Consider the following 72089-nt stretch of genomic DNA (forward strand, 5'->3'; position numbering starts at 1 on the left):
ACCAGATCTTTACCTCTCCCTGTCATACCAGTGGTTGTATCTATGATCTTGTGGAACGAGTTGGCCCTTGATATTACCGATCTGTACGGGATGCTGGTAGGAATGTCAACATATGGTCTGGAGCTCATAGATTACATGACAAAGTGGCCAAAGGTTAGATTTGTGAGCACAGTGAATACCCAAACAGGCATTCAGTTCCTAAAGTATGTATTTAGAAGGAAGGGTTGGCCCAAAGAGATGGATACGGATACTGGCACACAGTTGGTGTCCATGGACATGAAGATGTTTTTGGAAGCTTATGGGATTAAACATGTGAAAACTGCCCTTTACAGACCTCCCCTCACCCCAAGCGAACATTGAAGGGGCGGTTACAGTTGGATTTAGAGAACAGGCTTGATTTGAAGAGTGTGACAGATGACATATTATGTGCAATGAGGACCACTCCCAACGAAACTACAGATGTGTCATTGCTTGTTTTGCTGAGATGGCTCGTTCCATGCTCCAAGTTGATTAGGGAATGGATGGGCAGGTCAACAATTGATCCATTCCAGTTGATGGGTTCAAGGATTTGAGTAGACAAGTGCAGAAGAAGTATGAGAGTGGCTAGAAGTTGATAAAGGGAGAGGGTTGTTTGTAGGGCTTAAGGTGGGGGGTCAGGTTGCTTTTTGGGCTTGGGGGTTCGGTTTGTTTTTAGGTCTGGGGGGGTTGGGGTTGTTTTTAGGCCTCGGCGGGGGGGGGGGCTGGGGTGTGATCTTTACTACATATATCCCTTTAGCAGTCATACCTTTACAACAAAATTGCGTGGTAAAGGCACGCATGGTAAATACATGCGTGGTAAAGTAATGAGTTGTTCAGATGCATTCGTTGTTTAGGCAGCGTTGTAGAGGCATGTGTGGTTTAGCCATGAGTGCCTCTGTCATACAACCACTATCAGGTGACGTACAGATCAGTGCTGGACAACTATGGAAGAACACCTTTACTCACCCTACAGTCTTCCTCCATGCTTGTCTTCAGTATCTTTAACTTTATTGCAGTGGATTATTGTCTGTAATAATTTGTTCCGGTATTACTAATGGAACTTCTTACATTTTCTATCTGATTTTATAATATAATGGTTTTAACAAACTACACAATACAATATATATTGCCCCCTCACGGAAGTCTTGAGGTTTGTCTGTGTGCTATGTTAGAGTATCAAAAACAGATGCTCTAGGTCTACGGAAGACACAATGGTAATCATCATGAATGAATGGTATTGAAGTGGGTTTGTCAGGTCCTTAGATCCATGGTGGGCCTCGCGCCTTACACATTCCTCTATACTAGAAAATAATTGGAATAATTGTCCTGCCCCTGGTCTTGGGTGGGGAAGGACATTGGAAGGTCCAGATGTTTCAGAGAGTTTTTGTTCTCTTCTGGATGCTGAGGAGATGGCTTTGGGGTTATTTCAAGAGTGCCCTGACACTAGACTCTGAATTAATCAGAATCATGTATCGATGAGAGGTTATCTTGCACCACGTTGAGGTAGATGTTCCCCTACTCTCACCTACTTGGATAGAGGTGAAGAGCAGAGGGAGATGAATGTCAGACCTGTTTCTATAGCGCTCCCTGATTAGGCGCCTCCATGCAGGGCCGGCTTTAGGGCAGTGCGACTGGTGCGGCCGCACTGGGCGCTGACCTGTGGAGGGGGCACTGTTACCTAAAAGGGGCGTGTGTTTAGCAATATCTTATGATAGAAGAGATGAAGGGCACTTTTGCATGTGGTAGGGAGAGAATCCGAGGAGGCGGTCATGGGATGTGGTGGCGCCAAAAGTGATTGTTGCACCAGGCGCCACCAGCCCTAAAGCCGGCCCTGCCTCCATGTCTGGGATGCTGCGCTGATCGGCATCTCTTCTGGGCTCTTTGGTGATGCACCTTAACACCTGTTTTGTGGTTACAGGTAGAGGCTCTGCAGCAGTGGAGAGTATAAGTGCATTAAGTTCCTTTGCATATAAAGCAAGAATATATTTTTGCGATATCGCTCACAGCACTGGCCATATTAGTGTGCCGTTTAATCAGACCCCCGCACAGCGTTTTGCAAGTTGCATATTTCTTACAAAATCTCTGAAGTGCTGCAATGCTCGCAAATTTTAAAAGCTCACCTGCAATAAAAGAAAAAAACTCAGTCCGCGCTGTGTTTGTTTTCTTTGTTTCTATAGCTATGCTGGCAGGAGAGCAGCCTCTCTTCTCCTGCTGTGTTAAAATGTTTGGTTAAAAGCCTGCCCGAGGAAACAGAGGACGGTCACAAAATAACCTCCCACAGGTTGATTGCAGGACTGCTCCCACTTCTCCAGCTCCCTGCTGCGGGGAATGATTTGGGGAGAAACCGAGGAAGCCCAGCAAGATTTTTCGATTTTTTTGTTAATCTGTGCATCATATCTCGGTGACTTGCTGGGATGAATAAACTGTGCAGATAAAACACAAACAGACATCATCAGTATTTCATTTTTTTAAGTACGTTTTTCAGTAACTGCGTACCCCAGCCACCAGTTCTTTTAAGAAAAATCCATTGGCAAAGCAAATATGTCTCACCTATGCAAGAGATTTTGGCTCCAATATGTTTTAGCCATGTTGTACACCAGCGTGGCTGCTGTTCAGCATGGATAAAAGTTAGTGCTGTAAAGGAGAGTGGTGTGAAGTGGAATGTCATAAAGTGGAGTGTTGTGGAGTGGTGTAGAGTTGTAGAGTGGAAGGATGCAGCATGTAGTAAATTGTTGTAGATTTCAGTGGAGTGTCGGAGTGGAGTAGAGTAGAGTGGCGTAGAGCAGAGTGGAGTGGCATACAGGGTGTTGCCTAAAGAGGAGCAGAGTGTTGTAGAGTGGAGTGGCATAAAGTGGCATGGAGTGGCGTATACTGGAGTAGTGGAGTGAAGTAGAGTGGAGTATTGTGTCGTAGAACACAGTGGTGTAAATTGGCAGAGTGGCAAAGAGGGAGTTGCATAGAGCGTCATAGAGTGGAGTACTGTCATAGAGTGGCACAGAGTTGAGTTGAGTGTTGAAGAGTGTAGTAGAGTTTATTGAAGTAGAGTGTCATATAGTGGAGTATCATAGACTGTAGTGCCCTACAGTGGAGTAGAGGGGCCTAGAGTGAAGTGGCGCAAAGTACAATGGTGCAGAGCAGATTGGCGTACATTGCAGTGGCATAGAGTGCACTGGTTTGCAGTAAAGTGGTGTAGAGTGCATTGGCGTAGAGTGCAATGACATAGAGTGGAGTAGCATAGAGTGCAGTGGCGAGAGTAGAGTGGAATGGCACAGTGTCATTGCAATGGATAAAGTGGAGAGACGCAGGGTGGAGTGGCGCACAGTGGAGCACTATGGCATAGAATGCAGTGGCATAGAGTAGACTGATTCAGAGTAGAGTGAAGTGACGTAGAGTGGAGCGATGCAGAGTAAAGTGTTTTAGAGTGTAGTAGAGTGGTGTTGAGTGGTGTGTAGTAGAGTGCAGTGGCACGGAGTGCAGTCATAGACTGTCACAGAATAGAGTGCCCTAGATTGGAGTGGTATACAGTGCAGTGAAGAGTGCAATGGTGCATAGCAGAGTGGGGTAGAGTGCATTGGCACAGAGTACAGTGGTGCAGAGTAGAGAGGAATACAGTGAAGTGGTGTAGAGTGGAGTGTCGTAGAGCACAGTGGTGCAGAGTAGATTCAAGTAGCGCAGAGTGGATTGGCGTAGAGTGCAGTGGCATAGAGTGGAGTGTTATAGAGTGAAGTGGTGTAGAGTGCATTGGTGTAGCATAGAGTAGAGTGAGCAGAGTGTAGTGGCACAGAGTAGAATGGCATAGATGGCGAGTGCAGTGTTGTAGAGTAAAGTGTGGTATTGTGCAGTGGTATAGAGTAAAGTGGTGTAGAGTGCAGTGGTGTAGAATACAGTGGTGTAGAGAAGAGAGGTGAGAGGAGAGGTGCAGGGAGAATAGAGTAGCTTAGAGTTCAGCAATGTAAGGTGCAATGGTGTAGAGTGTTGCAGAGTAGAATATAGTGACGTACAGTGCAGTGGTGCAGAGTAGATTGGCGTAGAGTGCATTGGTGTAGAGTGTATGGGTTTTCAGTAAAGTTGTCCAGAGTGTATTGGTGTACAGTGCAGTAGCATAGAATAGAGTGGCGTAGAGTGCAATAGTATAGAGTAGAGTGGTGCAAAGTGGAGTTGCGCATGGTAGATTGCAGTGGTATTGGGTGGAGTGGCTCAGAGTGGAATAGAGTGGCGTAGAGTGCAGTGGTGTGGAGTAGATTGTTTTAGAGTAGAGTGAAGTGGTGTAGAGTGCAGTGGCATAGAGTAGAGTGTCGTAGAGTGCAGTGTTGTAGAGTGCAGTGGTGCAGAGTAGATTAAAGTGTCCTAGAGTGGAATGACGTAGAGTGCAGTTGCGTACAATGGAGGGATGTAGAGCAGAGTGGCTTATAGTGCAGTGATGTACAGGGCTTTGGCATAGAGTGCAGTAAGTTGGCATAGAGTAGAGAGGTGCAGGAAAGAGTGAAGTGGCAAAGAGTGCAGTGGTGCAGAGTACAGCAGCGTAGAGTTCAGGGGCGGAGAGTGAAGTTATGTAGAGTGGTGTAGAGTGGAGTAGAGTGGTGCACAATGGAATGGAGTGGGTCAGAGTCGAGTGCTGTGGCGTATATTGGAGTGATGCAGAGCATAGTGGCGTAGAGTGGCATAGAGTGGTGTAGAATTCATTGGCAGAGAGTGCAGTGTTGCAGAGTCAACTGTCGCAGAGCACAGTTGTGCATAGTAGGGGTAGAATGCATGGGCATAGAGTAGAGTGGTGTAGAGTGGTGCAGAGTAGAGTAGAGAGGCATACAGTGAAGTGGTGTAAAGTAGAGTGGTGAAGAGTAGAGTACAGTGGCATTGAGTGGTGCAGAGTAGAATTGGGTTGGGTAAAGGGGAGTATGCATGGTGTGGTAGCGTACTGCCATTGCAGACAGCACATCTTCCATTGTAATGACCATTACATTTGTACAGACACACAATTTTACTGATAAAACTATACAGCACACAAACAATAAAGTGTGGAAATCTAATCACCTAGTGGGTCATGTCCTTTAGGTTAGTTCCATCATATACATACTGATTACATACATTGTGTTCCATCCACACGACATAACGGTCTTATACCTAGTAGCTTACTTCTGTCTCTTCGACATCAGGCTCTCGGTACCATATCTTAATCCCTGTACCTGACGTACATAAATATGTCCAGAGGCACGGTAGATTTATTCTGTACAAGGGCCAGCTGTGCATGATCATATTTATTTAGAAAAGGATTAGCAGGGCATTAGCGAATGTTTTCAAAACAGATTGATGCTAGAAAAACCCCGGAATGACCACTTTAGTGTAAAAGACCCTCGCTCCCCCTTACAAGAGCAGAGGAGAATTCCTTCCAAGCTGGACTGAGGCTCTGCAGGCCGATCCTCTGACAGGCAGAGATCTGACATCCCTTGCGGGGTGCCATCCTCGACGCAGAGACACGGTCCTTCATTCAGAACCATCAGGTGAGGGGTTAGTACTTCCCTGGGGGATTCTTGGCTCCATTGGGTTCCATTAGGACATATCCTGGCACTTACGCATACATGGTTCACCTACACATCTAGGCTAGGCACAGTTAGGTAGGCTGTACATCGTAGGAGTACGCAAATGCTATTATTTATTATATGCCCACCTAGCCCTCAGTTTAGGTCATCCAAAACGTGCAGGTCCTGGGGGGTCCTAGGAACCACATGACAAGTGTACTAATTTGTTTTGATTGTATTAAATATTTGCTTCCTCCAGACTTCAAAATTATTGAAAAATTTGCTTCATTTGTGCTTTCCTAATTTTTATATAATCTGAAATACCTGCACAGTTAATTTACAGACATTTAACTTTTGTTCCGTGCTAGAATAAAAAATATCATGTTACAGCCATCCTCCAGCACACCCCCAGTACCCATCATGGTTGCCAGATAAATCCTCTGAATTTGAAGCCAGAAAAAGAAAAGTAAACCCCAAGCTCCCTCGGAAGCCAGAGCCTGACATTTGACCTCCGTTATTGAATGCTCAGCAAATATGACAAGATAAGAACAAGATTTAAAGGCCTGTATACAGGAAGTGAGTACTGGTGGAAGCATACAGTAAAAAGTGTATGGGGCACAGGAGGGAGGAACTCAAGCTCGACAGCCTAAAACAAATGAAGCCAGCAAATAGAAAGCAAACAAATATGAGTTACAAAGCCAATTGTAAGCAATGAGAAGAATGCATTTCCAAGGAAGCTTTCCGAATGTCCTCAAGGTTTCATTAGCAACCCAGACAACTGTGCTGTCTGATAGACTTTGAGCTAAAAACATCTGCAGCAATATGCACTTTTATCAAGTCAGTCTTTCTTTGTTTATATAAAATAAATTAAAGGACTATAATGTTCTAGCAACTGTGGTTCAGCTTGAATGTTTGAAAAACTAGTATGGGGAAGATTTATCAACACTTTGGGTCAGAACAAAGGGGCTCATTAGGATAGCGGACCTACTTGAGTGCGTCCCAGTGGTCGAAGTGGGGAAAAAAAAGTAGGGGAACTGTGGGCGGAGACTCAGGGGGCGGGACTAACCCAAGGTTTGGATTAGTGGGCGGAGTCGGAGGTGTGGCTAGAAATAGCAAAACATACCAATTTTTGAACGTTTGGCATTTCACTGACCAGTTACAGCTTATAACGTTATTTAATTCAAAGAATCAATAAACATGTTTATTTGAGGTTTAATATATAAGTTGTTTATATTTAATTCATTTACAATGTGGGACATGTTTCCAATCACAGAATATTCCAAATACGCTTATAAGTGGAATCATAAGCCATTTGTCTCCGAGCCATGCAGTTTCTTTCATCTGTACTTCTCCTCCCTTTTTCTAACCATTTCTGAACATAAAATTCAGGTTTAAATTCTATGACAGGTGGCCCCACGATATTTATGAACATTGTAGAAGACAGACGATTGATTGATATTCTGTTCCGCAGTGGTGTGAGCACGTCATTCATTACACTAAAGCCCCGTTCACATTAAGCAGTTGAGGTACAAAAGGTGTTTATAATGTGCATTAATGGTTTCAGGCTTTCAGAGATGCAATTTTTATTTTGTTTGTACTCTCTGAAACCAAGGATGTACTGCCTGGTCTCAAATACATGCAACCTACTACAAAGGTTTTGTAATTTTCCCTCACCGTATAAGATGTCTACTGGATCTGGCCAATAAACTGGTTGTAGGAGTTTCATTCTATGTACTAACTCTTTGTATTCGATTTCATCATTGTTTGTGGTTGTGCATCTAGAAACATTTGATGCATTAGACATTGTCATCCTTTTTCGCAGGTTATTTGCTAAGCTCCTAAAGAACTGTGCCCTATTGATGCTAACACAGCCTTTGTTCTGTTGCAGTCCTACACCAGCAAACTGCATCCGTTCAGCAGCATCTAATGCAGTTGTAGCAAACAAAGGGCCCAGGTGCATCAGCCATTGATTCAAACACTAAAATCTGCATCTGTATTGAACGATCGGCCTCATATATGGTCATATCACGCCGCTGCAGCCTTCTGGATAGGTCACCCAATTCTATGAGAGCATCATATAAAATGCCCATATTTTCAACAAACACCAGGGAGGTTAATAAACGGTTTAAACCAGCATATTTCCTCTGCTCAATGTCACTCCTCGTTGAGTCTTCGGAAGATTCCATGAAATGTTTAATAAGTTCTTTGTAGTTATTCCAAACAGCTCTCACAGATCTTTCACTTGAGGACACCCAACGTACATCTAGCACCTTTCCAATTGCCAGAAGTCTTACTTCTACCTCCAGAGCACATTCCCCAAGCTCTCTCTGATTTTTCGGAGCGGCATGGTAGGTGGTATATAGTTTATCAAAAAAAAATTTGAGCTGATTAATGCCTGCGACTTCTTTACAAACATCACCCACAGCAAGCTCCAGCTTGTGGTTAGCACAGTGCCATACACTCAACTGTGGATAATTCAGTTTCAGAAGAGTTGCCACACCAGATTTCCTACCTATCATATTGGAAGCACCATCTGTTACAAGCTGAACCAAATGACTTTTTAAATACTCATCAGTAAAACTGTGTCTCTCTAAGCATGCAAGTAAGGCATCTAAGATTAGATCTGCTGCTGTGCTTGGCAACTCAACAAGGTCCAAGAAAAAGGTCAGTGGCTTATTGTGTTTATCAATACATGCTCTTACACAGATAATTAGTGTGGTCAATTTACTATTTGTGAGCTTAGGGACATATTTATGGGAATGGTGGCGCAGGGCAGCACAGCAAGTTACTTTGCTGCGCTGCCCTGCATCACAGGGAAAGGGCGAGAATGTGCCGTATTTATCCAATATGGTGCATTCCGGTCTTTTCCCCCTGCACTGGCGCCATTTCGACAGCCTAGCTTCAACGCAGGCACACTTGCCCCATGGTGCAAGGGTGCCTCCTTTGCATGCAGGATTGTTTTTGTGCAGGAAGGGGCACCTTCCTGTACAAAAACAATCTTGAGAGGCTTTTTCATCTTTCTATGTGGGCTGCAGAATAAAGCACAGTTTGAAAGAGGAAAAAGCAAGGAGAAATAAAGATATTTCTCCTAGTTATGCCTCCTCTGGGGTAGCGCAAGATTTTGCCGCTTTCCCAGGATTACAAGTCCTTGTCAATCTATGAATGCGTCAAAAACCGTGGGGGTTGTGTGGGAGACTTTTATTATTGCAGGAAAACTACTGCGTGACAAAGCCACTGCTGCTCTAGGGTGTGCTGCTTTGTAGACCTGCCCGCAAGACTGGTGGTGAACCTGGGTATGAATTGTGGTGGACAGGGCTTCAAGTTTACCCAACTGGCCACCGGTAGGGTTCACCTGCTGGTGCTAAGAGACCAGGGCTTCTAAGGTCTAGTGGGGCCTTCTAAAGTCTATCATGGGTGCTCCCTCAGGAGTAGTCTGATGGACAAGGCATGAAGGCTGAACCAGGTTCCCCAGTTCCAAATTTGGTAGCTCTGGCCATAATGCCACATCCTATCCCCACCGAACACCCTTCTGCCCCACTGAGTGAAACTCGCACTGTCTTCACCTACAACCCAATTCTGCCCCATTATAAGCACCTGGATGTGACTCATTTCAAATTATGCAGTGCCTGAAAAAAAGTAACAACATTCTGGGAAAAGCAAATACTCATAGGGAATGCAGGATTATGTAAAGCATGCAAAATATAAGCAGGAACGACATGTTACCTTAACGCTTTTACTCTCGTTCAGAAATCAATGAGTATTTTTTGTCTCAAACATTGAGGACATGAATATAGGGCTCCTCCTGTACACGTGTTAAGCAGGGCTCAGAGACAAAGGAACTCTTGAAGAGAATCTGATCTGACTCACGGAAACCCACAAGGGCTCCTTCTTTTTTGATTTCAAAAGAATGTATTATTTTAAGGGAATAAGAACAAGCATAGTATACAATCACGGATGATACAAATGATATCAGCTGAAAGACATCCAACCTGGAAAGCTGAGAATTAACACTAGAATTTCATTACAAAGTTCATTAATCTGGAAATATCCGAGGAATGCATTAAATAAGGAAGAGACACTAGATAGTCAGGAGACGTGCTTATCAAAAAGTATCATCATCCTATATTAACTTGGGGATAAAGGGAAAGAAAGAAAGGAAAGAAAGCAAAGACAGAAAAAAGATAGAAGAAAAGAGGAAGAAGGACAAGACAGGATGAAAGAAGAGAAGAGGATTTCCAAAGGATTCACCCAGCAACAACGACAGCATTAACCAGGTACATCAAACGGGTATTGAGCCACCAATCCCTCTGAGGCCCTTTGCACGTACATATCTAGAGTCCGCCACACCTCATTAGATATAGACGGAGAGAGGTGAGCATGATCAACTGACGTATGAGCACTACGCAAAAAAGAAACCCATGCCCACCAAGTATGATAAGAGACTGAAGAAAAAGATTTCCACTCCATGAGAATTACTTTGACCGCAATAGTTAGTAAAAGATCCAATAGTTGTAATTCCATGGCATCTAAGGGCAACGGTACCGAGGCCGCCAACGGACCTAGAAGAATTAGTGGAAAAGAGAGTTGAAACTCAATATCAAAGATAAGCATGAGGTGTTTGTGAACTAAACCCCAAAAGGGTTGGAGAAGAGAGCAATTAAAGAACATATGCTGGAAGTCACCTGGTGCAAGACCACAACTCCAGCAGAGATTATTGTCCTTGAGATTTAACGCGTGTAAACGAGTGGGAGTCCAGTGAAGAAGATTAATAGAGAAAAACTTAGATTGCATTAATGAGGGGGCGATTTTATTACGAAGCGAGAGCCTACCAATATCTTGCCAAGTGTCCGAAGAAATATGATCAGTGACTTCATGCTCGAAATGACGTAGCCATTTTTGCTGCGTAACAGTTTGAGTAGGAAGTGTCGAGGACGACAAAAATTTATAAATCCTAGATGCTACATGACCAGACTTAATCCATAGGTGAAAAAGCATAATCATGGGGGAAGAAGGCTGAAGCTGTATTCTAGCAAGTGCTACCTTTATCTTAAGAAAAGTATAAAAATCTAAATTAGATAGAGAAAATTGCTGGGCCAGGGTAGAGAACGGAAGAGGATCATTATTGGAATCATACAAGTGCTTAACAAGCGAGATACCTTTCCCCGCCCAGTAAGACATCAAGTCTGGATCAATATTAATTTTAATTTTGGAGTTGCGCCAAATGGATGACCATCTAGTTTTATGCAGCGGAATCGCCACTCTCATGTCAACTTTGCGAATCGCAGCAACCGTATCCAAAATAATAGATCTAGAAAATGGAATGAAAAGGGTATGCGTGGTTAAAAAAGAGGCCGTTGGAAGCGGAGAGGCCAATTCCTGTTCTATTAGCAACCAAGCTGGAACCTGCATAAAGGGAGAGGAAAACCAGAGCGCGCCCTGGGAGGCTAAAAAAGCAGATTGATATTTTCCCCAATCAGGAAGATTACATCCCCCCAACTCATAGGGTTTCCTCAAAAATTTATAGGCAATTCTAGCCCTTTTATTATTCCATAAGAATTTGGAGGTAATTAAATCAAGATCATGAAAGAAGGCATCAGAAAGCTTCACTGGAATCATAGAAGAGACAAAATTAATAATAGGTGTTATCATCATTTTAAGAGTTTGGAACCGACCCCACCAGGAGATATGCTTCGGAGACCAATTATCTAAAAGATGTCGCACTTTAAGAATAGTTTGAGATTCATTATAAGTAACCGTGGCATAAAGGGTGGAACAAAAATAAATACCCAGATATTTTAGTTGCTTAGATTGCCACTTAAAGCCCGCCGAACCCATATGAGAGGAGAAGCAGTAAGCATTTAAGGGGAACATTTCTGTCTTATCTCTGTTCAGTGTATACCCTGAAACCTTTGAGAAAATGGAAATGGTCTCAGAAATAGCCGGGATAGCACGTGCAATATCATCAGAAAAGATGAGAACGTCATCAGCATAGGCAGCTACTTTTAGCTGATGGGAACCAAAAGAAAAACCCATAATGTCTGGATGTACATCAATCAGTCTAAGAAGAGGATAAATGGACAACAAAAATAAAAGAGGAGACAAAGGACACCCTTGTCTCGTACCCTGGCAAAGATTAAAAAAGGACGAGGTGGCCCCATTCACTCTTATGTTAGCCCTAGGTCGGGAATAAAGAGACATAACCATGCTGATAAAAGAATCACCAAGGTTATGTGCACATAAAACAGCTCGTAAAAAAGGCCAGGAAACCTTATCAAAGGCCTTTTCAGCATCAAGGGTCAAGGCCGCCGCCGGAAGATTGGATCGCTTAGCGGCACCTAGAATATGACAGAAAGTACGGATATTATCACGTGCAAGACGACCCTTTACAAAACCTGTTTGGGAAGGATGAACCAATTGAGGGATAAAGGATTCTAATCGTTTAGCTAAGATTTTAGCAAAAATCTTAGCTTCCATATTAAGCAGGGAAATAGGACGAAAATTCTTGGGGTCTGAATGATCTTTTCCTTCTTTGGGGATTACTACAATAGTAGCATCGGCAGCAGAGCCAGACACAGAGCCATCCTTGATAAAAGCATCAAAGACCGATTGAAGTTTCGGAACAATCACAGATAAGAAGGTCTTATAAAACAAAATAGGGTACCCATCTGGACCCGGAGCCTTACCGGAACGAGTGGCTTTAATCGCGGAAATAATTTCATCAGAGGTAATCGGGGCATTTAATGAATTATTAGCATCCTCCGGTATAGTTTTCAACGGCACTGTCTTCAAAAACTCCTGGCACTGTTCAAAAGACGCCTGAGTAGAGGGGGTATATAACTTATTATAAAAATCGCGAAAGACCTCAAGAATCTCTTCAGTCTGAAATTTCCTCTTACCAAGATGGTCAGTAATAGAGGAGATTTGGGAAGACTTATTAGCAGACTCCTGGAACTTTAATGTAGCTGCAAGAGTCTTGCCCGCACGATTTTTTAACAGTAGCCGCTTAGATTTCTGAGCCTGAAAACCAATATGCGCCCTCTTAGTGACAATAGTATTATATGCATATTTTAAATTCTTAATAGATTGTAAGCACGATTTATCCTTAGAATGTCGAAAAAGAGATTCCTGACGCTTAATATCCTCTGCTAAGTCTGTGAGTTCTTTTTTGATGGCAGCGTTTCTCCTGGACATACACTTAATGACCTGACCTCGAAACGTGCATTTAAAAGAGTCCCAGAGAACAACAGGGGAGCTTACTGAGCCAACATTCTCAAGGAAAAACGTCTCAATATCATTGGAAAACTCTTGAACCTGGGAAACATCATGTAAAATTTCCGTGTTTAGCCTCCAAGATCGAGACCTTGCCCTAGGAGCAAAAGACCTAAGTGAGAAAGTTACCGCGGCATGATCTGAGACTAAAATGGGGTGAATAATCGGAGATGCGGAAGCTTGAACAAGAGAGGAGTGAACCAGGAGATAATCAATACGTGAGAAGGACGAGTGAGGGGAAGAAAAAAAGGAGAAGTCACTGCCAGTGGGATTGTGAAGACGCCAAACATCCTGAAGATGGGTCAGAGAACACATATTAATCATTTGTTTATGTGCTTGAGGGGGAGGAAAATTAAAGGCAGAATTCCTATCCAGAATAGGATCCATTGGTAAGTTAAAATCACCACCTACAACAAGATTGCCAGAATGAGGCGTGTCATTTAGCTTTTTGGTGATCGTTTTCCAAAAAGACGGATCATCCTTGTTAGGGGCATAGATATTCATGACAAAGAGAACAGCATTACCATCGGACAGCTTAGATAGTAGCCAGCGTCCCTCTGTATCCTGTTCAGAGGAAACGATAGACAAACCCGAATGTTTAGAGACTAAAGTAATTACCCCATTTCTTTTACCGCACGCATCTGAGCAAGCAACATCAGCAACCCACTCCTTCTTCAGAAATAACGCTTCCCTAACAGAGACCTTTGTCTCCTGAAAAAGTACGAGATCCGAAGAAAGAGATTTACAATAGTCTAGAATCTTTGACCTTTTAACTGGGTGACTTAGCCCTTTGACATTAAGGGAGAGTACATTCAAACCAGCCATAGACCTATTAACAGGAGAAAAAGATATTGCATAATTGATATATGAACTACAACATCTAAGAGACCTCGCCTCCAGACACTAGACCTCCACACGCAACCGGGAGAATCCCCGGAGGAAATCCAAAGAGAAAAGGAAAAAAGAGATAAAAAAAGAGCAAGAAGAAAGACAGAGAAAGAGGGAGAAGGGTCAACAAGGAGGGTCTGAAAAAGACCGAATTCATACAAGGGGGGGGACATGGAAAAAGAGCAAAGAGCCCAACATGAGGAATAGAAACCATCAGCATAAATAGCCCCAAAACAGAACATAACAGATTATACGTCATTTTAAAAGAAGAACAATCTAAAGGGTATGAACAAGAATCAATAACCGTTCTAGAAACAGTACAACATACAAGTCTATACAGGCGACAAGTTGACCAAATTGATAAAAAGGTAATACCGAAACAGAATCATAAAAAAGTGTAATTGATGCAAAAGAGAGCTAAAAGCTATCGTCACTATTATATCGAGCCAAACCAAAGCAGACAGATTAAGAGTAAGAGAAGAATAAAGAGAAGAAATAAATACCAAAGGATACTATATAATACATTGTGAAGAAAGTAAATGAAATAAAGAGGAGAGCGGCATATAGTAATAGATCAATATATAAACCATGAAGTCTTATGGCAGATACATAAGATAACTGAGACAATACAACAAAAAAGAAAAATGTAAAGTCTATAGATAATCTAATAGATAACTGTCCAAAAATACATATCATTCGTTGCACTCGATTTAACTGAGAGAGGTGAAAATATCTTAAATATATGAACATGGAAGTAAAGAAAACATAAACCTATCAATTACAATACAGCTATAGAATTCCGACCTAGTCGAAAAAGACACTTAATAATACGAAACACAGCAATCAATGCTATAACAGTGACATAGAACTAAACACTAACTCTACCTATAGCAATTAATAAGCAACAAATATTCATCAATGAGTCAAATATGTAATCAATCTATACACCAATATATTATAAACACTATCGTACTCCACAGATATGAGACAACCAAAGACGATGAAAGTCATACACATACCACAATAAAAGAAAGTAAGAAGTCATACACTTGGATAAGAAACGAACCAGGACCTAAAATGCGGAAAGACAATTTGGGAAGGAGAAGGATAAAAAGGATGGCAAACGCGGAAGAGTGACGTCAAAACAACACTAAACAATACCACGAAATCTTGGAAGGTTCATACAACAGAACTATCAACAATAAAAGACCGTTACACCATACCGACAAGGAGGGAACACCACCAGACGACAAAAGCACAACAAAAACAATGGACACTAGGACCACCGTGCAGAACTAAAAGAGACTAATCTCAATAGAACTGCCAAAAAAGAAAATTCATTGCAGTATAAATAACCGCATCAGGTGCCAGAAGAACCAGGATCAAGCGAGGGCTCCATTTGAAGTTCCATCTGTAGCTCCATCTGATTGTCCAAAAACGAGACCAAGTCAGCAGGTTCATCAAAGATTCTAGAGCGACCTTTAAAAGTAATGCGGAATTTTGAGGGGCCAGCAAAAGAAAAGGGGATATTCATCTCAGATAGACGCTTCCGAAGATTGAGAAAACCCTTCCGCCGTATGACCGTGTCTCTGGCAAAATCTTGAGAGATTGAAATGCGATGACCATTCCACGAAACAACTCTAACCTTCCGCATATGAGCCAGAATTTGTTCTGTATGCTGATGGCGCAGTGGCTTAAAAATTATCGCCCTAGGTTGCGTAGCAGACTTAGAACGAAAAGTGGGAACACGATGTGCACGTTCCAGCTCAAAATCTCTTTGGAAGGAAATTTGCAGTGTGGAAAGAATCCATTGATAGAGGAAATCAATCATAGAAGGCGCATCTTTCTCAACATCCTCAGGAAGACCAAAAATGCGCAGGTTAGACCTGCGGTTACGATCTTCTTGCTCAGTGAGGTCCTTCCGCAACGCTACCATTGATCGCTCAAGTTGTGAAATAAATCTGGACTGCTTTTGCATGGAATCCTCTGCGCCGCTAATACGTGCTTCCGTGTCTGAAACACGAAGCGACAGGGCCTTGAAGTCATTCCTGATAGCTAACACTTCCACTTGCAATAAATCTGTGTTGGTCTTGGTAGACTGCGCAATTTCATAGACCTCATTAAGGCGCGTCAGGATAGTCTCAAGAGTGGGACTGGGGTCCTTTTGCGGAGATTCAGGTGTAGGAGATAACTGCTTGGCCCTTTTAAGCGACGCTTTAGATTCCTTTGCGTCTTTAGTATTTGAAGACGGGCCCATATTTGCAGCCATAGAGCACACCACCTCAGTAGGAGAACAGTACACCACTCCAGACAGATTCCGAGAAGAAAATGCCAGGTGAGGTAGGAAACCTCAATACAACATAAGGGAGCGAGCAAAAATGGATAGTGCGCTCTTAGCAGGAGAACAGAAAAATAATAAAGGCAGATTCCAGGGACAGAGAGGGGGGCCACCTCACGAAAATATCACTCCTTGCCGGAATCAAAAAAGGCTCCTTTCAACAGTCAGAAATATCCCAAAGGCAGGTTAACATTAAGCTAAGAGGCCCCCCAAAATGGCCTTGACGATGCTTCTGACGCACAAAATAATAGGCAGAAAAAACAAAAAGTATTACCAAAATAGGCAGCAAGGCAGCAGGCAAAAAATAAAAAAGCAATATCAATTGAAAAAATAGAAGAAACGTCACCAATTCTTGTCTAACAACATTCCTGGGTCTTCTGTGGCATTGTCGACTTCGCGCTGAAGAGAAACGTCTCACCGCTTCTGACAAAATGGCGGCCGCTCGCGAAACACCGAGCGCCGTCAGACAGGAACCAGAATATGCATGCCAGCAGCCTCAGGAAGCAGGAAACCTCCTCCACAGCACCCGTAACATGTTCCTATCCATCTGTCCGAAATCCGCGATGACCGGGGCAGCCCAAAACAGCAGCTATTCCTCTGTTAGCTCCGGCTCAGCACGGAGCCCAAGCGCAAACCGCCATATCGTCGCGGCGCGCAAGCCACGCCCCCACAAGGGCTCCTTCTTATCCACAAATTGTGCACTCTTGATTGTCAGCGCCAGGATGCCTGTTAGGTGAGAGTGCGCTTTACAAGTGAGATAAATAAATAAATAATTCTTATTCATGTCAGCCAGCTAGCTGCTCAAACAAAGTATAGCACATATGTATTCAAGTGTCCTGCAAAGAAGAATGAGTCCGAATGAGTGGGTGTGAATGATTGAGTGCCTGAATGTAACTGAGCATGAGTGAAAGAGTGTATGTCGATGAAAGTGAGAGAAAGTGAGTGAGAAGGAGTCACGTAGAGTAAGTGAAACTGTAAGTTAGAATGAGGTAATCAGAGTAGGAAAAAGTGGTGAGACTGAGTGAGTGAGAATGTGATACCGAATGTTGAAGAGTGAGTGCAAGTGAGCAATTTTCAGTAAAAGGGAAAGTGAATGAGAATGAATAATGGGGGTAGTGAGCCTGAGTGAGATAACATGTGAGCAAGCAGGACAAAACACAGGCCTTGGCAAAGTGGAGGTAAATATTTACTTATGGGAGGAACATATTGTGCATCTTGAAAAAAAATGTGGTCAACTCCTGGGGATGTTGTCTTGGCACAGTAATGGCTTTGGAGAGAATTTGTGTAAAAATGGGGTGTTGAAAATAAAATGCAGTATTTGACCCTATAGTTTTTTTTTCAAAATTATCTTGGGAGTAGCAACACCCAGACTGCAAATCCTCCGGGCCCTCCTTTATCTCTTCTTAGTCTTACAAGGCCCAGTAAATCGCACTCTTTTCCAAATCTCTTTCTAAATATTATCACTCTCAAAAACTGTTTTTTCTATGTAATTTTCCTTTGATGGGAAGAGGAGTTTTCTGAGGTGGTAGTATCAGGCAAGTGACACTACTTGGGCTCCCTCTGTTCGAGCCTTCATGGAGGATCCCTCTTCATTGCTACCTCCACCTGACCCCAGACTCCGCAACGCACTCCCTTACAGGCTTGATTATCCACTACTCCTCTCCAGTGCACCTTATCTCACAGCTGACCTTGGGCCCCAGCCCCATATCAGGCACCATCGGGTTCCACTTTCATTTTTCCGGGTAAAAACATTAGTAAAATCACCTTCAAACTTAAAACATTGAATATAGCAGTAAATATAATTAGCACACACTTTAAAGTATGTTCCACAGTAGCCCTTATGACCCGACTGCTAATTAAATAAACAAAAACAGAAAGGCCATGACAAGGCCGGCTTTAGCGCTGATGCAAAAGTCTTTTTTGGCGCCACACCAATAATCACTGCCATACGCCACAAGTGCTCCTCATCTCCCCATAGCCCCTCCCCCTCATGACCTCCTCCTCGGATTCCCTCACTGCCACCCTCCACCAGTGCCCCTCATTTCGCTGTAGCCCCTCCCCCTCATGACCTTCTCCTCAGAATCCCTCACTACCATCCTCCAGCAGTGCCCCTCATCTCTCCCTAGCTCCCCCCTCCCCCCCATGACCTCTTCCTCGGATTCCCTCACTGCCACCCTCCAACAGTGCCCCTCATCGCTCCATAGCCACTCCCACTACCTCCTCCTCGGATTCCCTCACTGCCACCCTCCAACAGTGCCCCTCATCTTTATGTAGCCCCTCTCTCATATGCATTTCATTTGTTGTGTAGCGCTACTCATATCAGTGTAGTGTGTGTCAGTATTTTACACCACGCACACATTATACAGAGACAACGAATCATACAAGTATGTAAATCAGCCTACAGGGAATGTCACATAAGCCAATGAGGATTACAAGGTGTATGAATCACATGTCATCCATACTGGTGGGCAGTTATTTTAAGAGGGTTTGGTCTGGAGAAGCACAAACTCAGGATTTAAAGAGTACTCCAGTGGTTAGGGGTTGGCTTTACTGATAAAAATGTATATCTGCCCAAAGATACTCATTTTAGCAACATTAGAATAATGAAAGACTGGGGAAGTTCTAACTATATCACAAAACAAAAAACGCGAAGTTCTAACTATATCATTCAGGTTTGCATGCAGCTCTTTGATGACAGTTCATTGGTCACTGTCCTATGTTAGGATTGTAACTTCTGAACTGCAAGTAACACAAGGATCTCTGTGACAAAGGCAGTAACCCACTGAGCTACCCACATAAAATACAGTTCATCTGCACTTAACTACTAACAGAGAAATGATTGCTCTCCAGCAGGATCATTAATACCCAGCGTTATCTGGGCATTGTTTTATTGTCCTATTGTTGTCCTTCATCGGCCATGGTAATGATAAAAACGGATTAAATGAAGCGCACACGAAGTACATGTCCTGCTGCGCCTGTGCAGATTTTAAAAAGAAAAACAAATAGTGACACATTCTCCTACCTACTCCATTAGTCAATCTTAGTGTCGCAGCCTGAAGTGATAAGCAGCTGCAGGGTTTGAGAAAGGTGAATCAAAATAAACCAACTTCTTTTCTCCTGCGCTGCACAGGAAAAGAAATATCCACGCAGCAGGACAGTAGGCAAAGGTTACCGCGGCCAAAGAAAGGATTTGTCGCCTTTCGCCATGCCCCTGTTGGAGATGAAGGGGTGAAAAAATAAACAAAGCCTCGTTAACATGTAAATGGTCTTTTAAAGACCTGTGAAGTACTCAGGTACGGCTGCGTTAATCTCTGAAACTGTCTGTGTGCGCGCCCGGGCTTTGAAGCACTTTGAGCCCCATGGCGTTTCGCGCCTGCCTTCAAGCCTTACTAGAACCGGGCCTGAATTAGGGCAGTCCCGGGACGCTTTTTTAAAATCAAGAAGTAGGGGAACGGACTAGCATAATTTTTAATTCTAACACTGGTGCGTCCGCCATCCTGGTGTAAACCGGGACCGTCCGCCATGCATGCAGGGGTCCCGCACACCCGATCACAATACGATCGCCACCTTGGCGGTCAGATCTTGATCATTAACATTGCGGGGGGTGCTGCTGAGAGCAGCACCCGCCGTGATGTCAATATGCCATGTTGTGCATTTGACAGCACTACGTGGCAGGCACCACACAGTGCCTGCCACGTATTGCTGTGAAATGTGAAAGGTAGGGGAACCATGGGTACCCCCCAAGTGTACACTCACCTCCCCCAACACAAGGGGGGCCCACAACGGGCCCCGTCACTAATCCCCACCAGCCTTTGTTTGGCGGCAACGTCGCCAAAGAAATGCCAGCTGTAGCCAGCATCATGATTTGGTGGCCGGTGCGTGCTAGTCACCGCCACTATTTCTGGCTATGGGGACCATCTGCCAGGTAAGTCCGCCACGGTCCAAGCGCGATGCCCGCCGCCATCATAATGTGGCGGGGGAAAATCGCGGTACGATTGCGGAAGGACCGCCACCGTGTGGCTGGCAGTAATGGGCCTTCTCCAATCTTAATCAACCCCAAAGTCTCAAAAAGTGAGGCAAAATGTCACAAAGTGTTGATAAACTATTTCCTTTCCAGCATAAAACTGTTTTTGTGCTGGAAAGTAGCCTGTAGAGTAACACAGATAGCGGTTGTGTTGGTTTGCATTGCTTTGAGTCAAGAAGAGTTCAATGGTGGTTAATGGACATTCCCATGCTTCTACCCATTGTTTTGATGCAAAACCCTGTCTACTAAAACTGCTAGCAGGAGCTTTGCACCAAAACAAGTCGCCTTCTTGAGGCAGGGGCTAATAAGAAGACATTTTTCAATTTTCTAACTTTTTCAACATTATATTTGTGCTACACTTTACAGCACAAATATAATGTGGGAAGAATGTCTAGGCATAGTACCTTGTACTGGAAGGCTACCCTTCCAGTATAAAACCTTTGCTAAACATCACAAATACACACACACCTTTGCACTAAAATATAAAGGTCTGTGTGTGTGGTGGTAGGTAGCCTGCTTGTGCACCAGAGCTAGGAAACAGCAGCAATGTCATATCTTTATAGATATGGCTGCCTCTGGAATGTTCTCCCTAGCACAACACAGCATAGCAACTTTGGTTACCGAGTTGTGCTATTTTTTTAATTAAATCACCTACCATGTGCTTGCTATAAACTTAAGATTACCAGATACCTCCTTGCGAAAATGAACATAATTTTTCAGTCCAGATCTGTAAATTTAACAATCAAATGCACCAGTTCATGTCAAATTAAGAAACTCGAGTACGGTGCATATTTAACAAGCATTGGCAAAAACAATATGTCTTGCTTTTTGGTTAGTGATAGAGGCCTATTGGCTAAACCAATTGTGTTTTGCAGATGTGTGCAGCATCAGAAAAAAAAGAATGCAATTAGATGTATGAATGCATGATGCAGCTTACTTTTGTTCCAGATGCTGACTGCTAGTGTTGAAGCACTAAAATTTTTTTACAAAAATGAACAAACAAATGCGCAAAAAAGCGCGCTTTGTTTTAGGAGCAGTCCAACAACAAATATGTAGCTGCTGGGCCCTCCCAATATTTCTCTTTGTTTAAAGACTGCTCGGTAGGGCTAGAGAAATCTTGACAAGTTGGGAGGAGGAAGGAACACCGAGCAAGCACGACAAGCGGAGAGGCAGGTTCTTGATGGGGGGAAGCAGCACTGGAGGGAGAGAGCATGAAAACACCTGAAAGCCCATGGAGTGCTGAAAGAAAAAGAAAAAAGGTAATTCCCTTATTGTGGGCAGTGGAAGGATACAAGTTATCCAATCCAAAATATGGGAAAGAAGCTATACTCTAGGAAAGGAACCGACACAAGAAATGAAAGGATAGTCAACAAATAAGAAGCAAGCAAATCAGTTAGACCAAAAAGCCAAATCAATAAAAGCAATGAGCTGCTCCAAAGCCCCTTGTAAATATTGGTAATGTCTGCAATAAATGTTCAAAGGCAACCTAAAAGAGTTATTGGCAACACTGAAATGGAATATGGCACTCTATATAAAACTGCACTTTTCAGGTCCCCAGCCTTTCTCATCGGAAGTGCGGTCTCTGCCTCAGGGGTGCCCCAGGTCTCCACGCTGAGCCCTACTCTGTACATTCTGTATGTGTGCCCCTGGCAGAGGTCATCCAGCGACACAATGTTACCTTATGTCTTATGCCGATGAAACGCAGCTTATTGTCACCGTTTCCCAGGATGAGGGAGGCCTGCAGCTCACTTTATAGGAGTTGCCTCAAGCTTAATGCTAATATAGCAGAGGTTTTTATTGTTGGCAAAATCCCCTCTGTTTGGTCCTCTGCCTGCTGGCTGGACGCATTAGGTCCCGTTCCAGCTCCCAGGCTAAAAGTGAAGAATTTAAGGATCTGTTTTGACTCTAATTTAACATGTGACAGACAGATAGCCCGAATGGCAGGGAAATGTTTTAATACGCTCAAAACATTGGCAAAGATCATGGATCTTCTCCCCATAGCAGCCAGGAAAACTATAGTCCAGTCACTTATATTGTCTTAACTGGACTATTGTAATGTACTCACGGGGGAGATTGCAAAAGCTGCAGAGTGCAAAACGCAGCAGTGCATTTACTGCTCAATCTTCCAAGATGTGGTCCTTCTGTCCCGGCCCTTCCAAATTGCACGGGCTACCTCTGAGTAAAATAATTTCCTTTAAAGCAATGTGCTTTTGTCACAAAGGGCCTCATTTATAAAAAAGTGGAGAATCTCTGCGCTGGCGCAGAGATGCGTTACAATTTCTTACAATACGCTGCGTCACTTTTTTGCAGCATGGATGCATCAGATTTAGGGTTTGGCGCACCATGTCGCAAGTGAAGAGGAAAGTAACAAAAAAATTACCTAGACGCGGCCGTCTTGATGTAACAATAACTGACGCAACTGCTGAAAATTTGTCCTGCACCACTTTATCGTTGCGTCACGATTTGGAAATAGGCAAAAAACACACATCTACCTCAAAAATCAATTTTGGAGGCAAATAAAGGTCCCATGGAGCATGAAGGAGACACCAGCAGTCAAGAGAACCTCCCACATGCTAGCCTGGTTGTCCAGCCCGAAACCCAGGGGAAGAGGAAAGTAAATTTCAGCGCAAAGGAGAGTAAAATACTGATCAATGAGGTCACAGACCACCAATATCAGCTGATTATCACCTCAATGTTTCTGTTATCCAAAAAAGAAGCCATTTGGCAGTCCATATTGGCTAAGGTCAACTGTGTGGCTCAATCAAAGAGGACAGTGTCAGATTTGAAGAAACGCTGGCATGACATCAAACGCAGGACAAAAGAGAAAATGGCGCAAAACCTGAAGGCAGCAATGCAGACCGGAGAAGGCAGCCCAGCACACCAGGAGGGGCTGAATGCCCTGGAGGAGCGGGTGGTGGCTGTCATCCCAGAGGAGTTGGCAGGACCTCCAGGACAGTGCTGAGCATGAGGAACTGCAAGACACACAGGGTAAGCTGCAACAAGGGGCAATGTTGGTAACAAGCTAATGTTGTGCAGTGCATTTACTAAGGTACCAGTCCTTATTAGCGACATGCGTTGTGCAAATGGAAGTCATGTATGTCAATAACAGTGAAGTGGCACATAAATTCCTTGTACCATGGACAGTCAGATGTTGCCCAGTTCATTTTAGATCCATCATGTACATCACAATACACATGTCAGAAGTAGAGGACCAGGCCACTGCTGCCCCTGTGAAATGCTACATGTAGGTGTATACACTACAGAACCCATTTGAACTCCAGATCCAGCAACACACTGAAATAGACATAGGGGGCCTCATTTATGATGCTAGAGCGGCACTATTGTGCCACAAGGATGCCACTTTTATTACAGACCGGTGGCACAATGTGCCACTGAAATATTTATAAGGGCATGTAAAGCCACGCAACGTGGCCTTTCATGGGCTTAAAAATATGTGCCTCTTTCATGCAGGAAGCTGCATGAAAGGGGCATTCCATGGGTGTTGCCGGGGGTGTTCCCTGCAACAGCCATGTCTTTTTGAGAATGCCTCAAATTAACGAGAAATTGTAACTCTGAGGTAGCGCAAAAAACGTACTCCTCACTATGGGAGGTGTAAGGGAGGCACAACAAGGTGAAATATCTTCATTTCTTCTTGTTTATCCTCTTTCTATGTGTGATGCATTCTACAGCACACATAGAAAGAGGAAAAAGCATCTTGTGATTGTTTTTGTGCAAGAAGGTATCCCTTCCTGCACACAAATAAGCATGCCCCGCAATGCAGGCACCCTTGCACCATGGTGCAAGGGTGCATGCGCTGCTTCAAGGCTGGCCTGTCTGGGCATGTGCCATGGTAGAGGAAACAAAATTCCAACTCTACTTGGCTATGTTGCTATCATCATTTAAATTCACATCTGATGATGTGTTGCACAAACTTTGCTCTGTTGACCTACATCATAGTTACAAAGTGATGACAAAAAGTAAAAAAAAGTAGACTCTTGAGAACAGATGTCAGACATGAGCATCAACCTACATTGTGTCACATTTCAGAGCATGCAACACCTACTCCTGAGCAGCAACCTGTCTTGGAAGAGGATCATGTGGGGGGTAACAGTGTGGCAAGCCTGGACCAAGACCTCCTCCAGAAACTGTTCCAATCTATTCGAACACCCACTCCCGTCACAAGAAGGTCAAGCAGCATTGCGGTGTCTCCACATGACCTGTCTAGAACCCATCATACACCACCTCCCACAACATCTGATCCTCCAAACTCACAGGACATGCTAAATGTATTTTGTTGAAGTGCAGAGATAGTTGGTACAGGAGGTGCGGAAAGAGATGGAGAGCATGGCAGCCACACTACAGTGAGTCCTCCGTTGTCTACGCTCACATTGTGGCAGTGCAGACCATGGAAGAGGCACCAACTCCACCCGTGGCTTGTTTCGGGCCCTGGATGGCATATCCGTTGTCATGCGGCAGAGGCACAAGTAAATGCCCAGCACAAGTGGCACCATTGAGGTTGCCAACAGGCCGGGGGGCCATCCATAACACTCTTGAAGCCATGGAGCGGAAACAGGATACACACCTCACAAACTTGGCTGCTTACCAACGTGATGTAGCTGCAGTGCTGGCTATCCACCAAGTCCTGCTCGGTGCATTGCTGCCTTACCTGTTGGCCCAGGGAAATGCTGCTGGAAACCTGCCTTCCACATATTCAGCCCCTGATGTCCATATGCCTCCTTTGTCTACGGGACCATTGAAAACACCATCAGCTGAATCAACACATACCTCAGAGGAAGAAGATGTTGATGTTACTCCAGTAGTTAGGTAAAGTTCCTGTTAGCATTACCTATTGCCACATGAGTCATGACCCAAAATCTAAAATGTCCTGTGCTTATCGTATTGGCAGTGTACCCCAAAAATGTAATAGTCCTTTTTCTCAATATCACTGGTTTATCCCTCACATATCTGTGGACGGTCTCAGTGATGTAAACGTATGATAGCAATTGTTCATTCATCCACACTTAAATCTTACTGTCACCTATATGTCCCATGACATTTATACATTCATTTAGCCTGGACTGTGCCTGGACATCCTCATTCTTACTGTAAGTACCTCTTGATTTTTAGCCTGCCGTAATACCTTGCTCCTTGGTTTCTTGTCTCAATAAAAGTACTTCTCATGGTCAACATGCAATGTGCAATTGTCCCCATTAACTGAGTGACTAGTATAGTGTGGACGGCAGAAATTGCAATGGCAAAGATAGCACATGATGCCCCATGTTGGTATGACAACCAGTTCCAAAATTGAGTGTGTAAATGTTACGAGCAAATCTGATTGCAACCTTGCACTTCTGGGGGGCATTCCTGTTAAAGGGGACAATATTTATGAGGCAGCATTAAGCCAAAAAAAGTGGCTTGATGCTGTCTCGTAAATATTGTCCCCTTTAACGCAGTTTTCTGCATTAAATGGGCGTGCAATGGGTGTTGCTGAGGGCATTCCCAGCAATATCTATGGCATTTTGACACTACTCTAGATTTACAAGAAATAGTAAATCTGAGGCAGCGCCAAAAAATTACACATCCCCAGGGGAAGCGTAAGGGAGGTACAAAGAGGAGAAATCTCTTTATTTCTCCTCCTTTTTTCCTTTTTCGTTTTTCTATGTGCGATGCATTCTGCAGCACACATAGAAAAAGTAAAACCCTCCTGTGATTGTTTTGGTGCAGGAAGGTTTCCCTTCCTGCACAAAGAAAAACATCCCCTCAACGCAGGCACCCTTGCACCATGGTGAAAAGGTGCCTGCATTGGAGCACACAGCCTACTGTGCGCCAGTGCAGGGGAAAAGGACAGGAATGCAACACACCTCAAAGATGCGGCACATTCCTGCCTTTTGTTTTATCGTAGAGCAGTGCAGCAGAGAGGCCTGCAGTGCTGCCCTAAGGCAAATCCTCAGAAATTAGGTACTTAGCGTCAAAGGTGAGGGCTATGGGTGTTTCAGTGGGTGTTCAACCTTCACAACCCATTTAATTTGATGCTGCCTCAGACTTACAAGGGCGGGATTAATATGGTCCACTGTCAATAATACGTACATGGAAAACCTGGCCTTACCCTGAAGCAACAAGGACAAATTTTAAAAATGTAATGAATTAGCTGTTCACATGTGTGCTTCGTTCTGCAGCACACATAGAAACAGTTATGGTTGTAGACATAGATATCTTCCTCATTGTTGTGCCACCCTTACCCCTCACCTGGGGATGCACAAGTGTTTTGGGCCTGCCTCAGAAATCAAAGGTGTTGTGACTCGGGCAGAAACCCAAAACACTGTAAGTTGCACATAATGCCACCAGACACACCCACTGGCCAACCCTGACTGGTTGAAATATCCAATGACGTGAACAATATTGACAAGGCAGGAATTCCACAACAATTTATTCCTTAGTGCTCAGGGTGAAATCTTGAGCTTGTTTCTGCACAAATGGAATGTAGCTTAAAGCGAGACATCTGCGGGGAAAGTAGAGAATGAATGAGCCCCCATGTAGTCTGCGAGTATTGATGGATTAATATCCTGTGGGCAGTGCCACAAGAGATCTGACTGTGCAGCTCTGCATTGTGAAAAAGGTATGTGAAGCAGCACATTACTCAGATTTGGGGCATTTCAGTCCAACCACCCGACACAGATGCACACACAGCTGCCAATTGCCAAGGCAGGCCTCCTTGCTCCATGGTACAAGTGTGCATGTGTTGGTACATGACAGACCAGTGTCTGATGGTGTCTGTGGAAATGGCAGTAACCCACTCATTCTCAATGGTATGTTGCATTCATGCTCTTTTGGTATGAGGCAGGCCGATACAGTACTACTATTTGTGGTAATGCCAAGCGGCAGAAAAAAACAGCATTGCCAGTTCAGCAGATAACTCTGGGGAAAATGTTTTGGGCCATGTGAAGCATATTTTGCTGAAATTTATTTTGTCTGTTCAGCTCTGATGACACCAATATACAATACCAAAGATGAACATCTTGTAAATGATTTTTAGATCCTAAACTGTGACTTTTTAGCAGAAGATTAAAAGTGTTGTTCACAGGTAATCGCATTAGATGATGGTCATTTGGGCACAATGCTCATGCCAGATGACAAGTGTAATATCAACCATACTACAATACTGCTATTGATGTGGCATCTACACACGGATGCCACTGACTAATGTGAGCATGAAGATGTACACATGGTAAGTGCAGTCAATTCCTGAAATAATTTAGAAAATGGGCTGGAGTACATATGTATGTCCGGATTGACATACAAAAATCTGTGTGAATGGTTAGAATGTGGGGCATGCTGACAGTCCTTCAAGAAGATGCAAAGGGTAATAGGGTTCAGGCAAGGGATCATAATCCTTGTGGGTGACATGTCGTATGTAGTAGAGCTCGACAACCTGTCTACTTCATGTCTGCAGATGCTTGTCTTTGGATGTGTGTCCGTCATGTGTGACATCTCTGGAAATAAATGTGTTCAGATCTATATATGTGTTTTGGACCACATTTTATGTTCAGTGGGTAACTGCCTACACCGTGTATTTGTGCTCCTACTATTTTCATGCCCCATGTTGACATTGATTCCTCAAAATATCTGTCACAGACAAGGTGTTGTTCATTTATGAGGTTTTGACGTAGGGCAGCGCAACAAGGAAACTTTCTGCCCTGCCCAGCAGCATCATTTCATAAATATGGTCCAGATTATATAAATCATACATATGCACATAGTACTAAGAACTCCTTTGGTTTTCCATGCACATGAGATGCTGATGCTTCTGGCATGCCTCAGAGCAAGTATGTATGGGGATACATTGTAACCAAAGAGACAAGAATGGAAATGAAATTACACTCACCAGTGACATTAGGATCCTTGAATTTCTCCACCTCTTCCCGTGTGTATGGGAGGGACCACCTAGGAGACAAAAATGTTGTCATATTGATTAGTGAATGTTGCACAGTTCCACACTGGACATATTGGGCATCTTCACAAGGTAATTACAGTGAGTCCCATATATGTCCCAAAAACTTACACCATGGCCTGCCTAATTGCTTTACATTAGAAGCAGCCTCTGTCATGAAAATTGTAACACACATGTGGTCACATTTTCAATGGTGGTCCATTGAGATGCCAGACACAAAAACATGCACTGTTGCACCATGTTGCAAGTGTGTCTATATTGTGGTGATGATTGTGATTGTGCAGGTAGGGAGTGCTTTCTGACAATAATCAAATTAATCCTCCAAAATCATCCAGGTATGCGTGCTGCAGAATGCAACACACAAAGAACATTTGGAAGTGGATGAAATTAAATATTTATGGTAGGTGGACCTCCCTAACGCCACCCATGGGGTTGCATTTGATTTCTAATCCTTCCCAGATATACATGGCCTCTTAGATCTGGGAGTGTGTCTGCTTCAATGGTTGCTGTGTTGTGACAACCACACAAGACCCATGGAATGCCACTATTACACATTGTTCTGTTTGAAAGGTAAACATGTAGACAAGGCTACACAAAGCAACATGACATGACTTTTCAAGGCCTTGTAATTGTGTGCCACTATCACACGTGACACTGCGTGACAGGGGTATAACATTTGTCTTGCTGTGGGTGTTCCAACACAACAAATAATGGTTCAATTATGAGGTGCACTCCTTTTTCTTCAAAATAAAAGACCTTTTTTATACTGTTGACCAGTGGTGCTACCCTGCTACGTGTGCTGTCGGCATACGTCAATCATTTACAGTGATAATATATCAAGCAATTCAACTTGAACGCAGAGTGCACTGTTTATTATAACTTATCAAACTCATGAATCACATTACTATTATTCTACTTCTCATGATTATTTTACTCTGTTTTCTATAACTTTCTGTTGCTTTTAAAGCATAATGTACCATCTATGAAATGCATTAACATTCATGAATTCTCATCTGAATTGTTTTACATATCAACAAAATTGCAATGTACAATTTATCTTTCATATTACAATGTATTGATAATCATTCTGAATGATTCATGCCCAATGCATTTTGGGACAGTTAAATCCCTTCTTCAGGGGCAATCCTGAAACAGAAAAACATTCAACTTCATGAAGTACAAGGGTGGGTCAAATTTCATTGTCTAGTGTTCTTACTTCAAACATCTGTGAACATGCTGCTGCGCATGTGCCTAGTCTCAAAACCATATGAACCACTCTCTGTGATGAAAAGAACCATACATAACCAATAGTCATGAAGAGGTGCCCACTGTCATGCACTAGTCACTGGTAATCAATCAATCAATCAATCAGAGTACTTGTAAAGCGCGCTACTTACCTGTGAGGGTCTCAAGGTGCTGAGGGGAGGGGGGTTGCTGCTACTGTTTGAAGAGCCAGGTTTTGAGGAGTCTTCTGAAGGCGAGTTGGTCTTGGGTCTGCCGTATGTGGGTAGGGAGGGTGTTCCAGGTCTTGGCGGCGAGGTAGGAGAAGGATCTGCCGCTGGAGGTCGTTCGTCGGATGCGGGGGACGGCGGCGAGGGCGAGTCTGGCGGAGCGGAGCTGGCGGGTGGGGGTGTGGAAGCTGAGTCTGCTGTTCAGGTAGGCTGGTCCGGCGTTGTGGAGTGCTTTGTGTGCGTGGGTGAGGAGCTTGAAGGTGATCCTCTTGTCGACGGGGAGCCAGTGTAGGTCTCTCAGGTAGGGGGTGATGTTGCTGCGGCGGGGGACGTTGACGATCAGTCGGGCGGAGGCGTTTTGGATGCGTTGTAGTCGTCGTAGGTGTTTGGCTGGGATTCCTGCGTAGAGTGCGTTGCCGTAGTCCAGTCTGCTGCTGACGAGGGCCTGTGTCACCGTTCTTCTTGTTTCGGTCGGGATCCACTTGTAGATCCTGCGGAGCATGCGGAGGGTGTTGTAGCAGGAGGTGGAGACGTTGACCTGTTTAGACATGGAGAGGGAGGAATCGAGGATGAAACCTAGGTTGCGTGCATGGTCGGTGGGTGTTGGTGCTGTTCCCAGTGTGATTGGCCACCAGGAGTCATCCCAGGCTGAGGGGGTGGGTCCGAGGATGAGGACCTCCATCTTGTCCGAGTTCAGCTTCAGACGGCTGCTCCTCATCCAGTCGGCGACGGCTTTCATTCCCTCGTGGAGGCTGGTTTTGGCGGTGTGTGGGTCCTTGGTGAGGGAGAGGATGAGCTGGGTGTCGTCAGCGTCGTAGTTGATGTTGAGGTCATGATGGCGGGCCACTTAGATGTTGAACAGCTTCGGGCTGAGGGATGAGCCTTGGGGGATGCCGCAGATGATGTCGGTGGCTTCGGATCGGAAGGGTGGGAGGCGGACTCTCTGGGTTCTGCCGGAGAGGAAGGACGCGGTCCAGTCAAGGGCCTTCTCTTGGATTCCGGCTTCTAGGAGGCGTGTCTTTAGAGTGCGATGGCAGACCGTGTCGAAGGCGGCTGACAGGTCCAGGAGGATGAGGGCTGATGTTTCACCGTTGTCTAGTTGGCGGCTGATGTCGTCTGTGGCGGCGATGAGGGCTGTCTCGGTGTTGTGGTTACGTCTGAATCCGGACTGGGATGGGTCCAAGATGTTGTTGTCTTCCAGGTGGCGGGCCAATTGTATGTTGATGATTTTCTCGATGACCTTTGCCGGGAACGGGAGCAGGGAGATGGGCCAGAAGTTCTTGAGGTCCTTGGGGTCCTCTTTGGGCTTCTTGAGGAGGGCGTTGATTTCGGCGTGCTTCCAGCTTTCCGGGAATGTCGCTGTTTCGAAGGAGATGTTGATGACCTACCGCAGTTGGGGTGCGATGGCTGCGTCTGCTTTGTTGAATACATGGTGTGGCCACGGGTCTGACGGAGATCCTGAGTGGATGGAGTTCATGACCTTGCGTGTCTCGTCCTAATGTGATTGTACAAGTCAATAATGTGTTGAGTCACCCTGTGTTTGTGCAAGTCAGTAATATATTGCATCACCCTATGGTACTCTCATGCAACTCTGTGTGTATGCCCACTCTGCCCTACGCAATGGTACTCGAAAGTATCACAATATATCACAAGGGCATATATGTGCCTACCTTTAACTCCTACGGAATATGCTGAAGAGTAATAACCAAACATATTATGAATTTATTTGCTAATTCTAAACCCTACGCAACAGCGTGCACTAACTGAAACTGTAGTTCTTACCGATCGTGGAATCTAATAGCATTCTGGCTGGATCCTGTTGCTCAATGTTACCTGCGTTTCAAACCTCATCAAAAAATCCACTTGTTACCAGTAGTCCATAAACACTCTTGCAACCTTCCCTGCCATACATCTTATGCCATGAACAAAACCTTACCTCCGAAACATACCCGCTACAAGACGCTGTCTCCAACACGAATCTCCCAGGGTCTTCCGTTTTCAATATGTGTGCTTGTGTTAAATCGTAGCTATAATAGTCAATGACGGACTATAACTCCATGATCAGTGTATACGCTAACGTGCCCGCCATCTTGTTATGCCCAAACTGCAATTGACCTTATTATTTCCTCTGCGTCAACAAACAAATAAAACAATAGTAAACTGAATGACAACACTCAAAGTAACAATAAATTAAATTACTCAACATACCAAATAGTACTCAAATTATTATATCATTCTTCCTCGCACCCAAAACGCTATCCTTGGCAACTCTACATATGTTATCAGCATAATTACCGAATTTTCATGCTCACTGACCCGGGATTTAAACCACCTCGAGCTTCCATTCATCATTGTTTAAAATCTCAATGTATAACAATAAATCTCACCGTGACCGAACTCCAACCTCTCCCCATTGTGTATGGTGACTGTAATGTAACAGTATCCAGATGTCTATCAGTGTTCTACTCTGATAGTGGAATGTCAAGGTCCCCGTTGTGCATGCATGGTATGTGAATACTCGAGTCTGTCCTATGGTCTTCTATGGAATATTTAAAAATACTCAAATATTATATGTACCAGCTCATGTCCAGTCTTTCATTAAGACCTTTTGGTAATAGTGAATCCAATTGTTTAATCCAATAAATCTCTAGTTGAAGCAATCGTTTGGTATTATCAATGTCTGGTCTTGGAGTTACTGACTCAATAATTTGAAACCTCAATTGAGAAATTGAATGTCTTGCTTCTTGCCAGTGTGTGGCCACATTAGATGTTTTATTTTTTGTTCTTATTGTGCTTTTGTGTTCTGTCATTCTCATCTTGATCTTCCTTTCTGTTTTCCCATGTATGCCTTGTCACACAGACATTTAATGCAGTATATAACATTTTTGGTGTTGCAGTCAGATGTATATTTTAATTTTACAATTTCTCCTGTACTTGGATGAGTTAAAGACCCTCCAGTATTGACATTGTTACAATGCGTAAAATTTAAACATTTTTTCTGGCATTTCCATACAAAATCCTGCTTTTTCTCTGCTGTTGTCTGTAATTCTCTTAGGTTTTTGCCTCTTCTGCAGGCATGCAGTGGTTTCTCCTTAAACAAGTTGTTAAAATCTGGTTTGTTTTGCAGCAATTCCCACCTAGTGTTAATAATTCTTTTGATTGCGGTTGAGCTAGTCGAATATTTTGAAAAATAAACCAATAAGTTGTCTTTAGGTTTAATCTTTTTAATCAACAAGTCTGTTCTCTCCATTTGGTTCACTTTTTCTATGCACTCTGTTAACAAGTCGTCTGGATAACCTATTTCCATGTATTTTTGTTTGTATACTGAAATGCTTTGTTCACTTATAGTTCGATCAGAACAAATCCTCTTAATCCTTAGAAATTGCGAAAAGGGTAAGTTGCGGATTAAACTCCTAGGGTGGAAACTTGTGAACAATAGTGCATTTTACCTGTCTGTTGGTGTAGCAAAAATCTGGGTGTGCAATCCAGAGTCAGTTTTGATAACTAATACATCCAAAAAAGGTATGTTTGTCTCATCGATGGTATGTGTGAACTTGATTCTGGGATTGTGTGTATTTAGAGAATGAATCATGTTTTCCAGTTCACCCCTTTTATCAGTCCAAATAAGAAATATATCGTCAATGAACCTGCAATATAATGCAATCTTTTTGTGCCACTGTTGTATGCGCAAAATATGCTCATCCTTGAACTTTGCCATAAACATATTTGCATATGCAGGTGCTCCAGAAAACCCCATTGATGTTCCAGTTAGTTGTACAAAGAATGTATCCTGCCATTGGAAATGGCTCTCGTGTAAACAGAAGTGTAGCAGTTCCAGGAAAAATCCTTGTCTGCTTCTATGTTGGGAGATTGTAACAGTGTCCATTTGACCACCTCCATCCCTACAGCATGAGGAATGGAGGTGTAAAGTGCCGTAACGTCTGTGGAGCATAATAACCAATGTCCTTGAATCAATGCCTCCACAGCCTGAAGTTTCTGTAAAAACATCCGTGGTGTCTTTGATATAGGAGAGCAATGATTGTACTAACTTTTGCACAAAATAATCCAAATATTTCCCCAGCGGTTCAAATAGTGATCTACAACTTGAGACAATAGGTCGAAACTGTTGGTCCTTCAAATCTTTATGTATTTTTAGAATCATGTATAATTAAGCATGGGCGTAGTTCATGGAGTATTGCTATGCAGAACTCCGCAAAGTTACAAAAAAACTCTGCGAAGTTCCACAAGTGGCGGAGTGTAGTGCGAACTGCTGTTCGCGCTGATCTTCCTGCCGCTTGGGTAGTAATTCTACCCGAGAAGCAGCTTGCGCTCGCAAACTTATTGTTCGCGAGCGCGAGCGGAGAAAAAACTCGTCTGCACTACGCGAAGCAGAGTTTTCTGCACACTGCGAGCTCCACGGACCAAAGAGTGAAGAAAACTCCGCAAACGGAGAAGAGTTCACTGCCCAGGCCAATGTATAATCTGGGTCTTCGCGTGTTAGTTGTTAAAAATGATCTAATCTTACCATCTATCCAACCCATCTCTTCAGCTTTAGCCAAAATCGTAGTTACTGTTCCTGTCAATTGTGTCGTAGGATCGCAATCTAAAGGCATGTATGTTGAATCATCCGACACGTTGGTTTACCTTAGTCTGATAATAAGAAGTGTTCATAAGAACCAATGCTCTCCCTTTATCCGCTGGTTGGAATGTGAGTTTAGGGCCATTTGCTAAAGATTTAACCACTTTCCTTTCATGTATTGTTAAGTTTTGTCCTCTTTGTTTTCTGAATTTCAATTTCCTGATGTCGTTCTTCACCATAATCTCAAAAGTTTATGTGAGACTGCAGCTTAGAATACACTCTTGCATTTGAATCACTTCTGATTCTTCTTGGTCTGGAGTATCTGTTACTATGTTAGTGAAAAAATGTTTTAATCGCAATGTTCACATGCATCTAAAAACTGGAGTTTCAGTCTCTAGTTCATTCGTGTCATTAGTAGGTACAAAGGACATGCCTTTATTCAGAACATGTACTTGTTGACTTGTCAGTTTGATGGAAGATATGTCAACTATTAATTTTGTTTTGACTTCTCCAGTTCTTTTGTCCCTTTTCCTTGTCGTCTCCTGGTTTTGCAACTGATCCCTGAACCCATCGTCCTGATTGTAATGGAGGTTGCCCTTGATCTGGTATTTGGGACAAAAAAGACACTGACGTGGCTCGATGAACTGTTTCTCCCAATTATGTTGATAGGCCTGAATGAACTGGGTCACTTGATGTTAATTTAATTGGTTCCCTGTTGGCTTTGATGTCCTTTTCAGACACTATACTTTCTTCAGATGACATTGTTGTCTTCTTGACATTGAAACGCCTTTGTGCGTAAACCTCCGCCCAGGTGTACACCTCATTTAAATGATAGTTAATTGTGTCCCTTTTAAACTTACGTAGCTTTCCCTATTGCAGTTCTTTACTGTATTTACACAACTTCTGGTTAATGCTAACCCTGGGCGTAGTTCGCAAAGTAGCGCCACACGTAGCTACGCGAAGTGCACTTTGCACTACGCGAGCTACGTGTAGCACCACGCGAACTGCATAGTGCGCTGTTCGCTATGATTGCACAGTGCCAGATGCTTGTCTGCACTGTGCAATCATTGAAAGTGGCATCTTGCACAGTGCGGGGTGGCGTTTTCTGCCACTCGAGTAGATTTTTACTCGAGTGGCAGCTTTCTCAACGGGGACTGGTAGTTTTTCATCGCGAGCGGTCGCTAGCATACGCGACCACTCGCAATGAGAAACCTGACCTCCCCGCATTGAGAATCTCGCCGGGAGGTTTATTTTCCACGCTCGCGATCGATAACTTAATGTTGCTTATCGCGAACGAGGAAAAAGTCTCGCCGGGATGTTATTTTGCTTCCTCGCGGTCGCCAACTTGACGTTGAGGACCGCGAGCAAGCAAAAAATGACCGATGCACTGCGCTACGTGTGTTTGCACTGTGCTACGTGCAATTCGCGTAGTGCGAAGTAGTGCAAACTTCGCAAACTACGCGAGCGTAGCGTAGTGCTTTGCCCAGGCTTAGTTAATCCCCTCCAAAGTGATCTTCCATGTGTCTTTTTCCATCCTCATTTCCAATTCCCTTTTAATGTTGAAATTTTCTTCTTCCAACTCCAAGATAGTTATGGATAATTCCTCCATTAATAATAAAATCAGGTCCAGTGAGCACTTATTTAGAATAGCATGCCACTTGTCCATGAATCCACTGTTTAAATGAAACCTGAACAACATTGGTTTGATAGAAAGTCGTAGACCTCTAGGAATCCTTTTGGCTTTGTGGAACTGAACCAAAGTTGAAGCATGCAATCTTTGATTGAGTTCACATCAAGTCAGATATTCTAATTGTTTAGGTTGCTGGGAAATTGATCCCCCTTGTACATCTGTTAGTTTTACCTCTTGTATAAGTGCATATATTTCTGATGCGTGATCTGTCGTGTAAGCCAGAGTTGTTGCTCTGTTTTCTGTTATACTTGATATTGATTCAAATTACATTTTGCAGGTGCTACCTTCCTTGTTTGACAGTACTCTTAAAATAATGGTTCACTAATGAGGTGCACTCCTTTTTCTTCAAAATAAAATTCATATTTTGTATACTGTTGACCAGTGGTGCTACCCTGCTACGTGTGCTGTTGGCAAATACGTCAATCATATACAGTGAAAATATATCAAGCAATTCAACTTGAATGCAGAGTGTACTGTTCACAATTATAAGTTATCAATCTCATGAATTACAGTACTATTATCATTCTACTTCTCATGATTCTTTTAATCTCTGTTTTCTATCAATTTCTGTTGCTTTTAAAGCATAATGTACCATGTATGAAATTCCTTAACATTCATGAATTCTCATCTGAATTGTTTTACACATCAACAAATTAGCAATGTACAATTTATTTTGCATGTTACAGCATATTGATAATTATCCTGAATGATTCATGCCCAAGCAATCCTAAAACAGAGAAACATTTTAATTTAATTTCATTAACTACAAGGGTGTGTCAAATTTCATTCTCCAATCTTCTTACTTCAAACATCTGTGAACATGCTGCTACGCACGTGCCTAGTCTCAAAACCATACAAATCACTCTCTGTGATGAAAAGAACCAAACTTAACCAATAGTCATGAAGAGGCACCCACTGTCATGCATTAGACACTGGTAATTTGATTGTACAAGTCAATAATATGTTGAGTCACCCTGTGTTTGTGCAAGTTGATAATATATTGCGTCACCCTATGGTACTCTCATGCAACTCTGTGTGTACGCCCACTCTGCCCTACGCAATGGTACTCGAATGTATCACAATATATCACAATGGCATATATGTGCCTACCTTGCTTTTGAGTGGAAACAATCTCATTCACTTAACTATTCGTGTTTTAACTCCTAAGGCATATGCTGAAGAGAAATAACCAAACATATTATGAATTTATTTGCTAATTCTAAAACTCTATGCAACAGCGTGCACTAACTGAAACTGTAGTTCTTACTGATCATGGAATCTAATAGCGTTCTGTCTGAATCCTTTTGCTCAATTTTTACCCGCGTTTTGAACCTCCTACGAGTCAAAAAATCCACTAGTTACCAGTAGTCCATAAACACTCCTGCAACCTTCCCTGCCATACATCTTATTCCATGAACAAAACCTTTCCTCCAAAACATAAGCGCTACAAGATGCTATCTCCCAGATGAATCTCCCAGGCTCTTCCTTTTCAATATGCATGCTTGTGTTAAATCGTATCTATAATAGTCAATGACGGACTATAACTCCGTGATCAGTGCATACTTTAACATGCCCACCATCTTGGTAAGCCCGAACTGTTATTGCCCTTATTATTTCCTCTGCGTCAAAAAACGAATAAAACAATAATAAACTGAATGACAGTACTCAAACTATTTTATCATTATTCCTTCCGCCCAAAACGCTATCGTTATTAACTCCACATATGTTATCAGCATAATTACCGAATTTTCATGCTCACTGACCCAGGATTTAAACGACCTCGAGCTTCCATTCATCATAGTTTAAAATCTCAATGTATGACAATAAATCTCACTGTGACCAAATTCCAACCGCTCCCCATTGTGTATGGTGACTGTAATGCAACAGTATCCAGATGTCCGTCAGTGTTATACTCTGATAGTGAAATGTCACATTCCCCACAACAACCATGAGAACTGACACACTCCCAGCTGTATGAGAAATCATATATCTGGGTATGTATCCAAACCTAATGTAGCCCCCGGTGTGGCATTATGGATGCACACCGAGGTGAAATTGTCTTAGAGTTAACATTTGGTAAGTCAAGGTGTGCTGCATTCCATGAAACACATAGTAAGAGAATATCAGGTCATTTTGAAGTATTTAAAAAAAAGGTGATCCTTCAAGCACACACTCCTTCTTCATCACAACGCAGACACCGTTGCTGTATGGGTAAAGGGTGCGTTCATTTGCGCACTCAAGAACATTGTGCATGTGCGCTGGGTACAATTGCCAGATAGCACAATATGTACTGTAAATGACACATGTAAGAGGCCATGATATATGTGCCACTACAACACTGCATGACATTGTTAGTTTACATCTTGTTTCCCTTCCGGCCATGTGACATGTATTTTGAAGTATACTCTTCATTGTGTTTGGATTTCTTCATGCTACATTCAAATGTTGCACAACATGACACTTACTAATGATTAATGTTAACATCTAAGGGGCTTACTTGAAAGGTCCTCTCGCCTCTGTTGCATAATGTTGCATGACGCATCAGCGGCACAACATGTTGCGTGATATTTACAAGCACACGTAGAGCCACCTTGCATGGATTTATGTGTGCTTGTACATATCTCCCCTTTTCATGCAACACTTTGCGTGCTAGGGGCGTGACATGAGTGTTGATGTGGGTGTTCCTAAGCAACACCCATGACCCCTAATGCATTCCAAAATTTAGGAGCAATTGTAAACTTGGAAATGCATCAGAATGCTACCCCAACCCAGTGATGGTGTAGGTAGGCGCAACATGGAGAACTAATTTCTTTTCTTCCCATTTTTTAACTATAACTATAACTCGCGCGACCGCCACTCTATCACAAGGATGATGTCATCAGTGATGTCATGAGTGATGCCACTGACCATGTCATGAGTGATGTAATATGTGACGTCATGAGCAGAGGATTGCGGGTGCGCGAGTTATAGTTATCTCAACTAACTATAACGGGGGAATTTCATTGTTTTTTTACGAGTGAAATGTCCACCTAACTATAACATGTGTGAAACCTATGGTTTTTTAAGTGAATAAATATATATATATATATATTATCTACTGGCAGTCGCCAGTAGATAGTTATAGTTAGGACCGTGTTTCCATAGGAAATCTGAAAATTATATTTTGAATAACTTTGGCGCCGGTTGACGAATCCTCGCGAATTTTTCAAAATAGGTGGGGCGCTCCACTCCGCTCCTACCCTGAAAGTCTCGGGGGGATTAGTCAAGCGGGGGCCGAGAAAAAAGGGGGTCCCAAAACGCGTTTTCCCCATGCATTTTTCCATAGGGACCTTTAGTCCAAGGTACAGCCCGAACGGCTGAACAGAATTACTTGAAATTTGGCAGAGAGGTAGTCCTCAGGTCAGGGATGTGCCTTTTGAATATCTGGAGTCAATCTGTTCAGTAGTTCCAGAGAAAATTTCAGTTAAAGTACATATATATCTATAAGCGCGCACCGTGCGCGAGCGCAATTCTGATTGGTTGTTAGATGTCAGTAAACATTCGAATCGGTCAAAATCAGGAAGTGTTGGCCGCCATTTTGTCTCTCGCAGTCTGAAGCAGTGAAAAACAAAGGTGGAGAACGTGAAAAGGGGGCAGGGTGGACAGTTCCTGACCCCCTGTCCTTTGTCAGGGGGTCACTGAAGGACCCCCAAGGGTGAAGAAAACATTTATTTTTTTGACGAAAAAGCGCGGGGTGCGCGCACCGTGCGCGTACGGCACGCACAATGCATCGTGGGCGCTCGGTGAGCGAAGCGCACCGAGTGCCCACAGCGCGCGCACGGTGCGCGAAGCGCACGGTGCGCGCACGGTGAAAAACCTGAAAAAATATATATTAATAAATACATAACTTAGCATTTAAAAAAACTTACAAATTCACTTAAAAAACCATAGGTTTCACACACGTTATAGTTAGGAATTAGCATTTAAAAAACCTTGCAAATTCACTTAAAAAACCATAGCTTTCACACGTTATAGTTAGCTGGACATTTCCCTCGTAAAAAACCAATGAAATTCCCCCGTTATAGTTAGTGCAGGCAACTATAACTCACGCGACCGCAATCCTCTGCTGATGACGTCAGATATTACATCACTGATTACATATGTGTCTTTCTGAAAAATAAATATTTGTAATATATGTATAGCTAAAGATTAATGGAAGAAGACATGGGTAAATAGGTGTCTAAATACAGTGATGTAATATCTGACGTCATCAGCAGAGGATTGCGGTCGCGTGAGTTATAGTTGCCTGCACTAACTATAACGGGGGAATTTCATTGGTTTTTTACGAGGGACATGTCCAGCTAACTATAACATGTGTGAAAACTATGGTTTTTTTAAGTGAATATATATATGTGTGTATATATATAGATGTATATAGATATATATATATGTGTGTGTGTCTGTGTGAATATATATATATATACATACATACATATATAAATATATATATATTAGGGTTCTAAAATGATACTGAGTGGGAAGGGCATTTTTAGAGTTTAGGGTGGGTATGGGTTTTGGGTAGCCAGGGTATTTTTAGGTTTTAGGTTGGGTATGGGTTTTTGGGTGGCAAGAGTATTTTTAGGGTTTAGGGTGGAAATAGGTTTTTGGGGAGCAAGGGTGATTGTAGGGATTAGGGTGGGTATGGTTTTTTTTTGGTGGTAAGGGTATTTTTAGGGTTAAGGGTGAGTATGGATTTTGGGGTTACTGGGGTATCTCTAAGGTGGGTGGGTATAGGGTTTTGGCTGGCAGCTAATTACTGGCTTTAGGGTGGGTATGGGTTTTTGGGTGGCAAGGGTAATTTTAGGCTTTAGGGTGGATATGGGTTTTTGGGTGGCAAGAGTAATTTTACGGTTTAGCTTTCTGGGTGGCAAGGGTAATTGAAGGGTTCAGGGTTGGAATGGGTTTTTGGGTGGCAGGGGTATGTTTAGGGTGGGTATGGGTTGTGGGTTTTTAAGGATATGTATATATACAAATATATCAAACAAAGTCTCTCCAATACCCATAGAGACAAACGAGACGCACTCAACTGCAAGCTTATTCTGTTTATTCCACCCAGAACATGAGCACAGGTGTGCCTCCAAAGAAGCATTTCGGTTCCATAACCTTATTCATGGGTTCCAACAGCAGTTCAATCAACTTGCAAAGCGACTGACATTACTTTATCTCTGCAAAGGGACAAACAATTAGATTAATTCTTAATTCATTATGATCCTTCTCGATGCATTGTGGTCATGGTTGTAAGACACCAAATATACGTTGCCCTTCAAAGTTCAATAACATATTCTGGTATACATGTCCCTTTAAAAGTGTTATAATTGATCATTTCAAAAGTCCAAGTGGGTGCACCTTGTTCACGTTCTTTTAAAAATTCACCAGCTTGCTGTCCCAAAATTCACCATAGTCCAAGGGCAACACAGGCCCTCTATGCAGTGAGTCTGTGATGGCTCTAGCCACCTATATTCCTTTAGGCGGGGGTTAAAAGGTCAGGACTTATATATATATATATATATATATATATATACCTATATTACTATTTAAGAAAATTAAATAAAAAATTTTATATATATATATATATATAGATAGATAGATAGATAGATAGATAGATAGATAGATAGATAGATAGATAGATAGATAGATAGATAGATAGATAGATAGATAGATAGATAGATAGATAGATAGATAGATAGATAGATAGATAGATAGATAGATAGATAGATAGATAGATAGATAGATAGATAGATAGATAGAGATATTAAATATAGATATATATATATTCACTGAAAAAACATAGGTTTCGGGGACGTTATAGTTAGTTGGAGATTTCACTCGTACAAAACCATAGAAATTCGGCTGTTAGAGTTAGTAGACCTAACTATAACTCGCGCCCCCGCAATGCACTGCTGATGACGTCACATATTACATCACTCATGACATGCTCTGTGACATCACTGATGACATCTCAAATGGCATCACTGATGACATAATCCAGTGAATGTGTGTTTCTGTAAAGTATAAAAATGTGTTTTATATATATATATATATATATATATATATATATATATATATATATATATATATATATATATATATATTCACTTAAAAAACCATAGGTTTCACACATGTTATAGTTAGCTGTACATTTCACTCGTAAAAAAACAATGAAATTCCACGTTATAGTTAGATCAGGTAACTATAACTTGCGCGCCCACAATAAACTGCTGATGACGTCACATATTACATCACTGATGACATGGTCAGTGACATCACTCATGACATCAATGATGACATCTGAAATTACACATTGTGGAGTGCGGTCGCGCAAGTTATAGTTACCTGATCTAACTATAACGTGGAATTTCATTGGTTTTTTACGAGTGAAATGTACAGCTAACTATAACATGTGTGAAACCTATGGTTTTTTAAGTGAATTTGCAAGGTTTTGTAAATGATAATTCCTAACTATAACGTGTGTGAAACCTATGGTTTTTTCAGTGAATTTGTACGTTTTTTTAAATGCTAAATTATGTATTTATTTATTTATTTTTTTCTGGTTTTTCACTGTGCGCACACCCTGCGCGCACGGTGCGCTTCACGCACCGTGCGTGCGCTGTGGGCGCTCGGTGCGCTTTGCGCACCGAGCGCCCACGTTGCGCAGTCCATGCCGTGCACGCCTCGCCTTTTTTTACACAGTAACATTTGTTTTTTTCTCCCTTGTGGGTCCTTTAATTTATTTAATAAATGTGATTGTTACTTCTTTATTTTATTTTTTTTTTTTTTTTTGCCGTGCGCGTACGGTAAGCTTACCGTACGCGCACTCCGCGATTTTTTTTTAAAATTATTAAATGTATTTTCCGTACTTTTGGGTCCTTCTTGGACCCCCTGACAAACACTAGGGGGTCTGCAACTCTCTTCGTTGCCCCCTTTTCACGTTCCCCACCTTTGTTTCTCAGTGCGAGAGACAGAAAATGGCGGCCGACACTTCCTGATTTCGACCGATTTGAATGTTTACAGTCATGTAACCACCAATCAGAATTGAGCTCGCGCACGGCACCGTACGCGTACGGTAAGCTTACCGTAAGCGCATGGAGCGCGCTTACAGATATATATATTGATTTAAATGCTATTTTCTCAGGACCTACTGAACAGATTTACACCAGACCTACAAAAGGCACATCCTTAACCTGAGGACTACCTCTCTGCCAAATTTCAAGTAATTCTGTTCAGCCGTTCGGGCTGTAGCTCGGACTAAAGGTCCTATGGGAAAATGCATGGGGAAAACGCGTTTTGGGACCCCCCTTTTTTCTCAGCCCCCGCTTGACGAATCCCCCCGAGACTTTCAGGGTAGGAGCGGAGCATAGCGCCCCATTAGTTTTGAAAATTTCGCGAGAATTCGTCGACCGGCGCCAAAGTTATTCCAAATAGAATGTTGCGGATTTCCTATGGAAACACGGTCCTAACTATAACTATCTACTGGCGACCGCCAGTAGATAATATATATATATATATATATATATATATATATATATATATATATATATATATATATATATATATATTTATATGCCAAGGTGTATTGAAGTATGAGTGGGTGTATGCATGTCTGAATGGATGATTTAGTAGGTGTGGGACTGACTGTATAAGTGAATGATTAAATGTGTCTTACTGAATGCATGGGTTAGTGACTAATCTGTGTGAATGTCTTTATTAGTCTGTTAGTTGGTGTATAAGCAGCTGCATGGCTTGGTAAGTAGTTACATAAGTGCCTATATGGGTTATTTATTGTATGGGTGCCTGAGTGTCTTTGTGGGTGGGTGGGGGGGTGACTCTGTGCATAGATATGTGAGTGGTTATTTCACTGGGTGTATGGGTTCAAGAGTGCATATGGAAACAGCTGTATGGGTGGGTGAGTGTGTGTATGGGTGTGGTGGTGAGTGAATGGATGTCTCAGTGGTGCATGTGTGACTAACTACATATGTTTTCAAGCAGTATATATGAGTGTTGGAGTATATAAATGACTATATGTGAGAGTGAGTAATTGCAAGAGTATCTGTCTGGATAAGTGTTTGTTTCTATGAGTGATTGTTTCTGAGTTTCTATTGTTTTGTACGAGAGAAATCCCCAACTAACTATAACGTCCCTGAAACCTATGGTTTTTTCAGTGAATTTCTAAGGTTTTTTAAATGCTCATTTCTAACTATGCCTACAAAGGTAGGACATGTAAAGAAAGAGGAAGAAAAGCGCAGAAAGAAACAAGACAAATGCAGAAAGAGGCAACAGAAGTCCAGAAAGACTAAGAAAAGTGCAGGAAGAAGAAGAGATGTGCAGAAAGAACCAACAAAGGAGCAGAAAGTACTCCTGTGCCCCCAACTTTTTGCTGATGGGTACTGGTGGTAACTGACTCTGACTAACCAGACCTAGTGCTATGCTAAAAGACACTAAGAATACAGTGAAAACATCTACATACACTTTGGAACACTATGCATTGGGGTACCCCCTGTGATTAGCATGACCTCCTCTGTATTTGCCATGAGTTAATGCCTGGGTCATTGCATGAGTACATGAGTAGTGACTGGATGATTAGAGTCCTACAAGGCGAGTGCTTGGGTTTTGGCGCAGTGATTGGATAAGCACATAGGATTGGCTGGGTGATTGGAGGACTGCATAGATAGTACCAGGGAGATTACTCGACTGCATAGGTAGTCCTCAAGGTATTGCAGCAGTGCATGTGTTAGTGACTAGGTCGTTGCATGAGTACATGGGTATTGAGTGGATAATTAGAGTACTGCAAGGAGAGTGCGTGGTGAATTTATAAGTGCTTGGGTACTGGAGGAGTGTTTGGATTAGTACATGGTAGCCGCTGGGTGACTGGAGGAGTGCACAGGGAGTGACAGTGTGATTGCGGGACTGCATGGGTACTACCTAGGAAATTGAAGGAGCAAATGAGAAGTGTGTAAGTGGGTAGAGGACTGTATGGGTAGAACATATGGGATTGTAACAGTGATAAGTTAGTGCCTGGATCATTGCATGAGTACATAACTACTGACTGAAAGATTAGAATACTGCAAGGAGAGTGCCTGAGTGAATTTATAAGTGCTTGGGTATTGGCGGAGTGTTTGGGTTAGTACATGGTAGTGGCTGGGTGACTGGAGGACTGCACGGGGAGTGACAGGGTGATTGCTGTACTGCATGGGTACTACCAGGAGAATTGAAGGAGAGAATGAGAAGTGTGTAGGTGGTTAGAGGGCTGCATGGGTAGTACACAGGTATTATAGCAGTGCATGTGTTAGTGCCTGGATCATTGCATGACTACATGGGTAGTGACTGGAGAATTTATAAGTGCTTGGGTTTTGGCGCAGTGATTGGATAAGGACATAGGACTGGCTGGGTAATTGGAGGACTGCATAGGTAGTACCAGGGAGATTACTGGACTGCATAGGTAGTCCTCAATGGATTGCAGCAGTGCATGTGTTAGTGACTAGGTCATTGCATGAGTACATGGGTAGTGACTGGGTGATTAGAGTGCTGCAAGGGCAGTGCATGGTGATTTTATAAATGCTTGGGTTTTGGCGTAGTGATTGCATAAGTACATAGTGCTGGCTGGGTGATTGGAGGAGTGCATGGGTAGTGACAGAGGGATTTCTGGGGTGCATGGGTACTACCTGGGTAATTAGAGGAGTGAATCAGTAGTGTGTAGGTGGTTAGAGGTCTGCATGGGAAGTGCTTAGGGGAGTGTAGCACTGCATGTTTTAGTGCCTGGGCCATTCCATGAGTACATGGGTACTGACTGGAAGATTAGAGTACTGCAAGGAGAGTGCATGGCGAATTTATAAGTGCTTGGGTTTTGGTAGAGTGATTGGATAAGTACATGGTGCTGACTGGGTGACTGAAGGACTGCACGGGGAATGACAGGGTGATTGCTGGACTGCATGGGTACTACCAGGGGAATTGAAGGAGCGAATGAGAAGTGTGTAGGTGGTTAGAGGACTGCATGGATAGTACACAGGGATTGTAGCAGTGCATGTGTTAGTGCCTGGATCATTGCATGACTACATGGGTAGTGACTGGATGATTAGAGCACTGCGAGGAGAGTGCATGGTGAATTTATAAGTGCTTGGGTTTTGGTAGAGTGATTGGATAAGTACATGGTGCTGGCTGGGTGATTGAAGGAGTGCATGGGTACTGACAGGGCGATGGCGGGACTGCATGGGTAGTGCTCAGGGTATTGTAGCAGGGCATGAGTTACTGCATGGGTCATTGCATGAGTGCATGGGTACTGACTATATGATTAGAGTACTGCAAGGAGAGTGCATGGTCAATTTATAAGTGCTTGGGTTTTGGCGGAGTGATTGGATAAGTACACACTTGTCACATCAGTCCCGCCCCCTCTCTTCACCACTGTACAAACACGCCCCCTGGCAGGTTTTAAGTTGGGGGATTAATTCCCCTTGAATCCTGAGGGTCCCTGGGGGCCAACTTGCCCACCAGGTACCTCCAGTATGCGCCACAGAGCTGCGTTGCAGAGAGGTGGTCCAAGGCCACGCCTCTTTTTACACCGCTCTGCAATGCAGCTCTGTGACACTTACTCGAGGTACCTGGTGGGCTAATTGGACCCAAGGGACACTCAGGATTCAAGGGGACTTAATACCCCAACTTACAACGTGCCAGAGGGCCTGTTTGCACAGTGGTGAAGGGAGGGGGTGGGACCTGATGTGACAAGTGTGCAAACGAGCCCCGTGGCTCGTTTTAAGTTGGGGGATTATGTCCGCTCGAATCCTGAGGGCTCCTGGGGCCCTACTATCCCACCAGGTACCTACAGCAAGCACCACAGAGCTGCGTTGTAGAGAGGTGGTCTGAGGGGGCTTAATCCCCCAACTTAAAACACGCCATGGAGCGCGTTTGCACACTTGTCACATCAGGCCCCGCCCCCTGCTTTCACCACTGTGCAAACGCGCCACGTGCCTCATTTTACGTTGGGGGATTAAGTCCCCTTAAATCTTGAAGGTCCCTGGGGTCCAACTAACCCACCAGGTATCTCCAGTAAGCGCCACAGAGCTGCGTTGCAGAGAGGTGTAAAAAGGGGAGTGGCCTCGGACCACCTCTCTGCAACACAGCCCTGTGGCACTTACTGGAGGTACCTGGTGGTCTAGTTGTCCCCCAGGGACCCTCAGGGTTCAAGGGGACTTAATCCCCCAACTTAAAACATGCCACAGGACGTGTTTGCACACATGTCACATCAGGCCCCGCCCCCTCCATTCACCACAGTGCAAACGCACCCCGTGGCACGTTTTAAGTTGGGGGATTAAGTCCCTTTGAATCCTGAGGGTCCCTGGCGTCCAACAAGCCCACCAGGTACCTCCAGTAAGCGCCACAGGGCTGCGTTGCAGAGAGGTGTAAAAAGGGCGTGTCCTCAGACCACCTCTCTGCAACGCAGCCCTGTGGCGCTTACTGTAGGTACCTGGTGGTCTAGTTGGCCCCCAGGGACCCTCAGGATTCAAGGGGACTTAATCCCCCAACTTAAAACACGCCACTGGACGTGTTTGCACACATGTCACATCAGGCCTCGCCCCCTCCCTTCACCAATGTGCAAACGCACCCGTGGCTCATTTTAAGTTGGGGGACTAAGTCCCCTTGAATCCTGAGGGTGCCTGGGGTCCAACTAGCCCACCAGGTACCTCCAGTAAGCGCCAAAGAGCTGCATTTGCTAAGTGTTGCTGGGAGGGGGCGGGGCCTCTGGCGCGATGCCAGCTTTTTTTTTAACGTATGTTTTTTAGAAGGGGGCTGTGTGACCCCCGTTCCTTTCCTTTTTTTGGGCCCTGGGGACCTCATCCCCCAGGGCCTGACCCCTATTTTGTAAATGTTCTTTTTTTTAATGGAAGGGGGCTGCGCGGCCCCCATCCCGACGCCATTTTTGGCCCCAGGGACTCCGTCCCCTGGGGCATAGCCAGTCTTTTAATTTTAAATTGTTATACTTTGTGGGGGGGCCGCTTGGCCCCCCTCCTCAGGCCAATTATGGCCCCGGGTACCCCATCCCCCAGGGTCGGCCTGCATTTTTTTTTTTTTAGGGGAGGGGGCCGCGTGGCCCCCCCCATCCCAGGCCACTTCTGGCCCCGGGGACACCATCCCTCGGGCCCGGCCCTATCCGTTGGGGACTGTGGGAGGACCCCAATTCCCCCACGGTCCCGCCGGTTTTCCGCCTCCTGTGGGAGCCAGCACTGCTTTTCCACTTGGGGAGCTGCTGACATGCAGCTCCCCGTGTGGAAAAGCAATCTGCTTTGGATTTTGGAAGAGAGAACAGCTTTCCTTGCTCTCACTTTCAAAATCCAAAAGCAAGTTTGCTAAGACAGGGCGAGAGCCGCACGGCTCCTGCCCTGTCATAGCAAACAGCAGTATCCCGGGGGTAGGCATCCCAGGACACTGCAGGAGCTGGCCCTGGGGGGTGGTTGCCCCAAGGGCCACCAAGGGCTACAGGAGGGGGGTCGCGCGGCCCCCCTCTCTATGACTGCAAAGCCCCGGGGAGGTGGTTGTCCCCGGGCTCGGGGGTCTGTAACGGACCCCTGCATTTGCATTATTAGTGCCCCGGGGAGGTGGCGGTCCCCGGGGCGTGTGGGGAGGCTCACACAGGTTTTTTTTTTTTTAAAACAAGCCCTGTGGGTGGCGGTCCCCAGGGCTTGGTGAGGCCTTGGAGGCCCCCCACACATTAAAATTCAAGCCCCGGGGGTGGCGGTCCCCAGGTCTGCGGGGGCCCCCGTGGGCCCACACAATTTTGAAATTAGGAATAGGGCATGCCCTTGGGGCCTGGCCCACCCGGGGGGGGCCTCATTTAAATGAAGCGCGGGAGCCCGGGATCCATTTTTTAAAATAATTTTGGTGGGATTCACAACTCCAGTGCAATTTCCGCCTAAATTATTTTTAAAAAATGCTTTTTGTGTCCCTGGGGGTCCTTGTGGGACCCCCTGAGTAGGTATAGGGGGTCAGGGTGTGTCTACCCTGCCCTCTTTTCTTGTTTTTAAACATTTTTTTCTCTGTTTTCTTGTGACTCGGTTCTACCGAGTCACAAGATGACTGCCAACACTTCCTGGTTTGGAGTGTTGACAGCCAATTAGAATAAAGCTTGTGGTCGGGAGGGTTCGTAAATCCACCGTGACCATAGATATCGAAAATTTTATTTTGGGAATATCTCAGCAACTAATGAAAGGATTTACACTATTTAAAAAAGGTTGCTTTCTGAACCAAGCACTACCTTTTTGCCAAATTTGGGGTAATTCCGTTCAGCAGTTCAGGCTGCAGCCTTGCCTAAAGTTTCATATGGGAAATTGATTTTTCTACTCTTATTTTTTGAATTTCTCAGCAACTACTGAACGGATTTACACCATTTAAAAAAAAAGTCTCTTTCTGAACCAAGCACTAACTTTTTGCCAAATTTGGGGTAATTCCGTTCAGCAGTTCGGGCTGTAGCCTGTCTAAAAATTTCCAATGGAAATTAACACACGAAAAACGCGTTTTGGGACCCCCTTTTTTCTCAGCCCCCGCTTGACGAATCACCCCAACCTTTCAGGATAGGAGCTGATCTGGATAACTTTTTTGGGGGAGACTTTCGCGAAGATTCGTCAAACGACGCCAAAGTTATTAGCAAATCAATAAACGCTTTTTCTATTGAAACTAGGTTCGAACTATAACTATCTACTAGTGACTGCCAGTAGGTAATATCTATATACACACACACCCAAAAATCAGGTTTGTACCAACCTGTAAAATGTTTACCCAGCTTATGCCTTCACCATGAAAATGTAAGTATTATACAGGTAAGTATAAACCCTTTATACATACATAACAAGCATTTACAATGCAACGGTCTCGGCATTGTTAAAGTTAGAGCTATTGGCATTGCTCATGACAATGCCGTTTCTTTAAATGTTTTAAAAACAAAAACATAAACAAAAATAATGTCATGAGCAATGCCAATAGCTCTAATTTTACCAATGCCGAGACCATTGCATTGTAAATGCTAGTTTAGTGCTGAACTGGACTGAACTATTGACATCCAGGGTCACAAGCCGGCAGCAACAGATGCGACCCAAAGAAAGTCGAAGTGAATCGCTGGCTCTGTCCGAGAGTCGAGCCTGGGATGTCCGACAACAATTTTGTGGGTGGGGGCATTCTCGCTTGCTTTGCCGACATCGGGCGTACAAAAATTGACTCTTCCCTCATGCGACTGAATTCGGCAAATAGCAAAGGAAGCCAGCGCCGGGCATTTTAACACTTTGTACTATCTTACCAGCTAGGAGGTGACTCGCTGGTCTCAGGCCCCCTCAATACATCGTGCCACATCTGTTACAAAAGCGAAGAGTTACGATAACGTGAGGATATCACTGCCGCTGTCCCACCAGATCTGCAGAAAATCGGCCCCTTCTAGGCTCCTCCCTGCATTGTTTACAAGATGCGACGGGTGCAAGCGGCAGCCCCCTTTCGAAAGAAGCGGAGGTCAGTAAACAAGAGCTCTGCAGTGAACACTGAGAAGCAGGGGGAAGGTAGAGGCAGCGTGGCGAAGGGGGGGTCAATGGCATGTTTCTGTGCGCTACACAGTCTTACACCGAGCTGGACAAATGTCGACTGTCGCCCTGTCATATTTTGCTGCTTATGTTTTTGCCTACATGACTGTGACATTGGTGCTTGGCACGGAGTTAGACATAAACAAGATCTACAATCCCATAGCTGCGCCCTCCACCCCCCCCCCCCGCACGCATACCAACCCCTGGAGTTTGAAAGTAAGTTTAAGGATCTATGCCCATTTGGTTAGCCGAGGGCACCGGAAGACACCACCGCCTTTCTCCGAGGCGAAGCAGAAATGCCTCGGAGAAACGCAGTGGCGTTTTCGGATTCGGGGCGTGTTTTTCTGTTATCTCCTCTTGCCATTGGCTGGAAGAGATAATTAGACTTTCTGAAAAAAACACGCCCCCCGATCCGAAAAGGACGGGGCCTGATCGGAGTGACGGGACCTCTTCTCCAATGGCTGGCCAGCATTCAAGAGGCCAGCCAATGGAGAACAGGGGAGAAGAGGGGCGGGTTCAAGCCCCTCTTCTCCAAGTCATTAAATCTCCGACTTCCGGTGCTGCCTTCGGCAGACCGGCGGTCCTTGACCTAAAAAGGGTTTACACTTACCTGTAAAATACTTACATTTTCACGGTAAAGGCATATTCGTGGTAAAAATGTATGTGGCAAAGGTAATGCGTGGTAACAGCATTCGCATTGTAACGGCAGCGTTGTAACAGCATGCGTTATAACAGAATGCATGGTTCCATCATAGATTTGGCACCTATATAGTTGCCGCGGACGTCACTTCCAGCACGGACGACGTACACTGAGCCGAACGACACCCCCTACAAATGCACAGGGGTACTGCTCACAAAATATCTTCCAGATCCAGTCTGACATTTGCGAAATTCTAAGGTAAGAAATTTGCAGCTAGAAGTCTCTATCAGATTTGAACCCTCATCAAAGCTCTTTTATACTATCCCTTCCTTGCAATAGGGGCTGTGGCACCCTTGCTACAGCACTGAATGACTTTTCAAGGACAAAAATTGATGTGAAGCTCAGAGGTCACCTTAAATACGACGGTACAATGGAGAGAGATGTGCAGAATATTATATCTCTTGCTAGCAAGAGAAAACCAAAAGATCTGACGCCACAATGGACACTATCAAAAGAAACAAGCATTGACAAAACCAATTGGTCTGACATTGTCCTCAAGTTTTTGGCCCTGCCAATGTATGTGAATTTTTTTTGTAAACTTTTTTTGTAAACTTGATCAAGTGGACTACTTTTTGTGTGAGAGTGGAATCCGCCACTTACAGAAGGGTAAACAAATGACTGAAGAGGGTTGCCCCTGTGCCCCATGCTGTATGCTGTGGTGGAGGGAACAAAAATGTGAATGACAAACTAACAGACCAGCGAATGTAGAGAGCTTCTGAAAGCCTCTATAAATCAGTATATTATAGACATAAAGTTATTAAAATCAAAAGGACGTGGCTACCAAAGACCTAAAATTTTCCCAGAGAATATTATAGTACCAGAGAAGCCCAAGGATAAAAAAAAAATCCCAGTAAACCTCGTGTGGAAAGTAACAGCCGTCAGGCTGTGCATTGGCCGTGATTTATTTCACCTTCTTTCTGCTGGATTAAAATATTCTCTGTACTGCTGTTGGTCGATGTAGGTGTATGTCCCTAATCTAGGGGAAGGTGAGAGATAGGTTGGCGTAAAGCGCTTCAACCCTTGTCAGGGGTAGTAAGAGTTACATAAATGAATTTACCGTACAATACCTTCGAACGCACTTTTTAGTCCGTTCATGATGTTTCATTCTGTTTTTCGGGTTATGTCAGAAGTGATGTCATTGAGCTACAGCATGTTCACTGCCTATATAACACGCATCTGAAGTCAATAATGCAACTTGTCATCATCCATTCTTCAAAGATTTCAGAGAATCATTCCTCTGTCATATCCTGCCTTCCTGCAATGTACTTTGAGATCCGAAAATCATAACATGCGCGGGGTCTTTTAGGTGATAGAGGGTGCAGACATGTGAAATGCAGAAGTAAAAACTTGCCGGGAATAAAGGACAGCAGCTATTTAAAATGTCCCCGATAAGGGCTTTTCTCTCTGTGAAATGGCATCTATACTTAATGAAAAATGTGACACATTGCATGGTTTTGCCACCAAGCCTGACGCCTCCCTGTGTTTGTTTAAAAGTCTGGAGGTGGACAGTATCAAAGGCGGCTGACAAGACGGGCAAAACCTACGTTTGTGAGCGAGGACGAAAACGGGGAGAGCAAGATGAGGAAGGAGACCAGAAAAAGAGGACTGAGGGAATAGCAGAGCAACAACGGTGAAAAGGAGGAAGGAAACACGATTGTAAAGGGTTAGTAATGGCGAGAGGAATAGGAGGAAGTGGGGATAATAAGAAGGGAGACTAAGGAAAGGGGGAGCAGGGAAAATGAGCAGCATCGGTGCACAGGATGAAGGGCCGAAGACTGGGGTAGCGAAATGAGGAAGGAAAAGAAGAAGGGACGGGGGAAGGGCTCTTCATTAGTAGTTGCAGCACAGCAGAGATCCGTGGGGCGCACGAAGGCTGCAGCAGGCGGGGAGGACGGATGCCCGCTTCCGGAATGCCTTATCACAGGAGGCAGCGGTGGAATACCAATGAGGCCCGGGACTGCGCGCGCCCAGCTCAGCCCCGCGCGGACTGAGATGTATCGACGGCTACTACCGCGCCGCTGCAGGACGAGGCGCGCCGTGACGAAACTGAGATTTAACAACAAAGGCATGGATATCATGGGAGTAACTCCTCCATCACCATAAGTATCTGTACCGCGCCGCATCTTCAGTGAGTGCCAAAGAACACGGGCCAACACCAGCAAAAAAACAAAAGGCACGGCCTAACGGTTCAACCGTCTGCGCATTTGCACATTAAATATCCTTTAGTTTCTCTAAAAGCTCAACAGACCTGTAGAAAGTAACCGACTGCCACTATCTAATGTAAAACTGGATGTAAGCCAGCTGGCTGGGCTTAAAAGGGCAAACCCTTAATTCGCAGTTTCTGAGTGTTACTGGAAGTGAAAGAGAGAATCCGACACAAAGTGGTGACAGCGCTGGGACCTTGCAACTGGGTGCAGGTATAAAAGAAGGCTTTTCAAACACAGTAGAGACCAAGTAAACAGGGATCGGACTGGCCGAATGGGCAATCACGCAGTGCCTGATGGGCTGTCTGAGGGGTTAGTGTGTGGCTGGTTGTTTGGCTGTTGGTGGGCCTGTTTTATGGGCTGTTGGGTGGGTGTTAAGGTCGACCCTGCAGGCAGCGGGCATGTACAGGTGTTTCATGGTGACCTGTTGCCTGTAAAAAATAAAAAATATTATGTCAATCCATAAAAGTGGCATTTAACCCGCCCATTACTTACCATTCATCAGCATCATTACCAATCTTCTTAACTGCCCTCTAATTCAGGGCACGCACCAGGCATCAGTTCCTGCATCACTTCCGTGTAGCGCATGGGACGAAGTAAAAATTGATTTCACTTAATTAGTGTACGTTCGTCGTGACTGAGGTTATATTTCTTATTTTGTACAATTTTTTTATAGTGCAAATTCTACATGACCGTAGATATTTGTACGCTTTACATGACCATAAGCTACATTACACAAGGTCACATTCTTTTTTTCTTTTGTAGCGTGTGCTTTTGGTGGCAGAGTTCAGAGAGGATTTTTCTTGACAGTAATTGTGCAAGGACGACTCATTGTGTGTGCATTTGTTTTGTCCTTGTCTGCATGCCACTCCACTCACTCCAATACACTGTAATCCACTCCTCTCTAATTCATTCCAATCCACTCCATTCTAAGTCACTCCGCTCCACTGAAATCCACTTCAACCTAATCCTCTCCAATCCACTCCAATCCACTTCACTCCAATCCATTCCAGTCCACATTAAGACACTCAGTTATATGACACTCCACTATATAACACTCTACTATGAATGAATGAGGGATTTATAGAGCGCACAGCTACTAGACAGTGTCCTGGCGCTGAAAAAGTCAAGCAAGAGGGGATAGAAAGTATGCAGACCAAGCAAGGTGACCCTAAACCCTGAAGGAAAAGAGTCACGTTTTTAACTGCTTTCTGAAGGCGGCCTCCAGAGGGATCTCACAGAGGTTACATGGAAACTTCTTCCAAGCTTTAGCTGCGCTCAACCACCCTTCTTCATGCGCTTAATGCAGGAACAGCACCTGAGTGGCTGATGCAAAGCGCAGCACTCTGGTGGGACAGAAGGGCACAAATCTGCTAGGAAGGTATGTATTGTGGATTAGCTTGAAACACTGCCCTATGGATCAGGGCGAGGGATTTAAATAAGATCCTCTTCTTGACTGGCAACCAGTGTAAGGAGTTAAGAACAGGAGAGATAGAAGTGCAGCTAGGCAAACGCAGGAGAAGCCTTGCAGCAGCATTTTCAACCACCTGAAGGCGACCTAACAAGGCTTCCCAGACACAGATGCAGAGGTCATTCGCATAATCCAGGCGCAATGTATGGATAATAGTTTTCCTGCAATGCAGGGGCAAAAGGAACAAACATTTCATAAAAGAGCGAAGTATTGCGCCACTACCGTGGAGATTTGAGATTGCATGGACAAAAGATTGTCAAACTTAACCCCCAAGTTAACTATGACATTCCACTATAACACTCCACTTTGCGCCACTCTACTCCATTCCATGATACTCCGTGCCACTCCACCCTATGTCACTCCACCCTACGACACTCTACTCTACGACACTGCACTCTAAAACACTCTACGAAACACCACTCTACGACACTCCACTCCACTCTACGGCACTCCACTCCACTAACTTTTAGCCATGCTGAACTGCAGCCACACTGGTATACAACATGGCTAAAAACACATTGCCAAGGCTAATACCTCTCACATAGGCGAGAGCTATTAGCTTTGCCAATTGTTGTTACTGTTGATTTCCCTCATACTAAACCAAATATAGCCTGTAGCAAACTCAAATCTATGCAGTCTTCAATGCCTTGCAAAACACTTATACCAGTGTGCCTTGAAAAGTTAAAAACTGCCCCAATTAGCAAGTATGGGTCATGTTTTTTAGCTATCTAATTCACTAATGAGAGCTAATTTTAATTTGGTGGCAGGCCTATTTTCTGTCCCAGTCCAACCCTGCAAGTAAATAATAACGAGGGAAAGCCTGGAAGGAAAGCAAAAGCATATGTGAGCAGATCTGTTAAGAAATAAGGTGTTACTGTGTGCCATATAAAATCTGCTCTCTTTAGACAGTCTCCCTGGTGAAAGAAAATGTAAGTTAAAAGGAAAACGCAGAGCGGTGTGTATGATCTGCAAAGCGAACACCAATCAGGGGTTTAGAAACCTTCCCAGGGTGTCAGTGTCAGAAGCGGCGGTCGAAGTGCATTTACATATTTGATAACTATACCTTTGGACTTTCACCTAGAAATAAGAGACACACCTTCAATGTAAAAAATAACACAGGCTACACAGTACAGGAGACCCCTTGTTTTCCCTGCCAACATGAGGAAACCCAAGGTCATCATTAACTGTACAGGAACAGTAAACAAAATGTGTGGGAATTGTTATGATAAAATGTAAAAAAGCTTGGGTACACCGTTCCCAATAGAACCCACATACTTCGACCTCTGGTTAGAAACCTCTGTAGTGGTTTTAGGGAAAGCTAAGGTGGTGTGGTGGGCTACGTGCCAAGCTCGAAAACCCCACCCCTTGGTTCTAGGCTTTCTAAAGCAGTGATGGACACAAAGTCCTGCCCTGCCCCATTTCCTGACCACGACCCTCCAAGGCCCTGTGCCCTCCTGTCACATGGTAGAAATATCTATACTGTTGGCAGGTCTATGAGAACTAGGACAAGCATAGATTGAGCCTCTGCTTGGTCATAGTTTACACGTTTAAGCATTGATGTAAAGAGCATTACAGTGGCTCTCAAGCAAAGCAGCAACAGAACTTATCACAGGTACGGGCCTTCATGAAGGCTGCCTTTTAGGAAAGCCCCATAGAATTCTAGCAGATGTAAACCTTGCATTGGTCATTTCATGGATTGTCATCTTTATTTAGCAGTAAAATCCAAATCAGTCATCAATGATGTAATCTTTTATTTGGCCAGTACAGATCCTGTTCACAATGATAGTCTCCTGTCAGCATTATCTTTTGTGTCCATTAGAACTCTTCTAAATAATTAAACCTTGTCAGGTGTTGCGATCATTAAATGCAGACACATTCAAATGGTTAAATACCAAGGTGCCTGTTCTAGTAAGGGATTCACTGTGACATATTCAGTGTTATTTTGTTTGAGAGCCACTGCAATGTGTGTTTATGTTTAAAGCATCTATGTACATTCTCATCCTCGACAAGGGTAAATTATGCATGTAATGATTGTGAATAACCACATAGTTAAACATGTATAGGGGATCATGTCATTTTCATTGGATGGTCAAACTCACCACTCCTCTGGCTCTCCCACGTGAACTCTCACAAGCCTAAATAAGCTTCAGAATTATGATTGTGTAGCGTACTCATTGCTTGCACACACTGGCACACACATCTCATTGACACTCATGCATTGCTTGTAATTAAACTTTGTGAATCACACATCACTTACATTGATTGGTTTACATCTTCTTCTAGGCATACATGGCACAAACCTGGAAAAGCTTTGGACATTCACCCTCGGGGACATCTGTAAGTGGGTGGGCCAGCACCTGCAAGGCAGAAGATTATGCAGAGGCGGGTACAATAGCACAATGAGCGGAGCGGATATTTGTGAAACCCTCTGAGGAGTTTCGATAGAGAAACCCTACCATTGTCTAGTGCATGGGTGGTGAATTTGAGCTGCCCTTGGTCATCTGCAGACACCCGAAGAAGAAGAAACCATCTGACTTTGCAGCATGGAACACATAGGATCACTAGTGAGAAACGTCACATAGTGGACCATTCTAGGTCACCTTATACACAGGATTCAACATACTTTGCTGTGATTTTTGCTATCCCAAGAGTATCATCACACACACTGTCTTCACTTTTTCTCTGAAAGTTGTTTTTCTGTTAGAGTGTGTTTCAAATGTAGAATGCTTTTGTAGCGAGGTTTCTCTATAGGACTTGTGAAACGGCCTAGAGAGAGTATTTTTTTGTTTTCCATGACAAGCTCCTGAGTCTGACAGTAAGGCGTTGAAGTGTCCATGTAGTCTCTTTGATTTTGGACTATTGCTCCCACCCTGGACTCTCTTACAAAATAACTTACATTTTTCCCTGGAGTGAGGCCCGTAACGAGTCCCCTCTAGAAGTCCAGTCCCCCGCACACTTACATGCCCACGCTAGGCTTGGAACCACACTCATACAGGAGTTTGGGTTCCAAAATGGTGCTTGCCACTATGCATCCCAGTGTTAACATATTGCACCAGGGTGTAGTAAGGGCAACACGATGAGGCCCAACTAAGAACCCAGCTGTAGATTCTAGAATTGGAATCAGACTGGTTGTCCCTCAATGACAATTATTAAGTGTCCCGAGGGTATGGCTAGTGGATACTGTTGGATTCCCTGTAAGAGCCAGAAATTCATCCTGTAATGCTAGGCCTGCAGGTTTGACTTCGACAGTGAAGCATGAGTAAATGGAAAATCTATAGAGTAACCTGTGAGAGGCAAGTGCTGCCCACTGCTCCTATTTCGTAGACCCTACTACACAGGAAGTGATGGTTAGGTTGGTTAAAACTCCTTCAAAGGATATTAATGATAGTAGCCTTTAGCTTATCACTTTCAAGCACAGTTATGAAACTGGTAGTGAATGCCTAGTCATAGACATTTAAGCCGAGAAAGTGGGTCTGAATTTATGGAGAAGCACCTGTAGAATACTGGATAGGAACCTTTTAAGACCAGTACATAGACTTTATGCAAATTCCTGTTGCAAGTATGTGTGGTTGAGTTCAGTATATATTATAAGTGCTACGTGGCATAGTGAAAACATTTGTCATTAACAATACTTTTGCAGCATAAAACTTTTGTAGATTCACATGCTGTGCATAAGTCTGCCATATGCTCAGGCTTGGAAAATAATTCTGATGGATGTTTTTTGAGCATTAACCAAAGCTCATGATGATGTCAACATAAACCCATTGTAGCCCAGAATGTATTTGGCATATTCTGATTCTGTTTTCCACCATCAGGTTCGAAATTGTAATTGATTCGGGATTGAAATTCATGTACAGAAATCAACTTTCAGATTTCTCTCAGTTTGTGCGGGCCAGGGTCAGGATCGCTCTGGAGCGCATGCAGGAGGTCATCCCAGGACACGGCTATAGGGCGCCTTCGAAGCCCCACAGTCTGCCACTGTGGACCATTGGAGAACCACACTACCTTCCATCTCATTGTCATTATGTGTCTGGCCAGCAAAAGTGGCAGGGAAATTAAGGGAGTTATGAGTAAAGGCAAATTCGCACAGTAATAAAGCAGTCTTGGAAGCATTACCATTTTTGAAAGTGCGACCCAGCCCTGTACTATAAGAGGAAATGAGCGACAAAACATGAATTGGGGTCTGAGAGAAGCAACGGCTTTCATTAGATTGCCCTCACATCTTCAACAAGTTCACTCCCAAACCTGATGCTGCCCTAATAGCGTTGAGGTCTGCTTTTATGATGACTATGCCATCTCGTATGTCTTTCACATAGAGGACATTGTCCATTTAGCGAGAGACTGCATGTATCTTGCCCCGCAACAGCACTCCCCAGGCCCAACCAGACTGGCGCAGTCACTGCGCCATGGGCTCCATCCTCAAAGCAAAAAGCTGCGGCAAGAGTGGGCATCCCTGCCATGTTCCACACTGCACTTGAAATGGGGCAGACATCAGCTGTCCAATTTTTAATCTGATCATTGGATCTGTGTTGAATAACTTGACAAACCAAATTAGCCTGTCTCCCATTCCCACCTTCCTCAACACTGCGAACATGTACTTCCAGATTAGCATGTTGAAAGCTTTTTCAAGGTCTAGAACAAGACAAGCAAAGTACAGTAATAGGGTCGGGGCTCCCTCAAGGAGTCAATGAAGCTGTCTCAGATTTAAGGACGTGGACCTACCCGGCATGAACCCATTTTGATCCTCATGGATCAAATGGGACATGCAACGTAGTAGGCATGCAGCAAGTATTTTGCAGAGGATTTTGCAGTCGCGCCTCTCATGGTCAAGGGCCGGTAGGAGCCAACATCTAAGGGGGTACCTGACTGACTTAGGTATGGAGGCCAGCAGTGCCTCCCTCATGGAGCATGGATAAATGCCAGAGTCGAACACTCAGGAATACAATTCCTCCAATTTCAGAATCAGCAGGTCAGCATTTGTCTTATAGAACTTGTTAGAAATGGGTTTTTTGGTTGGCTAGGGCATGTGCCAAAGTCGGGCAGAAACCACCACTCCAGTCAGGATAAGGGAGTTACACTCCTAAAATAACCCCTGCCCACCCCCTTGGTAGCTTGGCACAAGCAGTCAAGCTTATCTTAGAGGCAGTGTGTAAAGCATTTGCACATAACCAACAGTAATACAGTGTAAGCACTACCAAAGGACACCACACCAGTTTAGAAAAATATTTAATATTTTTATATACTTAAGACAAGACCAAAAACGATAAAAATCGACAATACAGTACTTAAAACTCTTCGGTTATCAAAACATGCTTGAAAAACAGTTTCTTGATGTCGATAGCTCCGTCCGAGGTTATCAGGACGTCGTGAGCAAACAAATCCAAACAGTCCTGGCTGACAGTGGTGTCGCGGGCCAGCTACGGTGTCGGGAAGACCTGCAAACAGTACCTTTTAGAAATGTAGGGTGTCGGCGACCTCTCGTTGAGCTTCTGAAAGCACGGCGTCCGCAGGCGTCGGTTCCAGAGGTCGGTGCAGGAGTCGTCGGGGCCCACGAAGTCACACGTGTTGCAGATCGAACTCCTGTCTGTTGAAGTCAGCAGCGCTGACGTCGGCAGGCGTCGGGTGCTGCGGTGCGAAGTGCAGGGTGCGGTGTGCGGTGCCCTCAGGTCGCGGTGTGAGCAGCGGCCTGGTGGCGGCATCAGATGGCGTTGTCGGTGAGACCAGGGTCGCGGTGCGAAGTGAATGCGGTGCTCGCCGCGGTGCAAGCAGCGGCGGTGTCGTTGCTGAAGCGCTGTCGTCGGCTGACGAGCTGGAGTTGATGGCGCTGGCATCGGTAGGCCAAAGCTGCATTGCGGGAGGAGGGCAGTGGGTCGTGTAACTTTACGAGCAGTGCCTTCGAACCACGGTGCAAGCAGCGGCATAGATTTCCGCATGGAGCAGCGTCATCAAGGATACCAAGGAGTCATCGTGAAGCAAGGCAGTGCGGAGTGCGGTGCCCACAGGTCGCAGTGCGAGCAGCGGCTTGGTGGCGGCGTCAGCAGGCATCATCGGTGAGACCAGGGTCACGGTACGGCATTGCGGCGGTGCGTTCACAACATGGAGTCAGCAGTGGCATTGTAGACGGCGTCGGGTTGCTTTTTCTTCTATTCCAGCACAAAACAAACCCAGTGCTGAGGGCAGATGAGACTTCTTGAACAGGGGGCACGCTCTACCTCAAGCCCTTGGAGAAACTCACAAAAGTAGATTGCAGAAAGTTCAGTCCAGTCCTTTCACTGCCCAAGACCGAAGCAGCCACTGCAGGTCAACACAGCAAAGCACACAGTAAAGTGGTAGTTCCTCCTCACAGCTTCTCCAGCTCTTCTTCTTGGCAGTCTTCTTGATCCAAAATAGTTCTAAAGTTCAGGGGTCTGGGCCCCAGTATTTATATCCCAAAATCCTTTGATCTCTTAGGCAGAGAGTGTCTGTGCCTAGCCAGAACCAGTTTTGCCTTCTCTGGTGTGACTTCATGGCACAAGGTGGAGACAGCATGGTCAAAGGCAGACCAGGCCCTTTGAGGTGCAAGGAAATCTCCTTCCCCTTCCCCAATTGCAGCCCAGGTCTAATCAGCCCTTTCCTGACCCACCTAGACTATCTGGAGCCACTCCTGCTCCCCAGCCTTCTGTCATCCAAAACCCAGACAGGCAATCCACATTCCAGCAGAGGCACATAGAATGACTGAGCAAGAAAATACCTACTTTCTGAAAGTAGTATTTTCAAACACAGAATGTAAAAATCACCTTCACTAAAAGATGCATCTTTAGATACTGAGTTCAGGCATACTAAACTTTATTTTCGGACCTAATTCCCCGGGCCAGTTATGTTAATAAGATGTTATAAACAAAACTCCCCATTCGGTCCTATGGGGAACAGGAAGCCTTTCAATAGCGAAAACCGAAATTGTCCCTAATTCACTATCAGGACATGCCACACACACCAGGGCATGTCCTACCTTTCACATACACTGCACCCGGCCCACAGGGGTATCATGGGCCTACTTTAGGGGTGGCTGACATGTAAGAAAAGGGAAGGTGAGGGACTGGCAAGTGTGTGCACTGGCCAATTCGACATGGCAGTTACAGACTGCGCGCAGATTCAGTAATGGAGGGTCTGAGTTACCTTTTCAAGGCTACTCATGTTGGTGCCACAATCAGTGCTGCAGGCCCGCTAGTAGCATTTGATTAACAGGCCCCGGCGCACTCAGTGCACTTTACTAGGGACTAACAAGTAAATCAAATATCCAATCACGGAAACACCAATCCATAACACAATTTACCACAGGAGCACTTGCACTTTACCACTGATCAGCAGTGAGAAAAGTGCGCAGAAACACTACGCTAGCAAAACCTGGGGGTCAGAAAGCAAAAACTCAGGGGAAACACGCCAAAAAGATGCCAAGTCTAACAGAAATCGATTGGTAATCCATCCAGTCCTGGGGTTTTGCACGTAAAAGAGTCGCATAAAGCACATCTAATCTCTTGTTCAGTAATTGGGGCATTTAAGGCCTGATTTTACTCTGCTGACACTCTCGTAAGCGCTACGTAGTGAAAAACTCGTCTATCGTCGAATGGCTTGAGGCATGTCTAGAGTCATATAATGATTGATAATGCATGTAAAACACTCTATGAATGATTTCCTGAGAGTGTGCAACAGAGGTACGGCCACTGTGTATCATGGTCACTGGTGTGGTGGCAACTTCACCTTTTAGAAGCCAAGCAAAAAGACGACCCAGCTTGTACCCCTCTGCGTGGGTTCTGGCCTGGTGCGCTTTGTAATATAAGCATTGGAGGGATTCGAGGAGGCGGGCTTGGTATTCTCGTGCTTCGCATAGCTAGGTATGAACCTCTCCAGTCTCCCTGGCAGTGTGCCCTAAGCCAATCAGGGAGAGTTTGAGTTGATCCAACTCACAATTTAAATTGCCCCTTACGTCTATGATTGCATGTATGCAGTGTCCCAGTACTCCAGTCTTCAATGTGCCCCATTCAATGAGATGTATTGAGGCAGTGTTGGTGTACTCTGTTATATTGTTATATAATTAGTGTAGACGTAGGGAGTGGTTGCTCGGAAGCCTTGATCTTCTAAAGCTGTGGGTTGTAATTTCCATGCGGGTACTGGAGGAATATAACCCCCTCCCAGGCGAGGCATAGTATTAGGGGGATATGATAGGAGAGTGTCTTACCCACGTATTCAGCATCTGTTACCGGTATCAGTGTAGCCGGAGGACAGAGGAATCTATCCAGCCTAATGTGTAAGTCATGTGGGGGGGAGTAAAAAGAATATTCCCTGGCATGAGGTTGTAATGCTCTCCAACAATCGACTAATGACCAATGTGTGGTCCATTGTGATAGGTAGGTCACAGCATGGGCTGTAGGGGAGTTGGGGGGTATTAGCGGTCCAGCATAGGATCGATAACACAGTTAAAGTCACACCCAATTACCCAGGCCATGTGAGACCAGCATGTCAAATGGGTTAAAAAGGGAGGCAAGGAAAGTTGATTGTCCAGTGTTTGGTGAGTAAATGCATCCGAACACAGGCACTGTACCATTCAGCACCCCCTCAACTAGGACATATTGCCCTTTGAGATCTGATTCAATAGTGATACGTCGGAAGAGAACAGTCCGTTAGATCCATATAAGTGCCCCTCTACCATATTCAGAGAATCTGGTTCCGAAACACTAGCTTCTCCAGCGCTTCTGGAGATGGTTATCCACCCTTGTCAAGGTGTGTTTCCTTCAAAAAAGCAATGTGGGTCCCTCTCCTGTTAAGGTATTGGTGTACAGATGTAATTTTTTAGTCGTGGTCATGCCAGGAATGCTCCAAGTTAGCAAATTAATTTTACCTATGCAGCCTTTGTGTTAAAATGAAGTGTGGGGGAGGAACAGGGCTCCTGAGGGAGGGAGGAAGCAATGATAGTGGACGGTTGCGCCAACCTGGTGAAGGAAGTAACCCGTTTAGGGCCACTTGGGTCACTAATGACCACCTCTCAGCCTTCTGCACTAAATGAAGAGTCAGCGCAAGGCCTTTGTTTACCCCAAAACTTCTGTGTTAGGACAGAAAGTGCGCAGTCAGCCATCTCATGGATATAGAGCACAAATGGTTTGTTATAATTCGTTGTGCCAAGTACCGGAGCCGAACAAAGCGCAGTTTTTAACTGCTCAAAATACTGCTGACATTCGGGTGTCCAAAGCAAAGGCTCATGCACTGCCTTCATTGTTAATGCAAGCACAGGTTTGATTAGTAGCGAGTAATTTGAGATCCACTGGCGACAGTAGGAAGTAATACCTATAAAAGCACGTACATCTTTCTGAGTTTGGGACATGAGCATTTTAATAAATGTACTGATACGTTTCGGGGTTAATCTCCTACCCTCCTTCGACAGTAGGTGACTTAAGTAGGTAACCTCCTGTCGACTATACTGAAATTTGGAAAGAGAAACCTTATGACCATGATGTGTCAAATGCAATAACAATTTTACCGTGCTGTCTTTGCAAACCTTTTCCGTATCAGAAGCAATTAACAGGTCATCGACATATTGGTTAAACCAAACAAGGCTTAGCACCAAGAGGATTTACAATTTTTACTTAGGAGCTACACAGCTCATGGGAATAAGTATTTCCCCCAGCTACTGGTATTGCATCCAAATTAATGTAGTCCTAGCCCTCTTTAATTTCAGAAGAAACCAATATAGCAACCCTCCGCTATCTGACAATCACTCCTCCACAAAAACAGGTGAAGAAACCTCAGGAAAATGAAGGTGAGAGTGAGAGGGCACCTCACGTACGCAACACCAGGGAGGCTACCAGCCGGTTCTCGCCAGTATGCCCACGTTTTATCATCATCGGTTGCCCACTCACAAAAGTCAGGAAACTAGTGTCCAGTGAAAAAAGAAAGGAAACAGATCAAGAAAGAAAAGTTTTTACTGTCCCCATCAAAGAAAGAAGCCCGTGTATTGCGAAGAACCAGATGTCCCAAGCAATATTTAAAATTGAGTTAGAAACTCACTTAAAGTAACCCTCTTTATTCAAACTAGTGAGTCTACTCAAAATAAAAGCACTCGATGTTGCTAACCTTTGTAAAGAAGGCCAACATGTTTCATTGCCACTTATCTTTGTTCTGGCAAATTCATCAGGGCATAGGGTTTCAATCAAGCACCTCACTGGACAAATGCTTTTATGTTGCGGAAGGGCTGTTAAAAACAGAGAAGGAAACAAAACAGAATAGCCAATTTCTGTTCTATTATCAATAAAAACGGACCAACCACATGTATTCATAGTCAAGTCTTTTACACACCAATTACTCGTTTCAATTGGAGGTATTTACCATGTAGAGGCCGAGGGCATTCGTACCTGCCTCCACTATACCACACGGGGTTGTATTGAGTACTCTTTCCCCGAATTTTAGAGCTGCACTATCGCTAACTCGTTATCCACCTGTGGAAAGAAGGCGTTTTAAAAAAAAACTTTTTGTCAGTCAGACTTCGTATCTCACTTCGTTTCATAGTGTGTATAGTATATTATGAATACCCCTCTTTATTCCACGCTGACACTCTCACCCATTGTGTGAATTTACTATTCTACATCTATCGAGAGTCGCATACCACCTCCAACCTTCAACAGTGGAGTGCTAATGTAACAGTTTCCGACTCTCAAATGGCCTAAGTCCAGCATCCATCTAGTAATATGCCGGAAGCGTTTCTGCGTTCCACAATGGACCCACTGCGGCTATGTCTACAATCCCCAATCAGTCAGCGCATCTAATCACCACCACAGCACACGGTATTGCCCGTCATCACACAGAGCATTTGTAAGAGCTGCCAGCACTCAACCGCTGATACATTTCTCTCACCGCAACCGATCTCTGGAAGGGCCGTCTCTCATCCCCGCTTCACTTTCCTGTTGAAACGCGGCTACTGATATTATCCTCCCTGAGCTCCGCCCCTCTGCTTCCACCTCACGTGTTACGAGGCCAGAGATCGCAACACTTAGATCTCTTACCCGACAGCGGTGGCCATCTTAAAGTGTATAATGGTCCATACAAGCCATATTAACTCGGGACCTCTGAACACTACAAAAGAGCTAAATGAGGGTTGTTCACAACAATATAACCACGTTTATCCAATAAACATGAATTCAACCAGATTCTCATCGTGTGATCATTGAGCGGTTTCTAAATTTCAGACAGCTCATATCATCTTAGGTTGTTGGCTGGCACTGCTGGATCTAAGTATAAAAAGGGGTAGCACACTCTCTTTTCACCTACCCCCGGTGTACCCCACAACCACTTCAGTCAAGAAAACCTGGGAGGAGTGTATTGTGAATTACTCCACCCACCACTGCATCTATTCTGAAGGGATTCATATTAGACAGAGAAGGACCCCACAGAATTGGACTTTTGAGAATACCTCCAGTGAAGAGGAAGAGGGTGCACCATCATCTAACCAAGGGGGAGTAAGGTTTGATCCACAGTATAAATCCAACGAGGATCTGGGGGCTTTGGTACGCTCTTTTTTAGGACATACCAACAGGGGCAACAGAGGGGGCGGACAGAGAGGCAGAGGCCGTGCAAGACAGGGTCACAACCAAGGACGGCAATGGCCCGTGTTCTCCCCACGGATAACCCGCAGTCGGGGCAGGACCCCGCTCTGAATAACATAGTGATGAATCTATCTGAGTGTGTATTAACACCTAATGAATTACGAGTCCTCAATAAAGGGCTTGGATATGTCCCTACCCCACGCCATGATGCTTTCAAATGCAGAACGGAGTTTTTTGAAACAATGAGAAAAATTAAACTGAAAAAGTTTTTTGCAAATAGAGAATCAGAACCTCAGTCTATCTTCTCAACAAATCTACGACGTCCATCTCATTTCTGCCCCCCAAGCTCGGTGGTGGGCCCAGAGGTTATAGTATTTGAACAGAAGGTATTGGAGGAGATCTCCAAGTTGGAACAACTAGAGCAGCAAGGACGGGCCTTTAGCAACATGAGCCATGATGACTGGGAGGCATTGAAGACTCTTCAGAATAATGCAGCAATAACCATAAAGAGTGCCGATCAGGGTGGGGCCATTGTGGTTATGAACACTTCAGATTATGACCTTGAAGAACGGAGACTGCTAGGTGAGCGGAAAAACTATCATCCCCTCCCTAGAGATCCCACACATGAGCTACAGGATTTGATTACCAAAATGGTTGCGGAAGCAAGGAGCAGGAACTGGATAACGGGCAAAGAGGCAGAGTTCCTAGTGAACAACAAACCAAGAACACCAGCTTTCTATATACTCCCGAAAGTGCATAAAGCAAAACGGCCACCCCCGGGACGCCCGATAGTCTCGGGTATTTCCTCTGTCCTTGAGCCACTTTCCCAATTTGTGGACTTTTTCTTAAGAGAGTCAGTCCTTAGACAACAATCATATGTGCAGAACACGACAGATATTTTGAATGTCTTGAATGCTTTGGAATTCGACGCTTCGCAACAGTTTTTGCTCACTATTGACATCGAGTCTTTGTACACAAATATCCCCCAGGAAGCCACGCTGGTGGCAGCAGCAAGGGCCCTGGGGGAACAGGACTGGTTTTACGACACACCCCAGTCATTTGTGCTCCAATGTATTGAGCTTGCTCTCACTCGCAACTATTTTTGTTATAAGGACGAGCTGTACTTGCAGGTGTCTGGTACATATACACGGGCTTCTTTCTTTGATGGGGACAGTAAAAACATTTCTTTCTTGATCTGTTTCCTTTCTTTTTTCACTGGACACTAGTTTCCTGACTTTTGTGAGTGTGCAACCGATGATGATAAAACGTGGGCATACTGGCGAGAACCAGCTGGTAGTCTCCCTGGTGTTGCGTACGTGAGGTGCCCTCTCACTCTCACCTTCATTTTCCTGAGGTTTCTTCACCTGTTTTTGTGGAGGAGTGATTATCAGATAGCGGAGGGTTGCTATATTGGTTTCTTCTGAAATAAAGAGGGCTAGGACTACATTCATTTGGAAGCAATACCAGTACATGGGGGAAATAATTATTCCCATGAGCTGTGTAGCTCCTAAGTAAAAATTGCAAATCCTCTTGGTGCTAAGCCTTGTTTGGTTTAATGATTGTTGAGAGGAGGGCGGCTTGGCACATACCCTCTATAGCTCCATATTGTGATGAGGCATCGACATATTAGAACAATACATTACCTGGAGAAAGCGACAGTGAATCCAACTTTTTAATGCCTGACTATAGATACTTGAACTTTCTGTATAGCCTTGAGGAGTACAACAAAATCTAAAAGTTCTGCCAGCTAGAGTAAATCCAAACAAATACCTACTGTCTGGGTGAATAGGAATGCTAAAAAATGCATTTTTCAGATCAATAACAGAAAAGAACTTAGCAGTAGATGGAATCATCGTTAAGAGCGTAGTGATATCAGGGACCACCGGAAACTACGGAACCACAATTTTATTGACCTCTCGCAAATCAATCACAAAATGATAAACATCATCAAGAGCATCAGAGGAACCGGAAGGTGTCCTCTCAAGGACCGGAAGAATAGGACTTTTACAAATATTGGCAGATGTTTCCACAACTGCTCTCTTACGTATCAAATCCTGCAGAATCTGAAGACGAGCCCGTTCACCTGCCTGTCGTATCTTATACTGAGGAATGCAGGGTAGAACAGCATTATCTTTAACTTGTATAGAAACCGGTGGTATATGCAACAGACCCACATCAGTATCACCTGTGGCCCATAATGTTGGTGGTACCTGAGTGATTCAGCTGGGAAGGGTGCATCCTGAGACAAACACTGCCTTGTACTCACATCCGGACCCATTGTAATATAAAAACCTGAATGGGAGCAAAAACTAGTAGCAGGTAACTTCTTCAACAGGTCCAAACCAATCAAATTTTCACCACAGTTAGATGCTAACAAGAACGGAGATTCCACAGTAAAAGTGGTCGGGAAATGAGGCATACAACCGGTACACCTGAAAAACCTACCGAAACATTGTGGCCAGACAGAGCCGCACCGGGGACCATATGTCAAGAAACAGAACTTTTTGTCGCACCTGTATACACCAAAAAGTCCTTAGTCGAGCCTTGCAAATCGCTGTGACATAAGGACCATGCTGTTCTACCGGTATCTGAACCAGTCCCTCACTGTGTCCCTGGCTGTCCTAATTATAAGACACACCCATCACATCATCCATTTCATAATCATCATGATAATACTGTCCATCTCTAGCTTCATCAAAGTAATTATTATCAGAACAGCCCACAGAAGTCACAGCATTCTGATTTCTGTCTGTCCCACGACCCCTACCACCAGAACCTCGCCGTATGAGGGACACAACCTTCTGTAAAAGCACAGGGCATTGGCTACGCCAATGTCCTTCCTCCTTACAGTACAGTAAAGTACAAACAACCGAACTACCCCCACAGTGGACATATCTTGCCCACTATAATACAAAAACGTGTCTTCAAACCGAGTAAAGAAATAAGACACACTCTCATCCTTCTTCTGCCGACAAGCTGACAACCTATCCTAGCTTACCTTCTTAGGTGGAATAAGTGTGTGCATGTACGTAATGATACGACCAGGCAAAGCAAATATCCCCAGCGCAGGGTTTGTCACCTGGCTTCCTTTCCTGATCCCATCCTTTAATTACATCCCATGTACCACCCAATTCTGCAACATGATCTTGAGTATGGACCTGTCTCCAAATATCGACTGGAACAAGAAGTCCAAAAAACATTTCAATAGCAGCCAGAGTCATCACACTAGAAGAGGCAGCCTCTGTTAATTCCTTATAATAGTCTGTAGAATTCTTCCTAGGGTCGGGTAACAAAGTCTTAAGGGCTAAAACCTCACTTCTTTTCCATTGAGTATAAACCCATTGCTCCTGAAAACGAGCCGCTACGGCCTGTCTAGTGACATTGCCGCCTGATCCGTTAACTCAGGTATTTCTGGATGATATATTGGTTGAACCTCACGCATAGGGAACTGAGTAATTTTATTGGGACTCTTTTCATACAATCGAACTCTATAAGAAACTGTAGTGGCAATATTTGCGAGAACCTGTCCACCAGCTAAATCAGCTACATAAACAGGCCCCACAGGTGCCTTAGCACTTGTGGGGCCTCAATTTTAATGTGTGTCCGCCAAAGGTCAATCAATGTAGCAGAAATGTGTGAAGAACATGCTGCTGTAGAAAAGGCTCAAACTCATGCACAGCTTGCCAAATATCCTCAGTGCCATAAACCGGATTACTAGCCCACTTCATAGCCTGCCTTGCGAATACATCCTTCTCATCCACACCTACTCCAAAACGCACCAACTGACCCATTCGCTCCCTAAATTTCACCCAATCCCTGTCCTCAAACCCTGTTACTGGCTTGTCAACATCAAAAGATATTGGAGGATGAATAACCATAGGAGGAGAAGCGACAGAAGTAGTGGGTGCAACTGTTGTTAGTTGTTGCACTGGTAGAGAAGGAACAGAGGACACAGGAGTTGAAACAGTAGATGTACTAGAGGTCACAGTCATCAGAGATGGTGAGGACAAAGAAGAAGCAGGGGGCTCTGTGTCCAAAGCTGTTGAAGTAACAGCCGTAGATACGGGAACGGCTGAAAAAGATGAAACAGGCTGCTGTGACTGTAAAGGAACAGTGGGATATATCCTCTGCGGGGCATAAGGAGGCGGACGTCTAGTATCTAACAGCTCCTCTACAAAAGTATTATTTTCCTCTTTGGCCAAATAAGACTTATCAATATGCAACCAAAATCTCCTATCTTCACATTCAATTCCTGTCTCCTGTTTTTCTCTGTCATATACCACAGCTTTCTGTGTCAATGTTTGCATTTTCTTTTTCCCTGCATCCCACTCCATCCTTAACTGCTTCTGTCGTGCCTCCTTCAGCCAAGTCTGGAGGGAGTCAAACATCGACTGTCTACTTCGTCTCTTAAATAACTGTTCCCATAAAAACCCAATCTTCTGTTCATCAAAAGTACCCATCAAAGGGCACTGCAACTCGGCATTGTCCCTCGTATATTTGTGCCATAATGTACTAAACATAATAGGGCGAAGACCATGTTTCACATACATCTCAAAATTAGGGCTGCCTTCAGGAGGCGCAAGCTGAGTTTCTTCCACTCGAGCATGTGCAGAACAATAACGACAACATAAATTCCAAAGTTTACTTAAGCCAGGCATGTCAAAAGAAAAACAAATCATTAGTTTGACCTGGCAAAGTATTTGCAAATACTTTTCATCGAAACAGTCCTTAGACCATACCAAACTCAATCCCAAACGATACCATATCCACAAAGAATCAAAACAAACTCACCTGATATCAGTGATATAAACGAACCAGTTCTCCACTGCCGATTCTTCAGACCTAACGGTCAGATCCAAGGGTTTTGCCATTCAAGACTCTAGTCGGGGTGACCACTGGGCGAGGCACCATCCAGCGGGACAGAAGGAGCAGCTGCGAGTAACAGACACTAATGACCACCTCTCAGCTTTCTGTACTAAATGAAGAGTCGGTCAGACAGAGAAGAATACAAACCAAAACTGTTTATTTATATACACTCAGAGCAGAGCCCCATCTGCACAGTCGCTAGGAGTGCTGCAGAGAGGACTGAAAACAACAAGCATAAAGATACATTATGTACATTTCGTAACTGGGCTAAAACATGCCCACAGTGGAATTTTCCAAGCAGGTGCAGCTAAACAGTGAAATACAGAAAAAACAGTTTCAGAGCTCATATCTTAAACAAAGTAACATAGTCCAAGGTCGTTCCATCCGGAGCACGCCACCAGACAGGGGGGAGAGGGCCTCTATCTAGTGAGAAAGATATGCGCTCATTACTGAAACAGAACAGAAATGATGAAATGAAACTCTAAGGGGAGCATTTCTCGAAATTGTACTAGATCAGTTTTGAACAGCCTAAAATGGTGTCCAAATAGAAAATGGGGCAGCAAATGCTAACTTAATTAAAACAACGTAAGCATAAACGATTTCTATTTTAAGACTGGGACAGCCAACACAGTGCAATACAGTATAGACTCGTTCACATAAACATCCCAACTTCCGACCCAAGGGCACCAGAGCAAAATCTGTCTGCTTAAACAACAGAAACAGCAGCAGCTATGCAGATCGAAATTGTCCATAGGATGCCCTTCAGGCCTGAGAGGCCCCAGTGCGGTGAAATGGAGGGGACGTGACATGTCTATCAGGCCCTTTTCAATAGACTCTATGCCTGCTTATGGTGACAGTGAAGAGGGCCCCTGTACAGGATGTGATGATGATGGTGGCTCATAGTCTAAGGGTGGGGGCCAGTGTGCATGCAGGAAATATGTCAGTTGGAATAAGGGCCCCGGGAAAGTC

Source organism: Triturus cristatus, chromosome 3_1 (assembly GCF_964204655.1).
Source record: "Triturus cristatus chromosome 3_1, aTriCri1.1, whole genome shotgun sequence".
In the NCBI taxonomy this organism is placed as follows: Eukaryota; Metazoa; Chordata; class Amphibia; order Caudata; family Salamandridae; genus Triturus; species Triturus cristatus.